This window comes from the organism of the source record quoted next, unplaced genomic scaffold (genome assembly GCF_019419815.1).
Source record: "Pyrus x bretschneideri cultivar Hongxiangsu unplaced genomic scaffold, Pyrus_bretschneideri_v1 Contig25, whole genome shotgun sequence".
Classification (NCBI taxonomy): Eukaryota; Viridiplantae; Streptophyta; class Magnoliopsida; order Rosales; family Rosaceae; genus Pyrus; species Pyrus x bretschneideri.
The window spans coordinates 384,582-454,498 of record NW_025999557.1 but is presented as its reverse complement, the minus strand read 5'-3'; the positions used below and the strand labels follow the sequence as shown (position 1 = coordinate 454,498).

The 69,917-nt window shown below is 36.2% G+C and overlaps 7 protein-coding genes and 1 long non-coding RNA gene across 20 annotated transcripts; 2 read left to right on the top strand and 6 right to left on the bottom strand.

Moving 5' to 3' along the window:
* Positions 1–13,326: 13,326 nt before the first annotated feature.
* LOC125478633 lies at positions 13,327–17,095 on the bottom strand. 3 transcript variants are annotated; one of them, XR_007259427.1, is made up of 6 exons: positions 16,680–17,095; positions 16,500–16,594; positions 16,310–16,380; positions 14,569–15,897; positions 14,005–14,442; positions 13,327–13,703 (listed from the first exon to the last, which is right to left on the bottom strand). It is a non-coding gene; the product is annotated as an uncharacterized LOC125478633 (long non-coding RNA). The 3 variants fall into 3 exon arrangements; XR_007259428.1 differs by lacking the exon at positions 13,327–13,703 and having other exon boundaries at positions 13,877–14,442; positions 14,569–14,710; positions 15,715–15,897; XR_007259426.1 differs by lacking the exon at positions 13,327–13,703 and having other exon boundaries at positions 13,877–14,442.
* A 3,007-nt stretch (positions 17,096–20,102) lies between these two features.
* Positions 20,103–23,959, bottom strand: LOC108866276 (cytochrome P450 CYP72A219-like). The gene is made up of 5 exons (XM_048586928.1): positions 23,581–23,959; positions 22,748–22,965; positions 21,800–22,044; positions 21,270–21,657; positions 20,103–20,833 (listed from the first exon to the last, which is right to left on the bottom strand). The coding sequence occupies exons 1-5, from the start codon at positions 23,861–23,863 to the stop codon at positions 20,408–20,410; spliced, it is 1,560 nt and encodes a 519-aa protein (XP_048442885.1). The 5' UTR covers positions 23,864–23,959; the 3' UTR covers positions 20,103–20,407.
* A 4,327-nt stretch (positions 23,960–28,286) lies between these two features.
* Positions 28,287–34,619, bottom strand: LOC125478504 (putative nuclear RNA export factor SDE5). Of its 2 annotated transcripts, none has more exons than XM_048586689.1 (12): positions 34,453–34,610; positions 32,891–33,520; positions 32,190–32,215; positions 31,639–31,716; positions 31,186–31,223; positions 30,797–31,035; positions 30,452–30,534; positions 30,148–30,204; positions 29,407–29,480; positions 29,227–29,321; positions 29,037–29,107; positions 28,287–28,623 (listed from the first exon to the last, which is right to left on the bottom strand). In XM_048586689.1, exons 2-12 carry the CDS (start codon positions 33,507–33,509, stop codon positions 28,507–28,509), a joined length of 1,497 nt encoding a protein of 498 aa, XP_048442646.1. In that variant the 5' UTR covers positions 33,510–33,520; positions 34,453–34,610; the 3' UTR covers positions 28,287–28,506. The 2 variants fall into 2 exon arrangements, 1 of the variants encoding a protein (XP_048442646.1); XR_007259346.1 differs by having other exon boundaries at positions 28,553–28,623; positions 29,411–29,480; positions 34,453–34,619.
* A 2,391-nt stretch (positions 34,620–37,010) lies between these two features.
* LOC125478563 lies at positions 37,011–38,675 on the top strand. 6 transcript variants are annotated; one of them, XM_048586836.1, is made up of 3 exons: positions 37,011–37,201; positions 37,731–37,867; positions 38,319–38,675. In XM_048586836.1, the coding sequence occupies exons 1-3, from the start codon at positions 37,044–37,046 to the stop codon at positions 38,423–38,425; spliced, it is 402 nt and encodes a 133-aa protein (XP_048442793.1). In that variant the 5' UTR covers positions 37,011–37,043; the 3' UTR covers positions 38,426–38,675. The 6 variants fall into 6 exon arrangements, 4 of the variants coding, with proteins under 4 accessions (XP_048442793.1, XP_048442794.1, XP_048442795.1 ...); XM_048586837.1 differs by having other exon boundaries at positions 37,012–37,201; positions 37,740–37,867; XM_048586838.1 differs by having other exon boundaries at positions 37,066–37,201; positions 37,790–37,867.
* Positions 38,676–39,430: 755 nt separating this feature from the next.
* Positions 39,431–40,813, top strand: LOC125478464 (fibroin heavy chain-like). The gene has a single exon (XM_048586641.1). The coding sequence runs from the start codon at positions 39,431–39,433 to the stop codon at positions 40,811–40,813; it is 1,383 nt and encodes a 460-aa protein (XP_048442598.1).
* Positions 40,814–40,943: 130 nt separating this feature from the next.
* LOC103935537 (MLO-like protein 11) lies at positions 40,944–48,157 on the bottom strand. Of its 5 annotated transcripts, none has more exons than XM_048586832.1 (16): positions 47,430–48,157; positions 46,896–47,325; positions 46,626–46,683; positions 46,306–46,481; positions 45,912–46,028; positions 45,164–45,224; positions 44,915–45,003; positions 44,576–44,650; positions 43,948–44,033; positions 42,939–42,988; positions 42,724–42,764; positions 42,306–42,476; positions 42,132–42,167; positions 41,955–42,022; positions 41,796–41,856; positions 40,944–41,711 (listed from the first exon to the last, which is right to left on the bottom strand). In XM_048586832.1, exons 2-16 carry the CDS (start codon positions 47,019–47,021, stop codon positions 41,319–41,321), a joined length of 1,608 nt encoding a protein of 535 aa, XP_048442789.1. In that variant the 5' UTR covers positions 47,022–47,325; positions 47,430–48,157; the 3' UTR covers positions 40,944–41,318. The 5 variants fall into 5 exon arrangements, with proteins under 5 accessions (XP_048442789.1, XP_048442790.1, XP_048442792.1 ...); XM_048586833.1 differs by having other exon boundaries at positions 46,896–47,055; XM_048586835.1 differs by having other exon boundaries at positions 47,450–48,157.
* Positions 48,158–53,794: 5,637 nt separating this feature from the next.
* Positions 53,795–59,995, bottom strand: LOC103935548 (nuclear/nucleolar GTPase 2). Its single transcript, XM_048586844.1, has 11 exons — positions 59,662–59,995; positions 59,339–59,472; positions 58,784–58,913; positions 58,367–58,527; positions 57,871–57,972; positions 57,683–57,787; positions 57,333–57,461; positions 56,585–56,725; positions 55,913–56,013; positions 55,626–55,683; positions 53,795–54,355 (listed from the first exon to the last, which is right to left on the bottom strand). Exons 1-11 carry the CDS (start codon positions 59,897–59,899, stop codon positions 53,966–53,968), a joined length of 1,689 nt encoding a protein of 562 aa, XP_048442801.1. The 5' UTR covers positions 59,900–59,995; the 3' UTR covers positions 53,795–53,965.
* Positions 59,996–65,434: 5,439 nt separating this feature from the next.
* On the bottom strand, positions 65,435–67,584 carry LOC125478463 (RNA exonuclease 4-like). The gene is made up of 7 exons (XM_048586640.1): positions 67,550–67,584; positions 67,234–67,385; positions 66,888–67,018; positions 66,578–66,792; positions 66,106–66,303; positions 65,775–65,864; positions 65,435–65,678 (listed from the first exon to the last, which is right to left on the bottom strand). Exons 1-7 carry the CDS (start codon positions 67,582–67,584, stop codon positions 65,435–65,437), a joined length of 1,065 nt encoding a protein of 354 aa, XP_048442597.1.
* Between the last annotated feature and the right edge of the window lie 2,333 nt (positions 67,585–69,917).

The window sequence follows — 69,917 nt, the reverse complement described above, 5'->3', positions numbered from 1 at the left end:
TCACCGACTTAGGTAGGGATGACAATTCTAACCGTTAAACTCGATAATCGTGGATAACCGTCCAAATAGATTGGATTTTGGTATGGAAATTCGGGTATATTTTGGGTATGGGGAAAAACCGTGAATGTTATTCGTTTATGGTTTTGGATATGGTTATAAGAGTCCCCAATGTTGGAGAACAATTTAGAAACAATAAAATAACATAAATACAGAACCGAAATACTTATACTTTATTGTTCAAAAATACTTGTTATACAGAATGCAATTATGTTATAGTAACAAAAAATTAAAATGATATTAACTTGAATGAATTGAAGGTAGAGGCTAGTGCAAACCCTATGTCCTTCGAACAGTATTTCCGTCACACTCGTGTGCTTGTGGTTCTACAACGTCTGCTCAACCAGGATACAACTACCTAATTCTACAACCCGCACTGGATTATAGAACTCTAGCAAATCGCTTTGTGTGTTTACTCTCTGGAAATTTTGTACAGAAGACAAAGGGGAAGAAAAAGATGATTTTTTATGGAACTGAGAACTCCAATTATATAGGCTCTTTCATACCTCTTCAAACACCTTTTGAATGCATCTGAAGCTATACAACTCTTTCTAAAGAGATACAACTCTTTCCAAAGAGTTGTGCCTATTAATCAAAACGTTTTTAATTAATTTAATTAACAACTTAATTCGAAATTAAAACTAATTGATCAGATTAATTTTAATTCCTTAGCCCCAAGTGCCCCAAGGCCCAAGGCCCTTGTTTTGATTAATTAATATTAATATTATAGTATAATCATCAAGCCTAATCCGCACAACCATAAGGCACAAGCCTTCAATCCATTTCTAAATAGTTCAAGTTCTAATTACTAAGAAAAATGAATAAGCCTATATAAAGGCTAGTGAAAAAATATTGTTGACCAATGTGGGACAAGAGGGTCTCAAACTCCTACAATACCCCACATTTGAGACGACTCTTTGGTCCTAGAAACACTAAGATATGAGAGTAAACAATAGATGTGACATACATCAGGAGAGGTGTCTTTTGGACTTGAACCTACCTTAGTATATACTTATTGGATTTACTAGATGGCGCAGTGAATATAAAATCTTGAATTGTTCATCTCCGCAGTAAACCAAGACAATAAGCAAAACATATGCCACATTTACACATCACAAATTCATACGTTTGTATTCTTTTTGGTCCTGAACAAATCCTAGATTCATGAGAGCTTTAGAGAATGTAGCCATGTAATTCTCATAAATGCGACCCCACATTTACTCTCATATAGGTGATATTAATTAAGAATAGGCTGCTACTATTCCAGTTGATTTACAAGTATCAATATCATTAAACTAATGTATCATACATCATCAGCAGTCAACACACTTCTTCCATCATAGGAATGGGTATGTAAGTGTGTTTCTTCTTAAATCTAGCCAAACCAGTTTGCTTATTGAACCTAGACCATAGAATCTCCAATCAACTAGGTTAGGTTTCCGTTTGGCAGTTTCATTTTACTCTATTGGCTTTAAACTCATTCCCTTCGATGTATGCTTAACTTGCTCTCTAGACAAACCTTTAGTAAGCTGATCCGCAATATTATCTTTTGACTTAACAGAGTCAATAGAAATTACACCACTAGAGAGCCATTGCTTTATTGTATTATGCCTTCGTCTAATTTGTCTAGACTTCCCATTGTATACATTATTTTTAGCTTGATATTGTGCAGCTAAACTATCACAATGTATACATATTGCTGTTACAGGTTTAAGCCATATGGGAACATCTTCCAAAAAATCTCTTAGCCACTCAGCTTCTCCTCCAGCCATATCGAGAGCTATAAATTCCGATTCCATAGTTGATCGGGCTATGCATGTTTGTTTAGAAGATTTCCAAGATATTGCTACTCCTCCCAAAGTAAATACATATCCACTTGTGGATTTTGTATCATTACTATCCGATATCCAATTCGCATCAGTAAATCCTTCAAGCACAGGAGGATACCTTGTATAATGCAATCCATAATTCATTGTATGCTTTAAGTATCTCAATACTCGAATTAAAGCTTCCCAATGATCATGCCCAGGATTGCATGTATATCTACTCAGTCTACTCATTGAGTATGCTATATCAGGCCTTATATAGTTCATAATGTACATAAGACTTCCAATAACTTGTGAGTATTCACGTTGAGATATAGCATCACCTCTATTTTTCTTAAGTTTGCTATTGGCATCAAAATGAGTAATTGCATCTTTACTTTCCAAATGACCGTATTTTCTAAGTGTAGCTTCTATATAATGGGACTGTGTAAGAATATATCTTTCTTGGTTTCTTTTTATTTTTACATCAAGAATCACATCAGCTAATCCAAGATCTTTCATATTGAAACTTGATTTCAATATCTTCTTCGTCCAATTTATTATCTCTTTGTTAGTTCCCATTATAAGCATATCAACTACATATAAACACAACATAACGCAAGCATTATTTTGAGTTTTTGTGTAGACACACTTATCACACTCATTTATCTTAAAATCGTGTGTTATCATAATATGGTCAAAATTTTCATGCCATTGCTTTGGAGCTTGTTTAAGCCCATATAGTGATTTCACAAGTTTACAAACTTTGTGTTCTTGACCTTTAACCAGGGGTTGTTCCATATATATTTCCTCATCTAAGTCTCCATTTAAGAATGCAGTCTTTACATCCATTTGATGTATTTCCATGTTATGGAGTGCAGCTATAGCAATCAACAGTCTTATTGACGTAATTCTCGTTACAGGCGAGTATGTATCAAAGAAATCTAAATCATGTTTTTGACAGTATCCTTTAGCTACCAAATGAGCCTTATATTTGTCAATCATACCATCAGGTTTTAATTTCTTCTTAAAGATCCATTTGTACCCAATTGGCTTATTGCCAGGGGACAAATCGACTAATTCCCATGTATGATTTTGCATAATGGAATCTATCTCACTGTTAACTGCATCCTTCCAAAATGGAGCTTCAGGAGTGGACATGACCTCCTTGAATGATTAAGGTTCTGTCTCGGTTAATAAGGTCACAAAATCAGGCCCAAAGTCCTTTTGAATTTTTGTCCTTTTACTCCTTCTAGGTTCAAGTTCTTCTTCTTGAACTCTAGACGAAGATGAACCATCATCATGTTCTCTAGGTTCGTCATTAACCTCAGATACATCATCATGTAATCTCTTTTTCAATAAATTAGACTTGCCTATATTGTATGGAAATATATCCTCAAAAAATATTGCATTTATAGATTCTATAATAGTATTGACATGTATATCACTGACTTTGGAATGGAAAACTAAGAATCTATAAGCTGAACTATTAGATGCAAAACCAATAAAAACACAATCTATAGTTTTAGGCCCTAATTTTGTTCTCTTTGGCAATAGGACTTGTACTTTTGCCAGGCAACCCCACACTTTAAGCAATTTAAACGTTGGGGTTCTTCTTTTCCATAATTCATATGGTGACTCCTTTCTCGTTTTAGGTGGAATTCGATTCAAAATTTTATTTGCAGTAAGTAAAGCTTCAACCCACAAATTGTGTGGAAGCCCAAAGCTATTCAACATAGAATCGATCATGTCTTTAAAAGTCCTATTTTTCCGTTCGGCAACACCGTTTTGTTGTGGTGTATAAGGGGTTGTTGTTTGATGAATTATGCCATGTGTGGCACAAAATTCAACAAAGGCATGAGACTCATATTCTCCTCCCCTATCGAACCTTAAGACTTTAATCTTCTTGTTAAGTTGATTCTCAACTTCTACCTTATATGTCTTAAACATATCCAAGGTCTCATCTTTACTATGAAGTAAATAAACATAACAATACTTACTGAAATCATCTATAAATGTTACATAATAGTTCTTTCCACCAAGAGTTGGATATGATCTAAAATCACACAAGTCACTATGAATTAAATCTAATAAACCATTGGACTTTTCATGCACTGATTTAAAGCTTTGACTCGCAAATTTTGATTCTGTACAAGTCTCACATTTAACATTATCTAGATAATCAATTTTGGGCACCAAACCTAAATGATGCATTCTAAAAAGTGAACGAAAATTTACATGTCCTAACCTAGAGTGCCATAAATTAGACGAATCAACAATATAAGCAGAAGCATTATTTATTTCATTCATAGCATTAGCAAGTACATTTAGTTTGAATAATCCATCAGCAAGGTAACCCTTCCCTACAAACATTCCCCCTTTAGTTAGTACAAACTTATTGGACTCAAAAACTAGTTTGAATCCTTTATTACTAAGAATAGGACCAGAAACAAGATTCTTCCTTATATCGGGGACATGTAGCACATCAAGGAGGCTTAATTCATTTCCAGAAGTGAATTTCAGAACACATTTCCTTATTCCAGCCACAACAGATGTAGATGCATTTCCCATAAACAGCTGCTAGTTTCCTTCGATTTTCTGGTACGAAGAGAACATATTTCTATCACTACACACATGGCGAGTTGCACCGGTATCTATCCACCAATCAGCATGATCAGATACAAGGTTTGTTTCAGAAATCATTGTAGCCAAGGCATCCACATTGTTTTCAATCAGGTTTGCGCGGTTGTTGTTGCCTTGATTTCCAGGACCTTGATCCCTTCGATGGCGACATTCTTGAGCCCTATAGCCTTACTTTCCACAAACCCAGCAACTTCCCTTGATTTTCTTGAAGTCTTTGCCTTTCGCATCAGGGACAAAGTGTTCTTCCTTCTTCTTAGTTTTCTGAAACTTCGGCCTTTGCTTTGATGAACTTCCTTCAACAACATTCGCCTTGGCTTCCATACTCGAAACCAGGCCCTTTTCATTCTTTCTGTTATCTTCCTCTATTCTCATCCTTACAATGAGATCCTTAAGGGTCATTTCTTTACATTTGTGTTTGAGATAATTCTTGAACTCTTTTCAAGAAGGTGATAGTTTTTCTATAAAGGACACCACTTGGAAAAACTCATTGATCACCATCCCTTCAACATGAATGTCATGAATGATTTTCTGGAGATCTTCAATTTGAGAGACAACGGACTTGGAATCCACCATTTTGTAGTCCAAAAATTTGCCCACGACAAATTTCTTCGAACCAGCATCCTCAGTTTTATATTTTTTCTCAAGTGATTCCCAAAGTTCATTGGCTATTTTGCATACTACATAGACATCATACAATGAATCATCTAATGCATTGAGAATATAGTTTCTGCAGAGGAAATCATTATGATTCCAGGCATCTATAGCCGTTAAAGTTTCTGCAGAAAAAATATTTTTTCTATCAGCAGTAGGTACAGTCTCGCGCAGAACATTAGCCAAATTCAAAGTTGTCAAATAAAACAGCATCTTCTGCTACCATCTTTTGAAGTCTCCGCCCTTAAATTTCTCAGGCTTCTCAGAATGAGGTTTAGTTCCCGATTGTTCCATACTGTTCGAAGGTTGTTGGAGAACAATTTAGAAACAATAAAATAACAAAAATACAGAACCGAAATACTTATACTTTATTATTCAAAAATATTTGTAATACAGAATGCAATTATGTTATAGTAACAAAAAATTAAAATAATACTAACTTGAACGAATTGAAGGTAGAGGCTAGCGCAAACGCTATGTCCTTCGAACAGTATTTCCGTCCCACTCGTGTGCTTGTGGTTCTACAACGTCTACTCGACCAGGATACAACTACCTAATTCTACAACCCACACTAAATTATAGAACTTTAGTGAATTGCTTTGTGTGTTTACTCTCTGGAAATTTTGTACGGAAGACAAAGGGGAAGAAAAAGATGATTTTTTATGGAACTGAGGACTCCAGCTATATAGGCTCTTTCATACCTCTTCAAACACCTTTTGGATTTATCTGAAGCTATACAACTCTTTCCAAAGAGTTGTGTCTATTAATCAAAACGTTTTTAATTAATTTAATTAAAAACTTAATTCGAAATTAAAACTAATTGATTAATTAATATTAATATTATAGTATACTCATCAAGCCTAATCCACACAACCATAAAGCCCAAGTCTTCAATCCATTTCCAAATAGTCCAAGTTTTAATTACTAAGAAAAAGGAATAAGCCTATATAAAGGCTAGTGAAAAAATACTGTTGACCAATATGGGACAAGAGGGTCTCAAACTCCTACACCCAATCCATATCCATACCCAAATTCGAACCGAATAATATATAATATTAAAGTATTATATAATGTGTGTGTGTGTGTATTCATTATTCACCGAATCCATTACCTTGATAATACAAAAATTGCATTGTGTGAGTTGCATTTTATGGCAAAGTTCAATAGTTTTGATATGAATCAAAATCTATGAAAATTTGATGGTATTTATGGGCGATATCAAAGATCAACCAACATTATCAATGTTTAGCTTTAATTTTCATGCTAAATATTTAATAACGAAAGTAATATTTACTAAATTATCATGCGTCAATTAGGTGAATATATTTTTTGTACTAACGAAGATAGTTATAACCGTTAACCGATGGGGAATCCGTTATCCGGTGGGTATGGTTATGGATAATACCCGATAGTTAATTTGTGGTTATAGATATGGTTAATTTTCGTGGTTATGGTGATGGATGTAGCATTTCCGTCCCCAAACCGATCCGTTGCCATCCCTAGACTTAGGCTAATAATTAATAATTCTAAAAGAAAAACGCGACATAAAAAGGTAATGTCTTTATTAAAGCACTAAGGGCAAAAGACTATTTCCTACCTCATGTTTCGTGGTTTTCAACATTTAGTACATCAAGTTTTTTTTGTCCCCAGAGTCATACCTAAAGTGTAAATTTTGGGACAGTCTCATACATTCGTTAGTCAAACTATTAAGTCTCCCATTAACTGTGACGTGGCGCCCATGTTGACAATGACTGGGTGCCATGTGTCATCCACGTGGAAATTAAAAATGAATTATTTTATAAAATAAAATAAAAAATTTATATAAAAAAATATATATACCTTCATCTTCTCCAAATCCCACCCTCCCATCACCCACCTCTTCGTCTTCCCCAAATCCCACCCTCATTCGCACTTAGCCAGCCTCAATCAAACCCCCCAAAATGTCCAATCTACAACTAAAGACTTCATGCACCCTCCCTGCCACCCTCCTTTCCCAACCCCCTCCCTCATTCTCCCTCCCTTATTCTCTTCCCTGCACCTACCTCCTCATCGAAGCCCTAACAGAGCAGCACATCCGGGTCCCACTTCGCTCACTACTCCTGCCAAAAACCGACCTCGACCTATGACACCGCCGCTTCTTCGCACTAGCTCCTTCACTGTGCTTTTGGAACTTCCACTGACCCATACTTCTCCACCTATCGCCAGAACCCAACCCCCCAACCCGTGGTCATTTTTGTCCTTCCCTATAGTGCTCTGCTTTGCTTTTTGGGTTTTGGATTTTCGAAACCATTAAACACTCAAAAAACGACCAAATTTTGAATCCAACACGCAGATTCAATCCCAGCTTATCCTCAAATCAAAACCCACAAAATTCTTCAAGTTTTCAACCAAACAGGTCGCACGCCCAACACAATGACGCAGCCACCTCTCCAAGTACCCCCACATCGTCGGAATCAGCCATAGCCATTTGGTTTAGGGTTCAGCCGCGTCAGTGAGAAATCGAAGTCGAAGCCAAATGGGTTGAAAATATTTTGGGGATTAGGGTTTTTCATGCTGGGTTTGCTCAATTTTTCTGAAAATTGAAATTTTTTGGGGATTAGGGTTTTTGCAAAGGTCGGAATAGTGGGTAGAGAGAAGGGAAGGGAGGTGAAGAAGGTGGAGATGGAGTAGGTTGGGTACAAAGGGATCAGGGGAGGGAGATGTGTCGAGAGAGTCGAAAATCAGTAGTGGAGAGGAGCATCGGACAAAACTTTTAGCCGTGGGTTGTCGTTTTGGCCGTGGGTTATCGTTTCAGGAGTGAGCTTGGATCTGAGGGAAGAAGGAATGAGGGTGCGGGTTAGGGGAGACTGGTTTTGGTGGTGAAGAAAGGTTGAAGGAGAAGGTGCGGGTTGCAGAGGGAAGAATGAAGGTTGGGGAAGACTGGTTTTGGTGGTTGGAGTGAGCTTGGGGGAGGTTTTGGGGAAGAAGGTGCGGGTTGCAGAGGGAAGAAGGAAGGGATGGGGTTGGGGGAGGTAGAAGACGGGTGGGTGATGAGAGGGTAGGCACGGGTGGGATTTGGGGAGGATGAAGGTTTTTTTTTTCTTTTTTTTGTAATTTTTTATTTTATTTTATAAAATAATTTATTTTTAATTTCCACATGGATGACACGCGGCGCCCAATCATTGTCCACATGGGCGCCACGTCACAGTTAACGGGAGACTTAACAGTTTAACTAACGTATGTATGAGATTGTCCCAAAATTTACACTTTAGGTATGACTCTGGAACGAAAAAAACTTGATGTACTAAATGTTAAAAACCACAAAACTTCAGGGTAGTAAACAGAGTTTAACTCAAGCATTAAATATTGGAGAAAATTAAGTTGATTTGAAGCAGTGCAGGTAGGCCTGGCAATTCTTGACACGACCCGATAACCCGACACGACACGACACGAAATTAATAGGTGTTCGGGTTGACACGATAACGAATCGGGTCGTTATCAAGTAACCCGATAAGAACCTATTAAGATAACGGGTTAGTTCGGGTATACACGTGGGTAACACAATACACGATAAGCAAAATATTACTTTTTATAATTTTATAACCCTAAAAAAATATTATAATAATTATATATTTTAATTTAACAATTTTATACCCCTAAAAACCACAATAACTATATATATATATATATATATATATATATATTAAATTAAATATTAAAAATTGGTGACCACTGGATCGGCTTAAATATACATACCATTCAATTTCTTAAGTGTTATACATACAAAATAAATAAATTTAAATCTACTTAATAAATATATATATATATATATATATATATATATATAGACACCATTGAACTTGATGGGATACAAATTCTACAAAACTAATTTAAACGATCCAACCGTCAAACTTGTTTGTATATGCATTGAGATCTCATCAGCAAAAAATCGCAAAAAACAAACATTCAGAGATCAAGTAACTGGACAAAACATTTCGACAGCTATCAACAAAAAATCACTATTTAACGGTTATTTTAACTCTGATCTTGATGATTTTTTACAGCTACACTCCTTGACCCTATATGAATATAATGAATGAACTCGATCTTTAATTTAAAATATTTACACTAGTGGATACCACAAAATCTTATGTTATACTTAATAAAAGTATGAATAAACTCTTAAGTGTTAGTGAATCTATTATTTTGATAGGATACGCATTTTACGAAACTAGTTTCAACGATCCAACTGTCAAACTTGTTTGAATATACTTCAAGATCGTATACACCAAAAATTACAAAAAATAAACATTTAGATATCAAGTAACGGGACAAAACTTTTCGATGGTTATCAACGAAAAATCACAATTTAACGGTTATTTTAACACCGATTTTGATGATTTTTTATAGATACACTCCTTGACCCTATATGAATACAATGAATGAACTTGATCTTCAATTTAAAATATTTACACTAGTAGATACCACAAAATTTTATACTATACTTAATGAAAGTATGAATAAACTCTTAAATATTAGTGAATCTATTGTTTTAATGGGATATGCATTCTACGAAACTAGTTTCAACGATCCAACCGTCAAACATGTTTGTATATGCTTCGAGATCACATATGCCAAAAATTGCAGAAAACAAACATTTAGAGACGAAGTAACGGGACAAAACTTTTCGACGGTTATCAACAAAAAATCACGATTTAACGGTTATTTTAACTTAGATTTTGATGATTTTTTATAGCTACACTCCTTGACCCTATATGAATACAATGAATGAACTCAATCTTCAATTAAAATATTTACACTAGTGGATACCATAAAATCTTATGTTATACTTAATGAAAGTGTGAATAAACTCTTAAGTGTTAGTGAATCTATTATTTTAATGGGATACGCATTCTACGAAACTAGTTTCAATGATCCAACTGTCAAACTTGTTTGAATATACTTCGAAATCGTATACGCCAAAAATTGCAAAAAATAAACATTCAGATATCAAGTAATAGGACAAAACTTTTCAACGGTTATCAACGAAAAATCACAATTTAACGGTTATTTTAACACCGATTTTGATGATTTTTTTATAGCTACACTCATTGACCCTATATGAATACAATGAATGAACTCGATCTTCAATTTAAAATATTTACACTAGTGGATACCACAAAATCTTATGTTATACTTATTGAAAGTATGAATAAACTCTTAAGGTTAGTGAATCTATTATTTTGATGGGATACGCATTCTACGACACTAGTTTCAACGATCCAACCGTCAAACTTGTTTGAATATACTTCAAGATCGTATACGCCAAAAATTGCAAAAAATAAACATTCAGATATCAAGTAACAGGACAAAACTTTTCAATGGTTATCAACGAAAAATCACGATTTAACGGTTATTTTAACTCCGATTTTGATGATTTTTCATAGCTACACTCCTTGACCCTATATGAATACAATGAATGAACTCGATCTTCAATTTAAAATATTTACTAGTGGATACCACAAAATCTTATGTTATACTTAAAGAAAGTATGAATAAACTCTTAAGTGCTAATGAATCTATCATTTTGATGGGATACGCATTCTACGAAACTAGTTTCAACGATCCAGCCGTCAAACTTGTTTAAATATACTTCGAGATCGTATACGCCAAAAATTGCAAAAGATAAACATTCAAATATCAAGTAACAGGACAAAACGTTTCGACGGTTATCAAAGAAAAATCACGATTTAACGGTTCTTTTGACTCCGATTTGGATGATTTTTTACAGCTACACTCCTTAATCTTATTTGAATACAATGAATGAATTCGATCTTCAATTTAAAATATTTACACTAGTGGATACCACAAAATCTTATGCTATACTTAATGAAAATATGAATAAACTCTTAAGTGTTAGTGAATCTATTGTTTTGATGGGATACACATTCTACGAAACTAGTTTCAACGATCCAACCGTCCAATATGTTTGTTTATAATTCGAGATCGCATACGCCAAAAATTGCTAAAAACAAACATTTAGAGATTAAGTAATGGGACAAAACGTTTCGACGGTTATCAACGAAAAATCACGATTTAACGGGTATTTTAACTCCGATTTGGATGATTTTTTTACAACTACACTCCTTAACCTTATTTGAATACAATGAATGAATTTGATCTTCAATTTAAAATATTTACCCTAGTGGATACCACAAAATCTTATGTTATACTTTATGAAAGTATAAATAAACTCTAGGTGTTAGTGAATTTATCGTTATGATGGGATACGCATTCTATGAAAATAATTTCAATGATCCAACCGTCAAACTTGTTTGTATATGCTTCAAGATCGCATACGCCAAAAATCGCAAAAAACAAACATTCAAAGATCAAGTAACGAGACAAAACTTTTCAACGGTTATCAACGAAAAATCACGATTTAACGGTTATTTTAACTCTGTTTTTGTTGATTTTTTATACACTCCTTGACCTCATATGAATACAATGAATAAATTCGATCTTCAATTTAAAATATTTACACAAGTGGATACCACAAAATCTTATGTCATGATGATTGATGAAAATTGAGGATTTTGTAAAAGGAATTACATTCAAGCTTTGAGTTCCATTGGTAAGGTTTAAACTATTGAGAAAAACTTCACAACCTTGAAAACAAAAACTCTTTCATTTTGCATATCCTTGAACATTTAATATTTTGTAATAGACTAGTAGTGTATGGATATTTGTTTATTAGACTCTTATTTTCAAGTGTAGATGTACTACTTAAACGACAAATGTGCTTTAATGTTTTGAAGTAATATTTATGTGGCAATGTGTGGTATGTGCAAGTTTAAGCAAAAAAATACATTTTTCTTAACAGGTCGGGTCGGGTAAAGTGACCCGACCTGTTAAGGACCCGTTAAGATACAGGTATGACACGACACAACCCGTTAAGATAACAGGTGTTACACGAAAACGACACGAACACGACAGACACGACCCGTTTGCCAAGCCTAAGTGCAGGTTAGTAGATGCATCAATCAAGGAGGACGGTATGCAACGCCTGAGCTAGCTGCTGGATGTATTTACATATAAAATATGAGTGAGGATTCTTTGGCATCATTGACAAAAATAAACACTTCTTTGGCATCGCACATCATATGATGTGTAATCAAATTACTTATGTTATAATACGCACCATAATTATTGCTGTATCATAAGCTTTATATGCATACTCAAGTTCTCATGTTATTATAAGAAAGACTTATTTACAAAATGCCCTCGAACACGTTTCTCAAGTTTAAGTATCGCTTTACCTCTATTTGTGTAACCGCATCACTTTTCTCCTTCAACTTATGTGTCTCACATTCGTCAAGTTCATCCATTGACTCGTAAACTTTCGATCATGCATGGGATACTCGATTAAGGGTTCTGCATCATTAGTTAGATAATTAGTTAAATGGTTGTACAAGTCGACAATGTAGTTAGCAAGTTTGTTAGTATTTGGTTAAAGTTGTTAGAATTTCTATTATAAAAACAAAGTATGTAATCATCATTCTTTTTAAGTTAATATACATATCTTATTTCTCATTGTAAATTCTCTCTCTCTAATTCTTCTCCCACATTTCTCTTTCTTTTTGTAAAACTTCATCTCCTGGTTTTGTCATTGTTCATCTCTGCTACTTCTTCAGTGTAGTTAACAATTTATATTATATCATGTCCTCTTCTCTAATTTAAGTTCATCCAGTCTTGTTTCTTTCAATCATTTTTTTTGGAGAAGCTCAAATTATTCGGGTCAATTCCATCCACTTGGATCAATATTGTCCGCCCATCCTCCTCCTCGGTCCATTTGATTGATTCCTTCTCCCAGTTGCTTCATAATCTGTGGAATTTTTTTTATAAAAACAGGTATAATTTAAGTTCTCGTAAAGCATATGGTGGAGTCATATATAATGCATGAAAAAAAGAAGCAAACATAAGTGTTAAGCAATCTGTTTTGTGGTGTGAACAGATATAAACTTAAATTGTGCTTAGATCTAACACATTTCGATTAGTTGTATATGTATGTAAACCTACTTCAAAAATACGATCATGGTTAGAAAATTGGCTTTTAATATCAATACTATGTATTTTTCTCTGAAAATAACTCTTTATTTGTGGCATGACCAGACTAATTGTCAATTTGTAATTCACAAGTTGAAGCTCAAAGGAAAATTTGAAGACATTAGATATAAATCAAAATGAAATGCTGAAGATTTTGTCGTCTCTGGGCTCCTCCTGTCGTATCTTCATCAATCGTTCCCACTATGATCCGAAGATACTAGAAAGATGAAAAGAAAAATGCAAATCGACGTCGTACGTCCCTGGTTCTTCTTATTAATAAATGGGAGATGATCCAAAGTAATGCCACCTTGTTTATTTCATACCATGAGAAGAATGATGGAGGGACGTCGGGGATGCCAAAGAGATTAGGTTAACTGAGATCGTAGAAGACGTATAGCTTGCTTGGGCTCGTGGTTATGCAAGTCAAGAGACACATCGTCTTCTCTGCACTCAAACCATCACCTGTGAAGCAATCTTATGAGGTGGGGCACCAAAATTTTAGATTGAAACCTTGTTAATTTGATACTTTGATTGAAGGACAAAATATTAATTTCAGTATTAAATTTAATGTTGAAATTTTATATATATATATATATATATATATTTATTTATTATTATTATTTTTTGTTTTTGAAGAGAAACGATAGCTTTTATTGAATCAAAGGAATTTAATCAACAACCATGAGGGCCTCCACAATTGGATCCGGAGGCTTCTCAAACCAACAAAACTCAATAAGTAAAGAATTAGCCAACTTGACCATACCATGTGCCGCAGCATTCGTAGAGCGGCGCACAAAGCAAACTTGTGAATCCACAAAGGCTCGCAAACTATTCTCCGCCAGAAGGTCCATAGGAGCAGACCCCTGGAAATTGTTACCAACAGCTTGAACCACCTGCAACGAGTCACATTCTACAATGATACGCTCCAGCTTCCTTTCCACAGCCCAGCGAATTCCCTCACGGACTGCCAGAAACTCAACCATGGTGGAGCACGATGCAGAGGGTATTTGGCGAACAAACCTCCAGCATAGCTACCAGCTTTGTCACGAAATACACCTCCAACACCGCCCACATTGACCCCAGAAAGGAAAGAACCATCAACATTTATTTTTATCCATCCAGCCGGAGGGGGACTCCAGCGTGACATTGCCTCCAGGGGACGGGAAACAGGACCAGGCCTAGCCTTAATAACCTCAGACATCTGCAAATTAGAAAGATGGGAGACTAAGGACGGGTTCATTACTTTATTCTTCCAAAGTAAGGCGTTTCTAGCACGCCAAATACCATGAATACACATAAGTAGCAAAGCAAACTGATTTGTAGAAACCTGATCCACACAAAGTGATAACCAGTCACAGAAAGAAGCAGACGGCGGAAGACTGAATCTGAAATTTAGATGAGAGGCATCATACACCGCACGAGCAAATGGACAAACAGTGAAAACATCTAGCGCCGACTCCAAAGAGGAACTACAAAATAAACATAGATTATCCACCATAACTAACACCCTTGGTTACCAAATTAGCACAAGTGGGCAAAATGTCTCTGCACGCCCTCCAAACGCACAAAAGAATTTTGCCTGGGATATTAGCCTTCCACAAAGCTTTCCAAACTGAAGCACCCCTCAAAGTTGAGTTTAAACAACATGTTTTATTTTTATTTTTAAATATGAGTACATTATAGATAAAGCAGGTGAATAAATTTTACTTTAAAAAAAGAAGAACATTTTACATAAAAAAAAATTGGGAACATTTTTACATTAAAAATTGGGAAAGATAATCGAACTAGGATATGACACTTTATGCTTGATATGCTAGTTCGATTGTTCTTTCCCTCCTTCCTGGGTTAAAAGAAACAAACGATTTATCATACTTGTTTAATTTGAAAATGTAATGTTGTTTACGAATCACATGATTCACATCTATAGTTCTGTATTTAGTACCATCCTTCATTCCATTAGTGTGGAACTAATTCTCAACACATCCTCTCACAAGTAAAGAATTTCAAGTCTACGCATAGGCAACCCAAATTGGGTGACATGGAGCATGTGTGACCATTAGACTTCACACATGAAATAACCTGCTTTGATACCATAAAAAAAGTTGGGGTTTCATCATAACCAATTGACAATACAAAGAGTAGCCTAACTTCTTGTAAGTCTATGTAAGATCCCTCCTCCCATAAATGTGAAATTTATTCTCAACATGAACGGTTTTGGATTTTTCTATTTTTTTTTTTTCGCAATGATAATCTATGAAAGATGTACTAAATTTTAGACAGTTTAGATTGTTGAAAAAAATTACTCAAGAATTTTTTAGGTTCAAATTAAAACACCCTTCTTTTTCTATACGTAAATAGCGGATGTGTTGCTTGAATTTCATCTCTCTAAAATCTTGTAACATAAATTTCCCACAAAAGAAAGGTTCATCTCAAACCCCAAATGGACAGCATCCCTAACAAAACCAGCATTTACCATGGCATGGCCTCTTCTTTAAGTTCCACTTCTGCTCTGCTCAAATTGGGCTCTTGTTTCTTTCACTCATTTTTTTGAGAAGCTCAAGCTTTTCGGGTCAATTTCATCCACTCGGATCGATATTGTCCTCCCGTTCTCCTCCTCGGTCCATTTGATCGATTCCTTCTCCAGTTGCTTCACAATCTGCAAAACAAAATTTACAAAAGATATGTGAAATTTAAGTTTTCATAAAGCATATGGAGTCATAGTGCATGAAGAAAAAAGAAGCACAACGTCTTAAGCGATCTGTTTTATGATATATGTGCTCTTTTCCATACCAACTAAAGAAAAAACAGTTATATTATTGTGACCAATTTCAATCAATTGTATTTGTGTATGTACAAGGATGAAATGGAAAACCTACTTGAAAATTACAACAGCGATTTCACCACGTGATAAGATTTTCTGATACTAACTTTCATTAACAGCAGAACCAGACTAAATTGTGCATTTGTAAGTTTGAAGTTGAAGCTCAAATGAAAATTTGAACACACTACGTATAAATCAAATGAAATGCTGAAAATTTTGCAACATGAGCTTGATGATAAAGTCATACCAGTCGTCTCCGGGCCCCTCCTGTTGTATCTTCATCATTCGATCCCACTATGACCCAGAGATACTTGAAAGCTGAAAAAAATGCAAACTCATGTTGTCCTTGATTCTTCTTAATAAATGGGAGATCCAAAGTCATTCCATACTGTTAATTTCATTTCAAGAAAAAATGATGGAGGGTCATGATGACCTACCTGGGATGCTAGAAAGATAGGTTAACTGAGATCTTAGAAGACGTATAGCTTCCTTGGGCTCGTGGTTCTGCAAGTCAAGAGACACATCACCCTCACTGCATTCAAATGATCACCTGTTAGGCCATCTTATGAGGCGGAACACACATAACTCGTGGATCAAGAGTAGTGTACATTTCACACCTGATCTGAGCTTGAATAGTATCAATACTATATATTTTTCTCTGAAAAAAGCTCTTTATTTGTAGCAGGACCAGACTAATTGTGAATTTGTAATTCACAAGTTGAAGCTCAAAGGAAAATTTGAAGACATTAGATATAAATCAAATGAAATGCTAAAGATTTTGTCATCTCTAGGCTCCTCCTGTCGTATCTTCATCAATCGTTCCCACTATGACCCGAAGATATTAGAAAGATGAAAAGAAAAATGCAAATCCACGTCGTACGTCCTTGGTTCTTCTTAATAAATGGGAGATGATCCAAACTCATTCCACCTTGTTTATTTCATATCAAGAGAAGAATGATGGAGGGACGTCGGGGATGCCAGAGAGATAGGTTAAAAGATCAGTCCGACGCCGTTCTGCTGGCAATTGACGAAACAAGGGGCAGTATTGAAAAGATAAGGAGTCCTCTTTGCAAATGTTTTTCACCCTGCGAAAATATGCGTAACTTTTAAATCCAAACCCTTCAAAATAATCTAAAGGTTCTGAATGTGCCACGTATTTAATGGTCCAGTTTTCTTGCTCCTTTTCCCCACTCCGTCTCCCTTCATTTTTCCTTTTGCAATCAACAAGTCATGTATTTCCTCGTTGGGCAATGCTAGGGAATATAAATTTATAGATAAAATTTGTATACTAAATTATGTGTTCACAATAGGAATGAACACATTTATCAATGCCTAAGTTATAATCTACTTATCAATTTCCATATTATTTAGTTTATAAAATTTTATCTACTAATTTAGCGTCTCTAGCATTACCCTTTCACACCACGCTATCTCTCTTTCTCTTACCTGCACACCAGAGTGTCAACATTGCTAGAAATGAAGAAATTAAGCTATGGAAATACATAGAGATGTATCGAAGAGGTTTAGAGAGAGAAAGAGAATATTGCAACTGAATCTTTCTATTTCTATTAAGTTAACTATTATAAGGTATTCTAATTATTTGTACTCATACAGCTCATAACAACCTTGAGACAAACCTCAGCAGCCACTAATAACAACACAAGTGGCATCCTCTACATAACTCAAACAACACAATACAAATATCCTTTATATTCTAACATTCCCCCTCAATCTTATGTTGGGAGCCCCATGCATCACATAAGATTGGAACAATGATGGCTGAAAAAAGGAGAACATAAACCTTTGGTAACGATATCTGCATACTGATCAGTAGAAGACACAAACTGAAGTGAAATAACACCTTGTTGGAAACGTTCTTTAACAAAGTGACAATCCACTTCAATATGCTTAGCTTTGGAGTGAAGAACTAGATTAGTTGTCAATGCCATAGCTGAGATATTGTCACAATGTAATATAGGAGGAACATAACTAGGAATATGCAAGTCTTTAAGCAACTGTTGTATCCAAATAATCTCAACAGTAGTACTGGCCATGGCTCTATATTCTACTTCAGTTGAAGAATGACTAAATGTATGTTGCTTCTTAGAACTTCAAGAGATGAGATTGGAACCAAGAAACACCACAAAACCAGTTGTAGACCTTCTATCATTGGGATCACCAGCCCAATCCACATATCTGTATGCCTTAAGATATAAACTTCCAGGCCTAAAACATTGTATACATGTAGATGTGAAACCCAGTGAAAACAAAAAAGAGGTAAACCTGTCATTCCAAGCTCATAGAGCTTGTTTAAGACCATAGAGAGATCTGTGTAATTTGCAAACGTACTAGGGTGATGAACATCAACAAATCCCTAAGGTTAAGACATGTATACTTCCTCCTTAAGAAATCCATGTAAAAAATGCATTTTTTACATCTAGTTGCTTCAATTTCCAACCTTTAGTAGCTGCCAAAGATAACATGAGTCTCACTGTAGTTGGTTTAACCATAGGGCTAAAGGTTTCATAATAGTCTAATCCTGCCTCCTAAGAAAATTCCTTGGCCACCAACCTCGCCTTGTGCTTAGCAATGGAACCATTTGGATGCTTCTTGATCTTATAGATCCACTTGCAACCCACTAAGTTCTTATCAGGAGGTAGAGGAACTAGAGACCAAGTTTGTTGTTGAAATAATGCATCTATTTCCTCTTGCATTGCTTGTTTGCACTCAACATATTTGGAAACTACAGTAAAGGTTTTTTATTCTGTGCTAGTGGTAGACTGAACTGCAACACTGAAAACTTGTTTCTTCTTAGAAATACCAGACTTGGACCTGGTCTGCATAGGGTGACAATTCTAAAAAGAAATGACCACAGGTTGTAAATCTTGAACCTAAGATGTTGTGATATCTGAATTCCAACTCTAATATATGAAAAGACTCAGAAGTTCCAATGGCTAATGCAGTAGCAGTAGAGGAGACAAAATCACCATGTGGGAGAGAACTAGACTGAGTAACTTGGGGTGAGGAAGCAGCTGATTGAAAAATATTTTGTAATGGTATACGGATACAATGGGGTACTGATGAAAAGAATTGGGATGAACAATGTATGGTGGTGAGATATAAGTTTGAGAGGAAGAAGACTGTTTGCTAGAAAGGTGAGACACTGTTGGATAGACATGTCTACAAACTATCAATTCGTGTTTTGAAACATCAAAGCAATGTATCCTTTGTACTGTGCAGCATAACCCAAGAAGATGCACTATGTTGTCTTAGGGTCAAACTCATTAGTCCTATAAGGTTTGAAAAAAGGATAACAAGCACAACCAAAGACCCTTAAATGATCTAATCTAGGTGGAGAGTGAAATAAAACTTCAAATGGTGATTTCATTCCAAGAATAGGTGTAGGCGTCCTATTGATTAGGTAAGTTGCAATAGCGCTAAGCACCCAAACACTCAAACACTCAAGAAGACTCGGAAAACCCTTTGTGTTTTTCGTCAAATCCCGTGAAGAACCACTAAGCACCCCTACATGTGCCGGTTCCTCCATTGCCAAGAGCCAAAACCTTGCAACATTTGTTCATCCAAGATCAAGTCATCGCGACCCTTGGATCAACAACACTACACATCTACACATTTTAGAGATCGAATCAGATGATCAAGTTGTAAAAAGATTGTAACCCTACAAATTCATTAATACAAACAATTTATTTTGTACACGTGTTCTTGTCTCATTTGTCGCAGGATTTTCATGTTTACAACTAGATCTGGCAAGAATTTAATGTTGGAATGTAAGAAGTTAACAAAATGAAAACATGGGTCTAAGATCACAGTACAGTTTGCATCTGCATTCGAAGAAGACAAGTTACCTGCATTTGAAGAAGACACGGATGCTAGGGTTTAAGAAGACAGTCTTCTACTCTGTCTAAGCTACGGACAGCTTTTTGCGTTGAATATAACGTACTTTGTGAGACCAGGGACAAACCTATATATGGTGAATAGGGTTTCTCTGAAACCACCTTTTGTAGTTAAAAGAGAGATACTTCATAACATTTTCTTCTTCCTCCATTTATTTTTAATAGCATTACAAATTAACTCTAGAAACTAATTTATGCAGTATACCTTGTAGAAAACCCTGAGGATCCTTGTCTACCTCTTTGAGTGCGGGCTTCATTATATCCACAAGACATATATGCGGTTCCCCTTTGCTTATTAGAAGTAGTTGGGGAAAATTTCATCTTAAAGATACATATCATACATACGTTGCACAAATTATATTTCATCCTTCTCCTAGCTACCACGCACTGTATGTTCAACAATACAGAGAGAACTGCTGACATATAAGTCATCAACATTTGTGTAAAATGATATGAGCACCAAACTGTGGCTGAAGGGTTAGATTTAAAGAAGGAGCATGAGCATAGGATGGAGAAAGCTCAAATGTGAAGTGTTGTAAAATCAGCGATAAGGCCAATTTTACTTCCACCATTGCAAAGTTTTGCGCGATACAATTCCGTGGACCGCCTCCAAAAGGGAAGTACATGAATTTGTTCTTTGTTGCCTTCGAAACGCCTTCTGAAAACCTCTCCGGCTTGAACTCATGTGCATCATCACCCCACAGTTGTTTGTCATGGTGAACTAGGAGGGTGGGTAAGGCAACTTCAACTCCAGCTGGTAAAGAATATTTTGAAAGTTGTGTTTCCTTGCTTGTGGTCCGAATCATTAGAGTAGCTGCTGGGTATAATCGAAGAACTTCATGCAAAATCATGGTCACCTGGGAAATCATGCATTAGACACACACACACACACACACACAACCAATTTTAAGATTTATATTAACAGCATAGGGGAAACAATAGAATGCACCAGTGCATGGGATGCTCAGTGCATTGGACGATTTAGTTGGATTTGCATAGCTGCATTTTCAATCCAATTTTTCTCATTTAACAGTGCATTCCAATTCCATACACGGCGTATGCTATAGAAAAACCCAAACATTATAGATTGATATATACAAACTTGAACTTGTGTGTGACTATTTCCTGTCATATAGCATTTTGAGTGGAAGACAATTTAGCTAAAAGTGGAGTGATCACCTATTCCAATTCTTTTAAAAGCATGTCATCTTTTAACTGAATTGTTCTTCACTCAAAACGAATCACGTAATAGAAGCAATCTCTCAAAAGTTTTTCTTGATGGAAAACACTTACAACTTTTAGACGAATTATCCCATCAAATTCTGGCTTGTTGCTTCCAAAGACCTGCAAAACCTCTTCTCTTGCACGATCTTGCCAGTTCTGATATTGACCTAGCAAAACCATTGTCCAAACTAGCAACACTGAGGTTGTCTCCTGCCCTGAAAAGTAAAACAGCTTGCACTCCTCGATCACATCATGCATACTCATTCCAAACTTTTTGTTGTTGCCATGTTCTTTGATTTCACTCAAGTTGGACTCCATAAGCACACCTAACAAGTCATCTTTTGTGGCTTCGCCAGCCCTAATCGCATCTTCTCTTTTGTTTATAATACCCATGAGTAACGCTCTTATCTCTCTGTCAATTTCTTTCATCTTCATGTTTATCTTGGTCGGTAGGAACCTGCAAAAAAGCATTATTAATTCCAATGCTGATATGAAGAAAAAACAAAGGGTTCGACTATAATACTACGTCTCATTTGTATTCATAAGTTTTGAGATTGGGTTGTGTTGGAGGTTGAAAGATGTGAAAACAGAAAATTTACCTCGCTCCTGGAATGTAGACACTTCGTATAACTTTTATTGTAAGTTGTACTTGCTCCTTGAAAAGTTGAAATATTTTTCTTCCTTCTTTGTAGCTACTTCCAAATGCTGTTCGAGAAATCACATCGGCTGTCATATTTTCAAAGTAGGGCCGGACATCCAACTCACATGAACCCTCTTTCAACATCAAGCTCTCCCATTCCACAATCATCTCGCTACAACTTTGGTAAAATTCAGGCAACATACGCTATAGAAAACAAGAGGAAAACATAAATTATCATCAATAATTATATATCAAACATAATTAATACACATCTAATTTGCTCAATCAATATATTTTCCATATGTACATACTTAAAACATACATGGATATGGTTATTAACCTACTAAAATTTGTTCCATTCGCATTCAAACATCCTAAAGACAACTTATTTTAAGGTAATAGAAGAATTTCATTCATAAAAAACCAAACAGGTTACACAAACTAGGCATGAAACAAAGGATACGTGGCTCGGAAAAAAACCTATCCCTGGGTAAACCAGATGGGAAAAACCCTGGAGGAGGAAAACGAATCACCCATGCCAACAAATTACTCACATAGAACATAATCATCGGAATTAGAAGACATAAGCCAAGAAGGACCAACATCATCCCAAAAAGAAAGACCATGGACTCTAAGGCTGAGTCCATGAACATCTTAAACAAACACAACTAGGTATATGAAGAGAAGAGTGATGCAATCTAAACACATTTACTCACGACAATGTTGACCACTTCTCTGATACAAAGACCATGGACTAGGTATATGAAGAGAAGAGTGATGCAATCTAAACAGAGTTGGGTTGATAAGAGATTTACGTTCGCCTATATATAAAAACTACTCTAATTAAATCAATGGTAAAATCTCCAGAAGATTTGAATGAATATTGGCAAGATTGTATGCATAATACCTTTAGCTTCTCTAAATGGAACACTGGGTTGATAATTCTTCGGTGTTTTGCCCATTTCTCACCTTCATATAGTAGAATACCTGTTGCTAGTAACTTGACAAGTGGGTTTTCTTTCGGCTTCGGAAAATCATCCATTTTTGTAAGGATGGTTTTCAGATCTTCTGGATCAGTGATATTCACCCTTGGTGTTGGGCCCATCCAAACAAAAGAATTCTTACCTGCAGTTTTGTTTTTAAAGAACATAAAAGTTCAATGTGTCATACTATAGCCAGAGTAGAGTTGACACATTTGTGCGAAATTTACAAAGATATTAAAGAAAAACAGAAGGAAAAGTCAAGAGCATGAATTGTGGAGATCTATCTAATGATATTTGAGTGCACAGCTAGTTTTAACACCTTAGACTCTTCCCATCAACTTCAATAAGTGAAGAGTTAAGTGCCACAAAATTTATCGGGTCATTGAAAATGTCTTATCACATTTAATTACGTTGTGCATGTGAATCTGAATTGCGAATCTAGATATATATCATTTATAATTTAGCACCATAGCTAATTATGTTATAGTTTGGTAAGAGAAATCTCTCATAGAAAGGTACAAATTACTGACATATTTACTTCAAATGAGAAAAAATCATAAATTTCAAGAAGAAAAAAAGAATAAAATTGAGATCAACTAGTATTGGAGTATAGATTTCAAAGTGATCACACTTTTTCTCGATTCTATATGTGTTTTAACAACGCACAAAAGTGAAAAGTCCGAACCTTTTCAATTCTTATTTCTTGTAAATAAACATTGTATACATGTAGATGTGAAAAGATATATGCTTAACATACCGCAAGTGTTTACTAATTGGCAGTCGAAAGGGATAACTCGTGGGGCTATATCATGGGAGAGGTTCACTGGTTTAGAATATGCTTGTTTTATCATCGTGGAGATTTCTTTCATGTCTCCTGTGTAAAACCTGTACGAGTTTCCGGTAAGGCCTTGCTGCCTCAGATATCTTTCCAGTTTCTTGGGCCTCAGCCACAACCAGTTCAGCAACCTCCAGGCCCCTGCAATTACTATTACTGTTATCCCCACCAAAACAGCACCAATAGTAGCCACTGATATCTCCATTAGTTTGTGTGTTTCAGAATTCAGACGGAGAAAGAGAAGAGAGGAGAGACAGAGAGAGAGAGAAGCTTCAACTGAAAGAAGGAAAATTAATGTATATATTTTTCACTTTGGCTCGTACATTTATGAGTAATTATGAGCCATGTGTAGACAACAATTGAAGACCATGTGAATGCGACAATGGCAGCAACCGTGACTTTGTTTTTGCTCGCATGCAATTGTGCATGCTTTGTCTTTTATGCATTAAATGGCAAATGGAGAAAAAGTTGTACTCTATAGGCTAGGTATAGACTTTGGTGCATGCTAGGTAGGCTAGGTGATGATTATGTCATGTGAACTTAAGATTTTTTGGTGTTGGTTGTTGGGATAGTTGCTACTGTATGCCTATAACTAGGTGCAGTATTTGCGCATTTAGTAAGCTTAGAAAGTGGGAAGATAAGCATCATAGAAGCATCCAAGCGGGAGCATCCGGCTCTCCCATGGGAAAGGTTGAACATGCGTTGAGAGAAAATCAAGAGAGTTAGAGTGAAAAGTAATCTAGTGAAAGAACACGAATTAGGTCGATTCTGTGAGTGGATGTACAAGGGATTTGAGATTGAATTATGTCGATTTAACTTATGTGTAATTTGTACTATTATACTCATAGTGAAGAGTAATATCTTTCTAGAGACGTAGGCAAGTTTTTGCCGAACCTCGTAAATTTCTCAATGTCTTTATTTCTTGTATTTTATTTTATTCAACTGTAGGTCTGTATCTTGATGAGATAATCTGAATCTTGTTTCCACACTAGCCGGGCCAAGGCACAACAGCACGTTATAAAATAGCGACATGAAATTATGATTCAGCGACTTAGGCTAATAATTAATAATTCTGAAAGAAGAACGTGATATAAAATGGTAATGTTTTTATTAAAGCATTAAATATTGGAGAAAATTAAGTTCCTGTCGTTGAAGCGGTGCAGGTTAGTAGATGCATCAGTCAAGGAGGACGGTAAACAACCCTTGAGCTAGTTGTTGGATGTATTTACATATAAAATATGAGTGATGAATCTTTGGCATCGTTGACAAAAATAAACACTTCTTTGGCATTGCACATCATATGATGTGTAATCAAATTATCTGTTATAATACGCACCATAATTATTGTTGTATCATAAGCTTTATATGCATACTCAAGTTCTCATGTTATTATAAGAAAGACTTATTTACAAAATGCCCTCAAACACGTTTCTCAAGTTTAAGTATCGCTTTACCTCAATTTGAGTAACCGCATCACTTTTCTGCTTCGACTTATGTGTCTCACATTCGTCAAGTCCATCCATTGACCCGTAAACTTTCGATCATGCATGGGATACTCAATCTATTTGTTGTCAATATGACATTTACATTAAGGGTTCCGCATTATTAGTTAGATAATTAGTTAAATGGTTGTACAAGTCAATAATACAGTTAGTAAGTTTGTTAGTATTTGGTTAGAGTTATTAGGTTTACGGGTCAACAATACTGAAAGAAGGAAAATTAATGTATATATTTTTCACTTTGGCTCGTACATTTATGAGTAATTATGAGCCATGTGTTGACAACAATTGAAGACCATTGACCACGTGAATGCGACAATGGCAGCAACCGTGACTTTGTTTTTGCTTGCATGCAATTGTGCATGTTTTCTCTTTTATGCATTAAATGGCAAATGGAGAAAAAGTTGTACTCTATAGGCTAGGTATAGACTTTGGTGCATGCTAGGTAGGCTAGGTGATGATTATGTCATGTGCACTTAAGACTTTTTGGTCTTGGTTGTTGGTATAGTTGCTACTGTATGCCTATAACTAGGTGCAGTATTTGCGCATTTAGTAAGCTTAGAAAGTGGGAAGATAAGCATCATAGAAGCATCCAAGCGGGAGCATCCGGCTCTCGTGGGAAAGGTTGAACATGGGTTGAGAGAAAATCAAGAGAGCTAGAGTGAAAAGTAATATAGTGAAAGAACTCTTGGGGGTAGAGTGAGGCTTTTGGAAAAATTCTGTGAATGGGTGTACAAGGGATTTGAGATTGAATTATGTTGATTTAACTCATGTGTAACTTGTACTGTTGTACTCGTAGTGAAGAGTAATATCTCTTCGGAGACGTAGGCAGGTTTTTGCCGAATCTCTTAAATTTCTCAATATTTTTATTTCTTGTATTTTATTCTATTCAATTGTGGGTCTGTATCTTGGTGAGGTAACCTGAATCTTGTTTCCACACTAGCCGGGCCAAGGCACAACAGCACGTTATAAAATAGCCACATGAAATTATGATTCAGCGACTTAGGCTAATAATTAATAATTATGAAAGAAGAACGTGATATAAAATGGTATTGTTTTTATTAAAGCATTAAATATTGGAGAAAATTAAGTTCACGTCGTTGAAGCAGTGCAGGTTAGTAGATGCATCAGTCAAGGAGGACGGTAAGCAACGCTTGAGCTAGCTGTTGGATGTATTTACATATAAAATATGAGTGATGAATCTTTGGCATCGTTGACAAAAATAAACACTTCTTTGGCATTGCACATCATATGATGTGTAATCAAATTATATGTATTTACATATAATACGCACCATAATTATTGCTGTATCATAAGCTTTATATGCATACTCAAGTTCTCATGTTATTATAAGAAAGACTTATTTACAAAATGCCCTCGAACACATTTCTCAAGTTTAAGTATTGATTTACCTCTATTTGAGTAGCCGCACATTTTTCTGCTTCGACTTATGTGTCTCACATTCGTCAAGTCCATCCACTGACTCGTAAACTTTCGATCATGCATGGGATACTCAATCTATTTGTTGTCAATATGACATTTACATTAAGGGTTCCGTATCATTAGTTAGATAATTAGTTAAATGGTTGTACGAGTCAACAATACAGTTAACAAGTTTGTTAGTATTTGGTTAGAGTTGTTAGGCTTTCTATTATAAAAACAGAATGTGTAATCATCATTCTTTTAAGTCAATATACAAATCTCATTTCTCTCTGTAAACTCTCTCTCTCTCTCTCTCTCTCTCTCTCTCTCTCTCTCTTTCTCTCTCTCTAATTCTTCCCCCACATTTATCTTTCTTTCTGTAAAACTTCATCTCCTGGTTTTGTGATTGTTCATCTTTGCTACTTCTTCAGTGTAGTTAACAATTTATATTACTGATATCATGTCATGATCAATATCAATGAGTAAAAGTTAACAGTCAATGAATGTAGTTGAGGGACTATCAAAATGTGAGATGCGAAATGGAAGTCAGATCTGATGCGAAATGAAAGTCTGATCAGATGTCAAATGAAAGTGCATTTCAATAATTACGCCTACAACAAGTTTCCTCTTGGCTCTTGGTAAACATATGTACAAATACAAAGCCCTGAAAACTTTACAACAATATAAGACGAAGAGCTATGAAATATATATATAAGAAAAGTTGATCTCAAACCCCAAATGGACAACATCCCTAACAAAACCAGCATTTACGACCATGTCCTCTGAGATCGTAGAAGATGTATAGCTTGCTTGGGCTCGTGGTTATGCAAGTCAAGGGACACATCATCTTCTCTGCACTCAAACCGTCACCTGTGAGGTAATCTTATGAGGTGGGGCACCAAAATTTTAGATTGAAACCTTGTTAATTTGATACTTTGATTGAAGGACAAAATATTAATTTCAGTATTAAATTTAATATTGAAATTTGATATATATATATATATATATATATTAAACAAAATGTTTTATTTTTATTTTTAAATATGAGTACATTATAGATAAAAACAGGTGAATAAATTTTACGTTAAAAAAAAAAAAAGAACATTTTACATAAAAAAAAAACTTGGGAACATTTTTACATTAAAATTTGGGAAAGACAATCGAATTAGGATAGGACACTTTATGCTTCATATACTAGTTCGATTGTCTTTCCCTCCTTCCTGGGTTAAAAGACAAAAACGATTTATTATACTTGTTTAATTTGAAAATGTAATGTTGTTGGTATCACATTTACGAAACGCATGATTCACATCTATAGTTCCGTATTTAGTACCATCCTTCATTCCATCAGTGTAGAATTAATTCTCAACAAATCCTCTCACAAGTGAAGAATTTCAAGTCTACGCATAGGCAACCCAAATGGGGTGACGTGGAGCACTTGTGGCCATTAGGCTTCACACGTGAGATAACCTGTTTTGATACCATAAAAAAAGTTGGGGTTTCACCACAACCAATTGGCAATACAAAGAGTAGCCTAACTTCCTTGTAAGTCCATGTAAGATCTCTTCTTCCATAAATGTGAAATTTATTCTCAACATGAACGGTTTTGGATTTGTCTTTTTTTTTTTTGCAATGATAATCTATGACAGATGTACTAAATTTTAGACAGTTTAGATCGTTGAAAAAATTACTCAAGAATTTTTTAGGTTCAAATTAAAACACCCTTCTTTTTCTATACGTAAATAGCGGATGTGTTGCTTGAATTTCATCTCTCTAAAATCTTGTAACATAAATTTCCCACAAAAGAAAAGTTCATCTCAAACCCCAAATGGACAGCATCCCTAACAAAACCAGCATTTACCATGGCATGGCCTCTTCTTTAAGTTCCATTTCTGCTCTGCTCAAATTGAGCTCTTGTTTCTTTCACTCATTTTTTTGAGAAGCTCAAGCTTTTCGGATCAATTTCATCCACTCGGATCGATATTGTCCTCCCGTTCTCCTCCTCGGTCCATTTGATCGATTCCTTCTCCAGTTGCTTCACAATCTGCAAAACAAAATTTACAAAAGATATGTGAAATTTAAGTTTTCATAAAGCATATGGAGTCATAGTGCATGAAGAAAAAAGAAGCACAACGTGTTAAGCGATCTGTTTTATGATATATGTGCTCTTTTCCATACCAACTAAAGAAAAAACAGTTATATTATTGTGACCAATTTCAATCAATTGTATTTGTGTATGTACAAGGATGAAATGGAAAACCTACTTGAAAATTACGATAGCGAATTCACCACATGATAAGATTTTCTGATACTAACTTTCATTAACAGCAGAACCAGACTAAATTGTGCATTTGTAAGTTTGAAGTTGAAGCCCAAATGAAAATTTGAACACACTTCGTATAAATCAAATGAAATGCTGAAAAATTTGCAACATGAGCTTGATGATAAAAGTCATACCAGTCGTCTCCGGGCCCCTCCTGTTGTATCTTCATCATTCGATCCCACTATGACCCGAAGATACTTGAAAGCTGAAAAACATGCAAATTCATGTTGTCCTTGATTCTTCTTAATAAATGGGAGATCCAAAGTCATTCCATACTGTTAATTTCATTTCAAGAAAAAATGATGGAGGGTCATGATGACCTACCTGGGATGCCAGAGAGATAGGTTAACTGAGATCTTAGAAGACGTATAGCTTCCTTGGGCTCGTGGTTATGCAAGTCAAGAGACACATCATCCTCACTGCATTCAAATGATCACCTGTTAGGCCATCTTATGAGGCAGAACACACATAACTCATGGATCAAGAGTAGTGTACATTTCACACCTACTCTGAGCTTGAATAAGCATTTGAGCAGATTTTTCATCTGCTTCCCGTGCCTTTTTGTTAAAATAATGTCCCTAGAAATTCCAAAGAGCATAAAATATATCATTATGGCCTCTAAAATTAAGGGGAGAAGGGAAAAGCAAGTTTAGAAGTAAGGCATTTAATGATAATGTCTATTAGAACGCAAACAAGGAAGTGCACAGCCTCCATCTACGAAACGCATGTGCATCTGAAGATACACAACTGTGCCTAGACTGCCTTGTATTACTGTTACTTGTATTATGCAAGAAGGGCCAAAAGAACAATTTTAAAATCAGATTTCGGTTCACAAATGCTCGACATAAAACTTTATGCGAAGCAAACATATGTATCACGTAAATATTTCCTTGCATTCCCATATTGGAGAGAAGCCTATAGGGCTTAACACTGCAACATCCACTACATTGTTGACCCACAAGTACAAGAATGCTACGCAAAGGATCAGACTCAAGTAAAGTCATATAACACAAAAAACTCAATATTTTGATCACTCTATTAAATAAACTGTTACAGTGCTTCTGAAGGAACAACGATCTGAAAACAGAGATTCTAACTCAAATCACTACAAGCTGGAACGTAGATTATAAGAACTTTGTTTATTTAAAGTTTGTGTATTTAAAATTAAAGCTTAATGAGAACAATTAGCATAGTTAATTCCATCTTTAAGTATTAAATCACCAAATTAAAACAAAAACTCTATACCTTCTCTAGCAGTTTGTCTGAATGTGCACGATCACCCTCACAAAATGCATTAAAAGCCTGCAGAGCAAGTGGGGGGATTAATATTCACCTATGCTAAACGATAATAACAATGATTAATGCATTAGGAGTGTAAACCAACAAAGTTGAAGATGAAAATAAAATGTAGACAAGAAAATGCTCCAACTGATTGGGCAATCATATCTCCCTTTTGTCAAGAGTAACAGACATTGTGGTCTCCTTGAACATACAATAAAATAACTTCTGTAAGTAAACTTCCAGAAAGTTAATAGAATAAGAATCTTACAGCTTTATAGTATTCCTTCATTGTGATCCAGTATTCTTTCACAGATTTACGTAGGACCTCATAGCTATTATCATCATCTCCATCTAGAGAAGGTAAATGCATTACAAAACTTTATACGGAAGAAACAGAAAGATAGATAAAATCCTTAGTCAACCACCATGGAAAACTGAAATGAAGCCACAAACAAATCAATGGTTCCCTAAGTACCCATGATTACTAATCAATAGCTAAAGGTACTCCATAGGAAAGAATCAGATACTGGATTAGAGAATTAAGAAAGAATTTAGAAGAAAGAAAATCTTGGATGAGAAATTATTAGAGTAATGAAAAGAGTAAAGTTTGTACCTGCCCCGGAAACTCCTTGTGGTGCTAGTGCTACAGTAGCTTTACATTCTACAACCGTGTCTATAAATGGTTTAACCACGTATCCCTTAAGTCCCTTATATTTATATCTTTTCACTTCCCTCGATGGGAGACTTCTTGTAGGTGCTTCGTCAGTTCTTTCAGGAACATGAAACAACGCTTGTAAAACCTGTTGGCAAAGAAGCCCATCTCCTTCTCCTAACGGTGATTCAGATAAATCACTGCAAGAGTGGAAACAAAAACAACTTCAAACTTCTAGCTTGTGCAAAGGGAGAGAGATGAAAGAAATAAGTAGTTCATTCTAAGTTAAAGCAAAATGAGGCTCCTCTAAAGTCTAAAGTGAACTAGCAAAACTACCAATAACAACATACCTATGGGCAGAATGTTGATCCGGACGCTTCTCTGCAGACTGTTACAGGAAAAACTTCAAATGAATAAAAAGAACAAGAAAATGAAAAACTATTGCTGGCTACTTCATGTGTAAATTTGAGCTCATAGTGAAGCGCAGCAGACTGATCAAAAGCTATCCCATTAAGAATGAATTCTTTTCAATCATGGGCCACAGAAGTTGTTCCTACATCTGACAGCCTCAGAGCCTACTTTAGTTTGCCCTACCTATCCTACATATCAAGCCTGATTAAAGTAAACATGATGCCACTAAACATGGTGAAACTGTCTCAATTGTATTTTCAACATGCCAAGGGATTTTACCTTCATTTGATCAATTTCTATTCCTTGCTCAATTAACAATTTCTCAACTGCCTGAACTTTTGGTAATCATACTTCCGTGATTGGTTGGAGAATGCAGTAAAACTAAAGCTTACCTTCAAACCTGCTAAGCCGACAACATCATCAGACTTCTCCAACGTTGATGCTGATATGAAAAGAAGATTCTCCACGCTCTGCAGAATCAAAATATGAATTCTTCAAAATTGATGACAAAGAGTAAAATTTTGGGTGGTAAAGAGAAGAAAACGATTCTTTCCAATCTTAATTTATACAGCAACAGAAAATATATGCAATTAGAATTGAAACATTCAGTTACAAAGAAAACCAAGTCATCAAGGAAATAATTAATATTTGGAATAATTGACAGAAAAACTGTGGTAGTCTCTGAGATTTCGAGGGCCCTGTGCGAAATTTATAAAATGGCCCTCCTTCGGATAGTATTAAAAAAAAATGGAAAAACAATGTATTGATGTTATAAAACAATCACTTAAATCAAAATAAACTTTAGCACTCACTGATTGCAAGTTTACAAATGTCATTAATTATAAGTAAAAAAGCTACAAACATAACCTTCACTAGATAATCAAAAGCAGTTCAATCTATAGAAGCTGTAATGTAAGAAGCAACATAAGAATGTACATTATACCTTCTGCACATCATATCCACAAAGGCCTGCATTCAATAAAATTCACAAGTAAACGTTTTGTCAACCTCAAGAACATCATCAGGAAAGTATTTTTACAATACAAAGGCACAATTGACCTACTGTTTGTATTTAAAATTTAACCCTAATGACATCAAAGAACTAATAACTAAAGAACCTGAAAATGCCATTTTACTCAATGGTAAAGATACATCAGAATACATTCATATTGTCCGATTAGGCAATCAATTTTTCAGTTTCCTATAACCTAGGCAGGTCTCCACAACTAGCTTGAGAGGTAATGGCTAACCAGAACAACCAATAAACCTAGAACTGGAAGAGTGAAGAATATCATGAAGATATTTGAATTTTCATCATCTAGAGCAATATTCGAAATTCAATGATATCATGACCATGTATTCATATTTTCAGACCATAGTGATCCAAATTGTATTTTTTTTGTTAGTGTTAAAGGCAATCAAGGGACTCAAGGAACTGTCAAGTTGTATTTCAATTTCAAGAGGTACATGCACTTGACATGTTATCCAAAATGAAAGATTCCAATGTGATATCGACAATTATATTTTTCATTGTCTCCTGTTTAAGTAATATGATGAAAAATAAAATGAAAAGTGTGCCATATTCTATAATAGTATTCCAGAAATACTAAAGAATTCAGATTTCTAAGGGATAAGAAGATTTACCAAGAACTTCTCGGATCACGTTCATATCAAGTTTAAAGCCCTCTCCAAGCATTTTACACAGAAATTCTTCAGCATCAGCATGCAGTTTGCTGTTTGTTGGTGGCGTGGTTGATTGGACTTCTTCACTCCATATCGCAGAGGCAGGCACTTCTTTCCAATCTAGTTTTAATGGTTTCTTCACCTCAGTATATTCAATTGTTGATGCTCTGGGCCTACTGTACTCCTTTCCAATCATCCCTGAAACAGTACCCGCTGAAGCAGAAAGTTTTTTTGACTTCAATGTTCTGGTGTTGTCCATTCCATTGAAGGGATTCTGAATACTTCTGACGGTTGGCACATCTGCATGAACTGCACTTGCAACGTCCCGTCCAGATTCCATGCCTTCCAAAGAAGTTGTGCTTGCACCCTCAAGCTTAACTTTTGAGGAACTAGCACCGTTTGAGGAAGTTAAATGCGATCTGCAAAGAATTTCACCGGCCATTTCTACATTGCACTTCGCCTGGCAGTATGCGGAGGCTATGTCCTTGAGAGAAACCATTGAGCTAAATGCTTCAAGCAAATACTCCAAGTCCCTTCTCTTGTCATCACAGCTTGCAGCAGGTGTGTTAAGTGCTTGCATTGTAACATATGCTTCACAAAGAAGAAGAACAACAGAATAGCAACGTTAATGCATAAACAGGAACTCCACCATGACACGAGATAAGATTTTCCAAAGCAAGGATTTGTAAATAGAAACCAAATGTGGACATAAAAATGGAAAGCAAGTTCTCAAGCTCTCAATTTTATATTATATACAAGCTTGTATGTTCAAGCAGCAACCCCAGTTTACATCCACAACTACTAAAAGGGCCAATAACCACAATCAGGGACACAACAAAGAAACTCGTAATTTTAAGCCCTCTCCTTCCCTTTTATACTACTCTTCAAACTAAAAAAAATCTTTACTTTCTACTTCCACCACAATTCCTTGACTGAGCTTTTACCAAACAAATGCATCATGTATGTCAGTATGTGCTATATCCCAAATTCCACACTCGTATCATAGGGGATTCGACGTGAAAGAACAGAGTGCTGGCTGTCGACTATCTAACGCATTCCCCTCCTTTATCCAGGTTTGGGGCCGGCAGCGTGCAATAAATTTACACAGGCAGAGTTTGTAAAAAAAAAGCCGCAAATTCGGAATAGCTCTCAAGGAAAGTAAAATATCAAAACTAGATGTACGTACGTACGTATGTATGTATGTACACGTATACACGCACACACACACACACATATATACACGCAAAAATTATGTCATTAGGTTCTTAAGTAAGAATTATGCTTCGTGATCTGTACGGACACACGCTCTCACATTATGTAGTCATGGAATCATCGGCAAGAAATACATATCATATTAAGAATCACAGAACATAAAAATGTGCATATTTCAAAGTATAATCCAACGCAACAGTAACCAGGGTTTTAGTGAACGATTTTGGAAAGAAAAAATTACAAAAAAAAAAGGAAAAATAATAATATTTTGATGAATGGCAGTGCGGAGGAAGAAACGAAAGGTCGGTTACCTGGAGAAGATGGAGCGACGAGAATATAGGATGAGAAAGAGTAGAGAGAGAGAGAGAGAAAGCCCTCTTTCTTTCTCTTTCAAAATTCAGGCTTTCTTTCTCTTTGTGGAAGGCGTTTAGCCTCTCTCATGGAAGAAAAATAGAAATAGCAGAGTGACTGTAGGAAGCATGACAGTACGAGAGTAACACGCGATTTCAAAATTCCGCGTCCTACGCGCTTCTTTCTTTGGACAAAACGGCATTCTCGTAACTTTCTTCACTTTGCAAATGGACTGAATTTCAAGCAGTTTTGCTTGTTGATTTGTAGGTTCTTTAACAGATGTCTTAAGTTTGGTTGATGCAGAACAAGCCAAGGGAGTTTCGGGAGATGGGGGATGATAATCTGGGATTCACTTAACCAAGGACAATGTAGCTCGTTCACGTCATTAATTATGGATTCGCTCACACAACCAGGCCAAATGTTTGATTTTAGAAGAAGAAATCACTCTCTTCAAATGCACAAGGCAAATACAATTTTAATTCATTCAAGTCTGTCCTTCAAGGCTTTCTAGTACAATATTTATAAGCGTTTACAAATTAATAGACCTCAAGTTTCCATGACACCCTTAGAGCATCCCCAGTAAAGTGCTCTATATGAGGCTGGAAAAGTGGTGGATATAGCCCATTTTAGAGTTCCGAAGAATCTTTGAGGCTTTATAAAAGAATCTTGTGTTAACTTTTCTTAAGTTAATTTTTGGACGTGCTATCTTAAATTTTTTTTTATAAACCCTTCAACCTAAAAAGTTCAAATTATAACAAAATTAGATTTCATCACTAATGAATCATTCGTTGGATTAGAGTCTCTTATCTCAAACTCATCCGTTGAAAGAAACAAACCCCCACTACCCTCTGAAATAATTTGATTTTCATGTATAACACAACAATTTACCTAGCACCAATTGGTAAATTAGGATCATACAATTTTGAAAAATAATTATTTGAAAATTTCATCCATCAATGCTCATAAACACTAAATCAATTTGAAATTTTAATCCTTATGGAATTTAAAACAGTCATTAATTGGCCAAATTGCAAGACAAATAAGTAAGAAAAAAGAATTAAAATATTTGAAATTTCTCTCTAAGGCTAGAAATGTAGTAGCCTTATGGATGATAAAGTCCCCAATAAATTCTTAAGTAATTAAAATACAAAACCTTTGTTATTCCAAAGCATGTTAATGGTTTCAAATTGTTTTCTCCAAGTCTTCCTCCCGCATCATTGATTATCGTCAAAGGCGAATTTGAACCATATTATTGATAGTCCATTATGAGACTTAATTCTACCTCATTTTCTTAGTGTAGATAATATCGTTTGTTCAAAAAAGTTTGCAATCCATTTTTATCAACAAAAAAAAAATTTAGGGGTTTACCGGGCCTTTATGTGGGCTATGATTGTAGGTGTGTCATGTTTATTGTCTTTGTGGTATATCTGTACCGGCATTTTTTGGTTGTGTTATTAGAGTGGTGGGCATATAGAATAATAGGAATTTATCTTTATTGTTATATGTGCATAGAGATGGCAAATTAATATATTGGATTGTTAATGAGTAATCATTAAGACCCCCTTCATATCAAACTGAAACGGATCTAATGGTTATCGATTAACAACTCAGTGCGTTGATTTGCCACTTCTAAATGCATGTAACAAAAAAGGTAAACCCTTACATGGATACTGCGCCAATAAAACAAGATATATCTTAAGAGTTACTTATTAACAATCCAATGTGTTGATTTGCTATCTCTACTATGTGTGCTTCACTCCAAGTAAAAAAATTATTCATTGAAAAAATGTAGCTATTTGACACCTTATATTCATCATGTTTCTATTAATATCTTGTTGAAAAAAACTCTTGCAATCCATTTTGATAAATGAGCGATGGAATGTTGTTGAAAATATTTAAGGTAAACACTTACATCTCTCATGATTTATTTCAAATAATGTATCTTCACCACGTAAATTTTATATTTGAAACCGTTCAATTTTTCACTTTTCATTTGAAGATATCTAAATAAATTTATTAAAAAAAAGACCCACACACACACTTAGGCTTGTTGTAGATTCTTTGTTTTTGGTCTACAAATTCAGATGGGCTTCACCCTTGGTTGATTGAAAGCGAAATGAAGGGGTGTATTCAATTGGAATTTTGGAAAATTTTAATTCTTTTAATAAATTTAGGGGTATTCGATTAGGATTTTAAGTGATTTTCTGGAATTCAATGTGTATTCAATCGTGATTTTAAGATAGTTTATCAAAATCCTTAAAAATCCGAATATATTAAATTAGAATTTTAAAAAATTTATAACATTTCAAGTGTATTCAATCATAATTTGAATTTAAAGAATTTGGAAAAGTTAAGGAATTAGAGAGAATTTGAGAGATTTTGAGCATCCACAAATCTTACATCTTCTCATGAGATTTCAAAAGAATTGAATCAAAATTTTACAAAAAAATATTTACAAATCAGTTTAACACCATAAAAATCCATTGATTTATAAATCCATTAAAAACTTTCACATTATCAATTGAATACACCTCTGAAAAAGTAGAAAATAATGAAAATTGGAGAAAGCAGAAGAGCATGTGGCATCGTTTCTGAAGAGCATGTGGCATTTGGCTCTTACCAGTTAAAATTCTCTCATTTCTCTCCTTCCCTCCGCCGCTCTCTCCTCCATCTCCGTCACCAAACGCTGGGTGTCTCTCCGCCAAACCAGTAAGCTTCCATTTTTATGCTGCATCTTTTTTTGTCTGCATTTCTATGCTTTAGTGTTTGAAATTTTGATGCCATTTTGGTAATTGTTTACTTGTTTCTGGCATGCTATGCCCAATGCCTTTTGGGTGTTTTTTTTTTCCAATTGCAAGTGATTGATATCTGCTATGTGTTTGGTGAATTAAACATCTCTGCTAGGCTTTTCAACAAACACATAGAGAGCAACATACTTCTGAGATAGATTACAGAAACTTTTGTTTTTGATCTAAAATTGAGCTAAATTATGTGTTTTTACTGATTGGGTTGGGATCAGCTGCTGTCTGGTCCGCCATATCGTCAGTAGTCTGTAGCGGTGAGCAAGCATTTGAAATTTTGTGAGGAATAGTTGCTAAGCTTGTGGCCTCTTTAGTTACCGAGCTTCAAATTGTATGATAATGTTGAAACTTTGCATTTCAAATTCTTGTACTGGATTATTCGATAAGCAATGAGGTTTCTCAGTATCCAGTATTTATTGATGCTAAACCGCAATGAGGTTTTTCAGTATCCAGTATTTGTTGATGCCAAAGCATTTTCATTGGGTTTGGCGGCTAGGTATGGGAGGCAGAGGAGTTATCGGGGATCGATGGTCCATGAGGATTCTCTGGGCGTGTGCAATTGGAAGTGCTGTCAGTATGAGCTCTTGACCCTTCCATGTTTTGATTCTTGATTCAAATAGCATACTGGATTTCCGACTCAAATTTTTGTAAGGAAAATGCTTTGTCTGCTTTTAGTTTTACAATACTTTTGTTTCACAAACTGTCACGCGAATAATATTCATGCCACGCATAACACTTCTTCTTTACGGTTGTGATTTTAGTGAGCATGGTGCGCTCCTGCGTTCATTTGTGAACTAAGATGATTCAAACCAAACTAACTGATTCAATTTAATTGTTTAAAACCCAATTATATCTACATTAGATGAATTATCCGCTAAACCGGTCAGGGTTTCAAACTGGTTAAACCCCAACTAGTACTATAGATAACACCACGTTTCGTGTAATTGTTTATTCTGTGAATTTCTTTGTTTCAATTTCTTGGCACGTCCTTATTTTTTCTGATGATGATTGTCACTTCTTTTTAGGCCTATATATGGTTGCTGTGGACAGACAACTAAAGAACAGGGAACGAGCGCTGGCCGAAGAGTTAAAAGCCATGGAGGCAGAGTCAGGCACCGGTGAGATTGTTTGACTGTTGATAAATTATAGGCAATAACTAGCTTAGAGCTTTCTAGATTTCCCAAGTTCGCATCTGTCATTTTGGCCACTGTGAGGATTATGTAAATTGTTGTCTGTTGTTCCCGTTCGGAATCAAGTTTTAGGGGTTTACCCCGTTGACAAGAGTATCACGATTCTGGTTTTTGGAGGATATTGATGTAGAAGTCGTTGCAGAGACTGTTCTCTGCACAGGAATATATATTCGAGAATGACATTTCTATTGCGATCCTGGCATTATATTCGAGTAGCCGTGGTCACTCGTATATGCGCAGCGCTGATCCTGGCACGCTGGCTCGAAATGCATCAACAATCAATATCAGCTAAGGCATGTGTGGGCAACTGACTTAGCATCCTTAAATGCTTATTTGGTAGTGTTCATTTGTAGAGACTATTTACGTTCTTGTAACGCAATATAGTAATCTAGTTGCGTAACTCGAATCTCTCAACTAATAAGTTACCATGGGCTGCAATTGCAAGAAATGTTCCTCCAATTTCTGCAAGAGCTAGAGTTATATAACAAAGTGTCAGTGGCTAGCGCTGAAACACAATTAGCAAGTTAATATGGAGTTATTAATTTGTTTTGGCCACTCCAAAACCCTTGATCTGAACCGTTCACTGTTTAAATCCTTGTTCAACCATCACTCGTACGAAAACTTCACCACTATCGACGCACACACGCCACGCGTGTTTGTCAATTCTAGTTGTATTGTGTGATGTGATCAATGAAATTGCCTACAAAAGAAGAGATTGTCCGGCGGGGCAGCTGAAAACAAGGTCCATTTGTTGTGGCAGTACTCTGTCTGCTCACAAAAGTTTCATGACTCCAGAGAGTTCTAAAACAACTAGCAAACCTCGGAGAAGCGCTTTTGGTGCTTTTCCAGTTTCCATGTTTCATAAGCACTTTTTCATGCGGAGCACAAGTTCGCTATATATAAATAGTCATATAACCATGCAAAGCAAAGCAAACATACAGAAAAAGATGGCTTCCTGCAGCATTGGGTTGTTGGCACTTGTCTGCTTGCTTAGCTTGAGCAATGCCCATAGGGTCCTCAAATTCGAGGACCCAAGTGGGCATGGAATGAAAATGAGAATGCAAAAACCCATGGGCCAAGGAGTTGGCATTGGCATTGGGACTGGAAGTGGAACTGGGGAAGGTGTAGGCATTGGGAGGGGTATTGGTGAAAGCGGTGATGGTGAAGGATTTGGAGAGGGCTATGGAAAAGGCATTGGAGAAGGTAGAGATGGGAAAGGATTTGGAGAGGGTTACGGAAAAGGCATTGGTGAAGGTGGTGATAGAGAAGGATTCGGAGAGGGCTATGGCAAAGGCATTGGAGAAAGCGGAGATGGGAAAGGATTTGGAGAGGGCTACGGAAAAGGCATTGGTGAAGGCGGTGATAGAGAAGGATTCGGAGAGGGCTATGGCAAAGGCATTGGTGAAGGTGGAGATGGGAAAGGATTCGGAGTGGGCTCTGGAAAAGGTATTGGTGAAGGAGAAGATGGGAAAGGATTTGGAGAGGGCTCCGGAAAAGGCATTGGTGAAGGTGGTGATAGAGAAGGATATGGCAAAGGCATCGGTGAAGGTGGAGATGAGAAAGGATTTGGAGAAGGCTACGGAAAAGGCATTGGTGAAGGCGGAAATGGGAAAGGATTTGGAGAAGGTTACGGAAAAGGCATTGGTGAAGGCGGAGATGGGAAAGGATTCCAAGAGGGCTATGGCAAAGGCATTGGTGAAGGTGGAGATGGGAAAGGATTTGGAGAGGGCTATGGAAAAGGTATTGGTGAAGGCAGTGATAGAGAAAGATTAAGAGAGGGCTATGGAAAAGGCATTGGTGAAGGCAGTGATGGTGAAGGGATTGGAATGGGCTATGGTGTTGGCAGAGGCTCTGGCAAAGGTGTTGGGCATGGAAAAGGCATTGGTGAAGGTAGTGGAAGAGGCGCTGGCAGTGGTATTTTTGGACGAGGTTCTGGAGATAGTGGATATGGGGAGGGTCGAGGAGTTGGTATTGGGACTGGGCATGGTGATAGCGGGTTTGAGGCCGGTTTTGGCGTCGGCATACGGTCTGGTTACGGAAGCAATTACGGTGGGGGCTTTTACGTTCCTCTCCCAGGTTACGGTTGTAGTTACCCAAGTAAGCCGGACCCCGATCACTCAATTGATTGGTACCAAGTTTGCAAAGCATGTAGTTACCCGGGTGCGCCGGGCTGTGGCTGCCCTGATAGCTCACTTTATTGGTACCATATCTGCAACATTTATGGTGTCCTCCACCGAGCAGGCCAGGGTGGACAAGGAGAACCCATGCAACCAGATTCATCAACCAACACACCAAATGCTGCAAAGCTACATAACTATAGAACCTTATGAAGTCTGTAGTAAAAGCTTAAGAAAATAAAATACTCGTGCAATTCTAATGAAGCCTCTACTCACTCTACCATGCTATGCTTGATTGAATTTCCAACTTATAATCACAGAAGACGTGTATAAGACGAGGATATTTGATCAAACCGGGCAAAAACTTGCCCCGGCGGTACATTCATCACCTTGATAAGTAACACCAGTAAGATGTCTCATTGTCAAGTTACATTCGAATATCACCCCAAGCTCGCATCATTGATCACTAGTCAGTGACACACTAAATTTCATATATATAGCTATTACATCAAATATTTACATTCTAACTGCAATATCGTGTCGCATTGTTACATCCCGCGAGTATTCTATTACCTCTACGCCCTTTTAAGTATTTTTCATAGTACATATGGAGGGAAGCAAAATATACACAATTCCCATTTCTAATACTTTCTCATTCAATTGGATCCCAAATTCTTAGTCATGCGATTTTTCGTTACCATCATTGCTGAGCAATGCTTCATTCCCTTCTAGCTGGCATTGATGCGGATCTTTGAAAACCTTCTGTTTGAATAGTCAATGAAACCGATGAAGAAGAAATAGAAGCCGATGCTTGAAGAAGGGGTGTAGCTGGCGTGCTTGAGGTTTCGTTATCAACTGGGCAAGGACTGGCCGGAGAACTAGAAACCGGTTGCATTTCAATTCCATTATGCGTATTAGCATCATCTGCAGGGCAATCAAGCGTTTGATCATCATCTTCCTCGAGCGATACTAATGTGCTTGTTTCTGTGCGTATGGTTGAACCATCGTTGGATATGCCTAGCCTTCTTCTTCTTCTAGCTGCCTCTCCCCATCCATGAATTGTTTCTCTTATCCTTTGTGGAATTATTGCCGCCTTATAATTTGTTCCCATCTGAAAATAAACGTGAAATACAAATACATGAGTTGGAGTTTCATCAATGACATGTATGTATAATATATGTATATCTGGCTGTACCTGAGTAACCAAGGCATACAGTGGCAAGGTGATGTAGCTGCACAAGAACTGCCCGGCGAACCTATAAAATGATTACAGTAATATAAAACCCGTGATTGACAACATACTCGATATGGTAGGTTAACGTAAGTCACGTAACTAGTCAAATTGTTTGCATACCCTAAAATCAGCCTCATATACACGAGCCAATGCTTTCGGATAAAGCAAGAATTATACCCAAACTGCCACTGTAACCAAATAAACATGAAATTTAGTGGCCTTAAATGACTGAACAAGTTGTTTTCAACTTCCAACACTCTCCAGTGAGTACAAATTTAATCATGGAAAAGGAATTACCCAAAACCAAAAGAATGTAGCCAATTCAAATGCATTCTGCAAAATCAAAAGAGATAGAACGAAAAACCACATGTACATTAGTTCTATAATTCGGATTTGTGAGTGCAGGTTGTTAAAGAACATTATGATACAATAAAAAAAGAAACGACTGGCATTACGATCACCATTGCAAACCTGGAATAAACAAAAATGGATCAAGGACAACAAAAGTTCGGGCTTCTTGAACCAGAAAAGATCATCCCGAGGCCTCAGCTTTGCTTCTCGACGAGATCCAGTTATACCAGCATTCTCCAATGCTAGGGTTGCAATAATATGCTGCAGCTTCATTCCCACAAGCAGAACTAGCTGCATAGGAACATACAATTTAAATTACATAAGACGAGAAGCACAGGACTAACAGATTGAGAGAGAAGTTCAAAGTCAGAAAATTCACTACTATAGTAGCTCCACCCTGTGGATATTACATCTCAAATGCAAACTTCAAAAGTGTCTGTCTGTCAATGCAAATTTTTGCTAGCATCTTAGACATCATTTTTTGAGTGAATATGTGACAAACCAAAACTGAAAAGGATATGAGTAAATCTGTACTTACCGCAATTGGAATGATTGCAATCCAGAAATAAAGATTAGAGCCTGCCATAGGTCACAGAAAACAGTCACATTTTAGAGTTTTCAAGACCGATAATAATATTACGAATTTATGATCCTCCAACTGGCAGTTAGAAGAGTATCACCGTAAAGAAGCACGCAAGCTACAATTACTACTGAAGGTGACTACAGGTAAATCCTTTCGAGTTCTATGCATACCTTTTACATTAAGCAGCATGAAAGCAACAACAAATCCCCAGAGTGTGGCACTGCAAGAGATTTAAGAAAATTCAGTTAGCTATTCGTTCTCTGTGGAATTCAACTATCCAAACCTGTAAGTAGTAACAAAATTCAATAACAGAAGTTTGTGATCAGCAGAATTTGAATTAGGTAAAAATTTACTTGAATGCTTCTTGTTATTATTGTTGTTATTGCTCTAAATTTCTCTTCTTGTTCCACCTCACCAGATACACAGTTGTCCAACTCCAAACCCAATACAATTCCTAACACATTGCAACTGTACTACGAGAGCTGACGGATAGTTTGGAAGTATCAAATACCTTACATGGACTTTGAAGATTCTTTTCTATTAGTATCGGATCTCCACTATTTCCACGGTTAAATGGTAGTTCTTTCCTGACAATATTTATCTTTCTTCACGTTGAGTTCATACACAAGGACAGTAGTTGCCACAAAGAAGTAGCAATCACAACAAAAAACACTTGTGCAATTAAGCTGTTAACCAACATTAATTCGCACAACCTAAGGTGTCAAAGGTTGTTCTAACTGATTTATTCAGCAATCTGCAACAAACCTGAAGGCAAGAAGCGCCTTGAACTATATTGTTACAACCTTATGTAGGACTTTTGGCTTCTAGAAGAAGCAGTCGGTATAATAAAGCTACAACCACCATTTGAATTATCACTTCCATCACTATTGTCCCTTTTTCTTTCCATTCAAAAATTAAGCGATGTGGTCTGGTTCAACCACTAGACCAGCCCTTGGAGCATGCGTGGATTCACTATTAAGTTATCCCTTCCATAAGGACTTCCAGCAACTATCTAAACTAACAAAATTGTTATTCCATTGAAAAAAATATAACTTCACAATTTGCATAATATTAAATGCCAACTAACAAGACAGCACCACCGCGTATAAACAAATATTAAAATTAAATATTTGCAGTCATGATAACATTCATTCATAACAGAAGAAACTTATAACTTACCTTACACCAACAATCCTTTGGAATTCCTCTTCCATAGACCGAATCATATAGCTGTGAAAATCATACTTTGGCGAAAGGTTGTGATTCTGGCATGAGTAAGAGAAGAAAAGAGCAAACATTTACTAAACGGTGGTTAAAAATTGGCATTCCTAGCATATTCGTATGTACCAGCAAAATACTTACAGTGTTAGATTACCTAAACATACATATAATATGAAAGAACAATAGCAAACGAAACCAGTTTTACGGTATTCTACATACAACATACAAACAAATTCTGCCGAAAAATGAAAAATTACCAACATAAAATTCTTTTGGACACCATGGCTCCTGGCACATGCCATGAATTGATACAAAAATAAACATAAAATCATATTCGCTTATATATTATCGTAAGAACACTCTTAGTTGTTTATTCATTTAACATTATGTGTTTGTCTTATGATTATTGTTAACTGTTATAAAACATGCAATGCAAGTTTTTATCACAGTAGGTTTGAAGGTGTACGGTGAAAACCATATCACTAAGGGCCAACAGTGAACATTAAACTGGGAAATTTACAAACAAAAGAAAAACAAAATGAGGAAGACTCGTTCTACTCTTCGGATGAATGAAAATACTAGATACCATGATGAAACCCTTGCGGAGTGTTAAATAGTCAGCACAAACCACTGAACGCCCGAATTGCCGGAAGAAACATATCTGTACAACAAAACATATCAACTATAAAAAGACCTTGAATTGAAGCAGCTGCTTCCGGATGCCAAGAAACACAAAGAAACCTAAATTATAATCATATAAAAGGAAGAAAAGCAGCCATCGGTTTTCATTTTTCTTTTCTTGGAAACTCAACGTAGGCATGTTATGCTTATCGAACATAAAAGGCTTCGTCTGTAAGAAATTAAGAATGTAAAACAACAAAGAATGGAGTTACCAATGTATTTAAGAAAAGAGAGATGCACCTACCGCCCAGATAAAAATGTCATTCCTGACAACAGGAGTTGACGGATTTACAAAGCTAGACTGCCTTCGCATTGTCAACTGCCGTGTGATCTCTGTTACAGAGTATATCTACAATCATCTCATAGGTAATTTGAAAATCCACGCCACATGGATCATAAAAGTTCAAGCACTCAAATATTCTGTCTCTTTCTTAACAAGGGGACCAATAAGCTGATCTATAAATAATTCTATCAATGCGAAGTCAGAGCTTACCAGTCAATGAATCATGTCGGTCCTTTCGAGCGTCATCCTCCCACACTCTCCAGCTGTGAATCTGATCACATTATTACAATGTCAAACAGTAATCGTAACAAAAATAGTATTTCAACGTTCTATTCTCATCTTGTGTTTCAATAAATACCCAATCATCAATTCAACACGTATATAGCATATTATGCACTAGAGAGAAGTAATATTAAAGACCAATGAAATTCCCTTCAACCAGATAGAAGTTTAAGAGAAGTGCAAGTGTGTGCATACTGTAGATAAACACAATGCCTGACATACGACACTCTAGATCCACAAGCTTGCGGCGAATGCAAGCCTGAACGAATAGTAGTTATAATACAAGTTCCTGAACAACTAGGTTGACCGTTGATGGCAGTTAAGAGAATATAGACCTTGTTTCACTGAACTTCTTGCAAAACTAATAGTTGGCAATTCTTTCTCTACCTTTAACGTAAAAAAGAAAAGTTTACCCTTTTGTTTTGAGTTCTTTCAATAGAAATCAGTAGACAAGTTCTTACTCAGGGAAAATGGACACTTTCACCTTCTATGTTTACTTAATTTCACAAATTGGCCACCAAAACATTAGACAGCTTATCAGTATTCACTAGTAACTACACTATCCACTATCCAGAAGAAAAGCAGTTTACCGATACTGGCAGGTTTCACCACTGTACCTAATACGGTCTGGATGGAAAAGATGGAGAATAAGTAGAAAAATGAAAAAAATTCTAACCTTCACTATTGCCAGCAACATCGTTAAGCAGCTGTAGGATATATGTGTTATTGCCATGATAAAGATGAAGCGATGCAACTGCTCAAGGCCTTCATAAGAAACAATTGGTTCATAACCCTGTTCAAACAAATAGTTTTACATTTAACCAAGATTGTCCGTTAAGACATAACTTATAGTTCGTGGTAAATAGGAGAGAAAAGACAGGAAGAAGTCCAAAATAATTTCCTTCAGCATTTAACTCATATTCAACAATTTCCAAGAACCAAGTAAATATAGTGCGCCAGAAAAAAGGAAAAAAAAAAAAAACTCATCATAGACTGATAGAAGTGAAAATGGTCTCAGAAATTTAGAACAGAACTTTAGTTTGATTGCTATACATGGATAAGTTAGGCACCTCTTTGCAGGGAATACGGTTTTCTTGGGACGAATTATTTTCAATTTCTTCATTAATCTCATACCGAGAGCATGGTGTTAAACTGCTATCGTAGAACTTTGATGGAATGCAAATATTGGATATCATGCTTGAGGTAGCCGTCAAAAGGAGAGAGATAAACCCAAGTAACATCAACTCTGGAGGCAGCAGGACAAAATGTGAAACTTTACAAGTGAGAAGTATAATATGAAATTATTTTGTTAAATGCCTTTGCCAGAAACACATCAATAAGAATTTCTCAGATCGTTCAGGAGGTTAAAACTGCACTTTAGGTCATATACCTTCCTTCATTTTCTCCACAGCTTCAACCAAGGGCTTACGATCAGTTTTCCGCAGCCACTGAAACCAATAGAACATACACACACGAAACAATTATATGTATAATCAAAATCTGAATTAACGTTGCATGCATTTCTAAGTTTGATTCATGAATTAAGCCACAATAGAAAATTTTATGTCAACTAATCTTCTTAATTCCACTTAAGTATCCAATAGCTTAAAAAACAAGGAAGAAAAACAAAGTTCATGAAAACTGCTAGAGTATCACTTACAGAGCTTAGCCTATGGATTCCGCGCTCAACAAGCAGAGAAGCAGCCAACAAAATTGTCAACACAGTAGCAACAGACCATGTTGGAATCAAGGCCAACGATCGCATTTCTTGTTCATTTTTCGCCATTCTGAATTACTCCCCTACTCAAACACTATGTAATCTATTCCAAATGAAATATAACTTTAAAAAAGGGTAGGATCATAAAAAATGCACCTTAATTGTTCAACAGAACCAAGATTACAACAATAGCATACCAAAAGCTACTCCAACCACATCATCCTACAGACTATGAACAGAAATTCCACATGCTCTCTGATCTCAAACCACACCAACGACATTCACAAGGAAAATACAAAATATGGGTTCTCTGCATTTCTAACATTTAAACTAAAAAAATTCACTGCCAACTAATCATAAATGTGAACGCAAACTGTAAGAACTACAAAAAGGTCAGTAAAAAACCCTTCCAAATTTCCAAAAATTGAGAAAAAATCAACTTCAACAAGCAATATAAGATGGACTAATTAAGTAAACCTGAGAATAATTCCAAGTACCTCTGTTGCTATTTTTACGCTTCAACTTGCAATCTCATTTTCCACCCACCAAAAAGAGAGAAAGCCAGAAAAAGTTCCAAAAAAGGAGCAATTTTTCCTCCTTTTTATGCAAATTACTCACTCTCTGCAGACTCTTGTGACCAAAAACGCACTTTCCTCCAACCCTTTTGGCCTTTATCCTTCCTGGTAAATATTCAGGAATACAAGGCCCAAAAGAACACAACTTTCTTCTTACCACATTCAGCCTGGATCTCATTCAACACGCAAAACAGGGCAGATTCAAGGGATCATACAAAACCCAAAACTCAGTGCTGACTGAAAGTTGCAAAACCCAGAAACTCTAATCCTTTTTTTCTCAGTGGTTTCCTTGTAAAAATATGATTTTTCTTGGGTCTAAAAAGATACAAAAATATGGGACCAAAAATGGCGAAAAGAAAGAAACCTTCTGCTTTTTCTTCTTTGTGGTTTTATACTTTTGTGGCCAACACCACCTTGTTTGAATCATAAAACACCTGGGACCTTCACCAGAAGAGATCTTACTCTCCCTCCCTCTTTATTTTTCTTCTTTTGTCCTTTGATGGAGTATAAACATTTAAAGTTAGGAATGGTAATTCTCAATGTGGACTACTTTTGCCACAAGCCCGAAATGATCTGCATTAAGAAGGACTGAAACGGCTAATTTTGCTTTTGTTCAAAGCACTACTAAAAGCTCTTTTGCCGTCATTTCATTTCTTATTTTTGTAAAATACGTCATTTCACTTTACAATGTTACATTATTTTAGCCGTAACATCAGACTTTCACAATTTTTAATTTCTTAACATTAGCTATTCAAATATGTATAAAAAATTTGATTCCGATTCATTCTTGTCCAATCCGACATCTTGTTTCTCAAAAAATAGATTAACTCGTTATCAAAAATTGAATCTTTAATTTTTTGTGAGGCCCACATTAGTGTTCGTCTCGCTCTCGTCTGTTCGTTTCGGGAAGTGACTTGCATTCCACTCCGCATATGTAAAGAAGCGCTAAATTACATTTCACCATGTCCTCCCTGCATCTTGTAATAACTCAAAATTCAGAAGAAAATAAATTAAATGTTTCCTCTCCTACACTTTAACAGTCTACCATATATTTATATTATAATTATATATATATATATATCTATATATATGTGTGTGTGTGTGTGTGTGTGTGTGTGTGTGTGAAATCCTTGCACATCTGTCATGATTCATGACTCCTTTTGCTAAACTATTTTATTTTAGCTAATCTGTACTATTTAATCTTTTAATTTTCATTTGAAATCAACCCTACAAAAAAAATTTAAATCAAATATCGTTTGATCATTTAAATGTATTAAGTAAATCAATGATGTAGGTATCAAGTAGCATATTTATAATGAACCATTGATACATTTCATACATTTAGATGACTAAACGATATTTGATATAAATGACTTTTAGTAAGAATGATCTTCAAATGAAGATTATAAGATTGAACTGTCACGATTGTGAAAGTTTTATGGTGAGGATACGTTGCAAGTAAGTGGGGGATGACCTCATCCCTTAAGGGAGGAATGCAAGCATTATTCCTCTTTTTTATTCTCCTACACTCTCTTGTTTATTTACATTCGTTGATTCACCATTGATTTATTCAATCTTGTGGCTATAAATAAGAGATAAAGTGCAAGAAGATAAATATAGCGCATGAAAATCAATAATTGTCTTAGAAAAAAAAAAAAAAGGGTTAAGTCCAGATAACTATCCAACCTTTAGAGATGATTCTAAATTTGGTCCTAACATTTTAAAACATTTCAAATAACAATATGAAGTTTTGAAAAATGAACATCTATTAGGTTCACTAGCATTCAATGATGATATGGACAAATATTAAGTGTGTTTTAACTCTTATGTCATTTGGGGGATTAGAACTCCAAAGACGTCAATTAGTGAAAACTAACTTTAGTATTTATGCACTTTGTCATTTAATGTTAGTAATGTCATAACTTAATATTGGTAAAGTCTCGAAGGACCGACCAAATGTTTAATTTTCAAACATTAAGTAGAAAAGTTGAAATTAATTTGGAATCACAAAAGAAAAACCACTAATCATACATTTTGAACTATGAAATAGACACTTGAACCATTGATCGAACTAAGCTCATTATGAAATTTGGGGGCGGGCCCGATTCATGGAAAACAATCTATTTTCTCGCTAAAAATTTTAATCTCAATCAATCAATGATTTAAAGTGATTGGTAATACATAACAAAGTTGATGCTGATATTGAGCCACCTGGTGTATTATTGGACGGAGGAAGATTCTCTACCCTCCTAATTTCTCTACCTTTCTATGCCCTCCTATTTGAACATTTATGGTTAAACCATGTCAACATCTTATATTAATTTTTTATAGAGATAATAAGACAAAAAATAATGTGTAAGAGAATGGGATGGAAGGGGATGAGGATAAGAGAGTAGAGAATCCTCCTCTTTATTGGACTGCCCCTTATTGACAAAATCAAGTGAAAAGGAGATGGCGGCAGCCAATTGTCGTATGTATTTGTAATTTTACCCTTTTGTACATATGCGAGAGAAGATCCTCGTCGGATCCTCTTTAAGAGGATCACAAAGATCCTCCAATTATATTCGTTCATCGTACATCGTGTGGTCAATTTTCGTCAAGTACTATTTATGTTCAATTTTAAATAAAAAAAATTTAGTGATTTCTGATCGTACGATGTACGATAAACAGATGTAATTTAAGGATATCTAGTGCTCACAAAGAGGATGAGGATGCTCACTCTACTCATTAACTTTCCCGACCCAAAGAGGATGAGGATGCTCAGTCTACGCATTAACTTTCCCGACCCCTCCATCAAGGAGTGATTGGCGCCAAAAGTCAAACAATCGATCGACGATAGGCATGCATGCATGAATCATGATATCACGACACACTTTTTCTTTTGACAGAGAATATGCGTGACACTTTTTAAAGGAGCCTACCAGTCTACGCCCGCCATGCAGTTGTAGTTCACATATTCTACGGTATAACTAGTATGCATATTGCTTTTCTACGAGAAAGGAACTTGGTTGTTGAAAAAATCAACAACAGTTTTTGTTGGTTAACAAATCACAGATAAATACGTGTATAATTTGTAATTTAAAAATTAATTAATTGGATACGTGTTCATATATGATTGGTCAGCAGTCAAATTCTATTCTTTCTTTGAGCCCTATTTTCTGAAATCCGCTGAACTTGTAACCTCTTGTCAATTTACTCCTATAAACTTTAATTTGAGCTAATTACTTTCCTAAATTTTTATCTATGATCAAATTCTCATTTTCCATTAAATCTCACACATTTCATTCATGATTCCGTTATTTTGGAGGGCAAAATTGTCATTTCGATCCAAACATTTCTTTCCCCTTTTGAATTAGCATCTAATGGTAAAACAGAGAAGAGAACGATACGAAAACAGTCAAATGTGGGGGGAAAGAGAGAGAGAGAGAGAGCAATGAGGAAGTTGTTAGTGTGGCGGAAGGTGGGCTGCGAGAAGGTGGGTTTCGGCAGATACCTCTTTCTTTGACAAAAAAACTCTAGATATTGTTGAGTGTATGGGATAGTACAGTTGTTTTAATCATTAAATCTTAATTTTTATAATTTTAAACAAATATTTAAAAGTTAAATACTCGAAGTACCCTATCCTCCGAGGCATCCTAGATGCTCCCTTCTTTGACATGTGGAAAGTTCTGGTATGTATATTATAATGTTAACAAATGAAAAGAGGTGAAGAAAAAGGTTAAGTACAAATTCTATATTCTGATTTTATTGACAAAAATTAATGAAGAAGATGGCAAACTGCCAAGACGACCAACACGAAAAGGCCGCATCTTGCAAAACCTATATTTACTAATTAAGTTACAATGTATATTTATAAGGTCCTAATTCAGGATGGGGTTCTACTTTGTTAGCATCTCAACTTATTTTGCTGGTAGGCACGCAAGATCTCGTGCTAAAGAGCATGAAGGTTCGACTTCTCTTTTAAGGCATAATATTAAATATTGAGAATGCTTATTTATTTGGAATAAGTTTGGCAGCGGATCACGAAATCTTGGTTCAAACCTTTCGCTATGGAGGCAGTCAATCAATATAGATTGACCCGAAATCTGATTCAAATCCAATATAGCACCTATGGGCACATAAGAAATGTATTGAATTGATTCTTTTTAATGGATAGATCCGATCGCAACTTCGAATTTGGAATTCAAAGGAATCAAATAGGAAATGATACTCTGAATCATTAAACTATGATGGAATAAACGATCAATCAATATTTATCAAATTTGAAAACGAGTCAGAAGAAATGGTTCGATCCTCTAATTTTTATTTCTCGAACCGAGAGATTCATGAATCAGGATCCTAATGCATATGCAATTGCTTTAAGGTATTGTCACATCAGCATTTTTGGGTCATGTTATATTGATATTTTTTTTATGAACTTGATTTTTTCACAGTTCGAAGTTTCAACTGAAGTGATTATGAATTTCAAATTGTCTGTGCTAAAGACGTGTTTGTCTGTTAGGGTTGAGTGGAAACACTAACAAACATGAAGGTGTTGTAGTGATGTGAATCTTGAGGTGGCTGGCTATGCAACTATAGGTGGCTTTTCTCCAGGCTTAGGTCCAAACTCAAGGTCAAGAGTGGGTGACTAGAATTGATAAAGGGCTGGCTCTAGCCAAGGATATTCTGTTGGGCTGTCTCATTAAGGAAACTCTCCCACTTCATGCGATCAGATGGAATAGAAGAGTCTTGTGCTTGTGTGAGTAGTACCTGACGAATGACGTAATCAGGTATCCCTTTTCAAGTGTAATACGTAACCAAGACATTGTATATGTATTATCCTTTCTTTTAAAAGGTTAAAAGCTTAGAAGTCTAAACAACATTAGTCAGACACTATTAATCATGTTCGACTCGCAATTTCGTGGGTTCCATGAAGTTTGTTCCCATCAGCTTGCACATTGGCAGGGATCTTCATGCTTTGCATGATAGCTTTGGGAAGAGGTTTATCTAGTCCTTAAGATGATCCCCGCCGCCAATGGCCGGCATCCTCAATACCCACCGATTAGTCGAGTCGTACTTCTCGTCCTGAAGTTTTAGAATATGTCCTAAAATATAAAAAATAAAAATAAAATTGTCCTAATTGCAACCCTAAAGGGAGCCTACCATTACAAGGACAAGTAACTTCTATGGCGGATTTGGTCGCAACACACCATGCGTTTCAGCACCAGGCCTACGTGAAGTTTGAAACTCGTTTCACTTCGCCGGGTTTGAAACCTACTTTATGGTTTTCAATTGGGAAATTTAATGGTTGTCAAATGAAATGATGTGTTATGAATAAAAAATAAGTACATTAATCAACACTTAAGTAATAATTCAATCGTCAACATCTACATCATTTGAGTTACAAAATTTGGTTTATAAATTTGATCTCTCTAACATTATCCTAACTAAATTACTTAATACACGTGGATTTTAGAAACAAAAAATTGGATTCAATAATGATACCAAACAGGCTCAAGGTTCCAAGGAACATTGTGCCATTCTTTTAAATTGACATGCCAACAAATGCATAATGGCTATCATGCTGAAAATTGTAACAAACTTTCTAGGATAATGCTAGGGAGGCTAAAGTTTTAAACTAAATTGCAAATCAAATTATGTGTAACATGTTAATTAGGAAAATGTTAGGGAGATCAAATTATTTAAACTGAATTTGCAAATCAAATTATATGTTTGTAGATGATTGGATTATTAACTAAATGTTGACTAACGTGCTTTTTTCTTATTGGTCAAACATCATTTGGTTTAAAAAATTTGATCTCCCTAACATTACCCCATTAATCAACACTAATAATTCAATCATCAACATTCACATCATTCGGTTTACAAACTTTAGTCTAGAGATTTGCTCTTTCTAGCACTAATCTTTCTATGGTTTATTGTTTAGGGTGGTGTTATCTTTTTAGCACTAAACTTTGGTCTAGAGATTTACTTTTCACACAAATCTCTTAATTTCCAGCCGCCGTATCAAATGAATTGAAAATAATCAAATGACAGAAATTAACATTAGTATGTAGAAGGTAAAAACAAGCATGTGGCACCACCCTATTGTTTGTATGACTCTTAAACTAGCCGCTTACCAAAGAAAAATTACCACAACGAAACACTAACAAGCTTGAAAGTGGTTACAACTAACGAGCATAGGTGCTTTCTGGAGAAGCAATCCCATTCAAGCACTAATCTTAACGTGATTGAGAAACAGAATGGTTCATAGGTGAGCAAAACACAAAACAAACATCAAGTTTAATACCACTTCATAAAAGATTTCACAGTTGAAAAAAACCCAAACAAAATAAATTACTCGTACTTGTTTTCGAGATGAGGTTCGTCTGAAAAGAAAACGCTAACATAACATTTATGGACTACAAAAACACCTTCCGTGACACACGTGTTGGAGGCTTAGTTGTCTTCAGAATCCTCAGACTGTTCAGCCGCGTCATCCTCGGAGTCACTGTGCTCAGATACTTCATCGTCCGACTCTGGAGACTTCTCGGATATTTCAGTGGCTGGGACCTGTTCGGGTCCTTCATCGCCCTTTAACTCTTCTTCACTGAAAAGATCCCTTTGCACAGGGATAGTGCTCACCTTCTGAGATGCAATAATATCTCCAATGGCTCGATAAGCTGCAGCCTGATTGTTATCTTCCACAGTGTCTTCTTTATTGTGATTTATATCAGGCTCCCCCATTGGCGATTCTCTTTTTGGTGGTGGCACAAAAAATGGTATCTTACCCCTCTGCCAGTCGTGGAGGACCATCTTTGCTGCAGTCATCAAGTCGGGTTCACCACCCTGGAAGCACACCAGCCAAAAATTTAGTAGACGCATAAACATTGAAAAAGCAAAGAAACGAAAGAACAAGATATAGTTAACATTTGTTGAAGTTGCCGACTATCAGATTGTGGACGAGCATAATTAGTTTTCTAATGATGGTCAACCATCATAAGGTGTAAATGATGTTCAACTAGCATAAGGGAGGAAAGAAAAGATGCATGACAAAACACCAATTATGTCGAAGCAATGCAACTCTTCTGCTCAACTTGTCAAAGACCGCAATTTCCCTGCAGGGTTCGACTTATCTATCACAAACTCACAGTTACACAAAATCCAAGCGACTAACATTGACAGGAAAAATACATCTTCCTAAAGAAAGAGCCACACACTAGGAGCTTTCAATATTCATCTATATAGTGCTTTCTTTCCAGATTTGTATTGCAGACTGAATTTGAGCCGCCCATTCAGGCAAAGTTAAGTAGGACAAGCCTGATCAATGTTCCAGTCATTAGCAAACGACATCTTCCTATCAATGTTTTAAAAGACGCGCCCCGTGGCGTGCCTAGACGGCTTTGGAGGCGGGGATGGAGTGATAACGCCTCTGCCCAGTGGGAGTGGGCGAAAACTCACCGAGGCATGGTTGAGGCGAGACTAGGCGGCTAAGGCGCGCCTAAAGGCAGTTGGCGGGCGTTCCCAGATCCATCCGCGACCCAAAATCGAAGTCAACTGCTCTGTTTTCAAGCTCTGCCCTCTGGGTTTAGGGTTGCAGGCTGTGCGGCGTCTTCACGAGGAAGACGACCGCGAAGAAGAAGAGGGATTTTTTGTTTTTTTTCCCGAAGACTTGGCCCAAAACAACGTCGTTTTGGCCAAGTATTTAATTTTTTTTTAAATGACTTGGCCCAAAACGACGTCGTTTTGGCCAAGTTTGTTTTTCTTTTATTTTTAAAACCCCAAGAGTCTCTGTTTCCTCTGTTTTTCTCACATGTTTCCTCTGTTTTTTTCAGCAATCCTCTATTATTTAAGGTCCCGTAAGGCTTCACCTCACGCCTAGGTTGGGCTATCCCTCGGACGCCTCGCCCACGCCTCACGCTTTTAATACATTGCTTCCTATACGTTAAAAGTAACACGCATGTTTGTGTCTGCGTGTACATATATGTATGTAGATAATTTGAGAAACACCAATTGACCAGATCTGAGCAAGGAAATTTCCCAAAGCATTGCAGGAACTAAGGGTAGAAATGTTATGACTAGTGGGATAATTAGAAAGCATTATTAAGTAGCGAGTTACCTTCAAAAGTTTGCCTGACAATTTGCATAGCTGACACAGGAAGTCATTATCATCCTCCCTGAGAACATAGGACCATTAAAATACAGTTACGTGTCACTCTCTGAGAATATATGTTCAATTTGCAGAATTTGTGTAAAAAAGAAAATTACAAAGTACATAGATCATGTGAAAAATTATTGCAATCTGAATGAGGTGAGAACGAAAATAACAGAATAAAAGGCCACATAATACACCCTTAGTAACAGGACACAAACATCAAAATCCAACACAAAGACAAAGAAGCATACCAGTTGTCTATCTTATATGCTCTTTTCAGGTGGATCTTCTTAACTCGTTTTAGAACTTCTCCTATGTGTTCTGTAGCATCCTGCAAATTTGTAACACGTACCTAGCAAAATAGACCCAAATTATTTACCATCTGATGAGCATAATATTACATTTTTAGGCAAACATTAAGCGCAGGCTCCAAGTCCGTAGAGAACAAGGAAACGGAAATGTTAAAGGGGTTAAACTAGTACAGCAGGAAGATTGTACTTTCGAACCAATCTAAAATATAACTTGGACAAAGATAAAGAAAGTACAGCAGGGAGATACACAATACGACATTGCATGCAACAAGTGACATTCTATGTATATGCATACGTGCATGTATAGAGAGGAATTCACTTATGTGGCTGCACAATTACTGCACAAGCATCAGAGACAAATGCTCTATGTAGAGAGGGATATGTTACTGACACTCCAAAAAAAGTCACTCTGCACACTCTAGTGACTTGTCTATAAACCAGAAGCAAAGTTCACAAACGAGCAATTTAAAGACAATATTGGTAGTAAATCAATATTTCCAAAACGATAACCCAAAATATTGTTTACAGTCAATACTTAAAAGATCGATGAGAAAAACAAAAAAGTAAAATTCACTATTAGGAGCTACACAAGGAAAAACAGAAGAAGCATACCACGCCCTTCAGTACAATATCTGTTTCAGAATCACCACTTTGATAGACAACTCCAGGGCAATCAATCAAGAAAATCCTCTTTGTGAGTGTTATATACTGCCACACTTTAGTCTCCCCTGGGATAGGAGCAACTTTGCAAACCTGTTGAGCAATGAACAAAAAATTATTTCAGCCACCCAGTAATAGAATAGCTAGAAAGACAAACCACAACTAAGAAGCTTGTTATATGATTTACAGCTTTCAGTATCTTCTAAAAGTACATCCTATGGATCGTGCGTGCACAAGTATATGAATGTGCTGATGCTAGACAGGCATGCAGAGGAATTGGAATCGGTATGTGGCATATCGTACCCCACAAGTAAAAAAAAAAATAAAAAAATAAAAACCAACAATTATCCGATGGAAACTTGCCTCCAACTACAGTGGATGGCAACCTAAGAATTCGAACTAAAACCAGATGGCATCAAACTACAATTATTTTTATCTATTGAGAAACATGCATCAGGCTACAATGTACACAATCTACAAACCCCCAGAATAAAAAATGAAATCCTCTAGATCATGGTTGAGGAATATAATGCTATTTGATTTTATGAAACATAGCAGGATTCAATTAAATCCATTGACATTGCAAAATAGTGGTGAGTCCAAATTTTGTGCCTTAGCAAATGAACACACATGTACAAAATCTTTACAAATGGAAATGCAAGCAGAAAACCAGAATCAGCAATGGTGTTGAAGATATTACATTTTTAGTTCGCAATGTGTTGATAACAGATGACTTTCCAACATTGGGATACCCAACAAATCCCACAGAAATGGCCTGCTTGTCACTTTTCAAACGGGCGAATTGTCTCAAAACTGATAGAAGAGTTCCCTAAGTGCAAATAAATTAAACAAAATCAGCAGATTCCACAGAAAGCAAGAAAAATTAGGAATACACAGTTACACACACACACACACACATAGCGAGAGAGAGTTCATAAAACTTGACTTATGGAAGTCCAAAAGGGATCATAAATTCTTAACAAATTCTTATTCCACCATATACTTTCATAAAACTCAATATATAAAGGCATAAAGGTTAACAGAAGGTACCTTGCCAAATGATTTATTGACGCTAGCATGAAATGCAATAGTTGGAAATTCAGTCTTTAATACGTTCAACCAACGGCTAAGCACCCATGAAGGAACCAAATCACACTGTAGAATCAAAGTAAAAATATTGTTAAACAAAATTAAAAGTAAGCACCTTCAATTCAAGAGGACCCCAAAACACAACCAACCTTGTTTAACAAAAGAATTAAGTGTTTATGCGTGCAATGCTCTTTCAAATGCTTCTCTAAGTGGTGGCATCTTGTACCTTGTGGGTCCCTTGCATCCAAAACCTGAAATGAGGGGAAAAAAAAGGCAAGGCTGTGGTGGTCACATTCATATTGGCTGACTGTACCATGTTGACGTGGACAAACATAAGATAATACTAGCAAAAGACTAAAAATAACCTGGTTTTGATGATTAATAATTATCAACTCTTAAAGAAACACACGGAAAAACAATAGATTTCAAGCCACGTGACACATTTAATGCAGAATTTGCCTTCATGTAAACATTTTCCTAACCTAACAAAAAAAAGCATAGCACAAAGTAATCCATGTTTACAATGCTACACTGTTCACCATACATGTAATGAATAATATCCAAGAACTGAAATTAACTTTGTCAGCAAAAGTACATGTATGGAATTAGTTTCTCTCCAAATCAATGAAAAAGAGAAATACCAACCTGGACAACCACATCAGAAGAGTCTATCACTTTGTAGAGCTCACCCCAAATACGTTTACTTTGGCCCTTCTCAAACATTGTATGCCGAACTAGGTCCCTAAATCCATCTGCTTCATTACCTTCTACAACACTGTCATCAGCATGCTTCTCCTGAAACACATCTACAGAGTTACAAACAAGATTTAGATGCAGACCATTTAAAAGTGGCAATACGAAAATGACAAATTTTTTTATTCTAACACATACCATACCAGACTAAAAGAAAATGCATAACATTAACTTGCACTTTTTACTTGCAAATGCTCCAGACTAAAGCATAAACATAAATACTAACCAAATAATCAAGCAATAGAACGAAATGGTTATTACAACTGGGAAGATCAAGAGCATATAAAATTTAAAGAAAGAAAAAATTACCCTGAGAACCATCAGCCTTCTTAGCTAAGGACTCATAATCTGCCGCAAGGAGCTTTGGACGTTTCCTCTTTGTCTTAGGTCCAAATACATCAGAAAATGTCTCTCTCTCTAGAAGATGAACTCTGGTTTGCTTCACAGAGGTTAAATCATGAACATAGCAAGTTAGAATACAACAACTAACTATGCCATCGGCCAAAAAAAACATATGCTATCTTCTTCTTCACATTCTAATGGAGTAAGGCATGCCAATTTAGGAAAACTGCAACCGGAATCCTTCATTGATTGAATCAAAATCATGAACACTTGGGCACCATTGCACCTATACAAAGAAACATCTCCAAACTCTATCTTTCTGAACTTTCTTTTCCATTTTTATGTGAAAATGAAGTCAACAATGCACAAGCCAATTGGTATTGCTGCACCTCACAGCAATATGCACATCGAAGCTTGATATTTTTATATCGCTCCAATATGAATGTAGCCAAAGGAAATGAAACAGAAATAGTATTTAACAACTGTGTTTCTTACAAAAATAGCATTCCAAAAGCAGCATACCTTCTGATGGTCATTCAAGAGAGACAACGGCAATTGCTTCCCCTTCAAAATAACATTGTAATTACTCGAAACCGTCCTACTGTGCTCCTCGCGGAAGATGTCAAGCTGCTGCTGAGACGCAACCCGAGTATTCCCTAAAAATTCAATAAACAATCACAGCTGTTCATAGACAAATCAAATTTACCAGCTTTTTCGATAATCAATTACAAAGCGAAAAGGCCAAAATTCAATGATTTGCAGCAAAATTCTAATCTCTCACACTACGTCCTTATCATATACGGTGCAATTATACATATACAGTGTATTCAGACGTATCTACGTACCAAACCAGCGGCGATCAGGCTGGATACGAGTGTTAGGCAGCTCCTTGGACTGGAACTCGTTCCTCAGGACCTTTCCCTTGCTGTTACGCTTGGGCCTGGTGTTGTACATCTTGAGGCGGCGGACAGTGGCGCCGGTACGCGCGTCCTTGTTCTTGGCCTTGGCATCGGAACGGTTTGCATCCAGAGAGTGCTTCGGCTTGCCGGAGATGTTGACCTTCCTCTCCGTCTTCTTCACCATCTTTGCGGTGGTGCCGAGAAAATGAGGGAAAATGGCTGAGATTTTGTATTGCGCAAAACCCTGCGACTAGGGTTTCGGAAAGGACGAGTTGAGGTGGAAGACGAGAAATTATAAAGTGACGGTGTGACGGAGATTGATGGACTGGACCAACAAAGTGAAATTAGCCCAAATGTCGGTGGGGCGGTCCAATAAAGTTGGGCTCACATCATACGCAATATTTAAAATATCAATATCGGTTAAGATATCGATTTAAAAATTTGTGAAAATATTGACGGAATGAATATCTTACTGATATCGGTTCTTTTAAATGAAAATAATAAAATTTTAAAATAAAGCTTTATAGAATGTTAATTATTGGTTGGGACGAAATATAAAAGTTTTTTCAATATTTAAACCGATATGTCAGAAATCGATAAAATATGTTGATTTTAGCCCAAATTTAGTTTCTCCGATATGAGATGAAGCTTGCTTCACCCTCCTTTCCTTGTCTTTTTCTAGTTTTTGGGATATTTTCATGGTAATATCGACAGTATTGAAGAAGTTTCAACCATTAATCATATGACAAGAAAATGAGAACACATTGTCATTCTCGCTTCCAAATGTGTTTGCTTTCCACAAAAGTAGTGGATTGTAACAGTAGTTATAAAGGAACACGTTCCTTTTCAATTTGGCTACGCCGTCCGTCACAACAAATTGTTTGTTTGAACTTTTCTTCATTGGTCAGTTCCAGGATACGAGTTGCTGGTGTGGTGGTGAAAGTAGGAAGCCAAGTGTCCAAGTTTAAGGTGAGGGATGAAGCATATTAGCTCACAAGCCCCAAATCTGAGTTTTGCTGAAGCTGCTAGCCTACCCCCGGCTATCGAGACAGTACGAAGGTCTCGAAAGAATTGAGTTTTTTGCTGGTAACTCCATCCTTGTTTTGGGAGGCGTTGGAGGAGTCGGAACACATGTTATTCAGGTAGAATGTTGATCTTATTTCTCAATCCAATGTCCTCATACTATATAGCCCAAATTCTATATGGAAATTTCTTTTTATTCAGGTGGTATTATAATCTAATAACTATGGATAGAAAATTCTAAGTTGAGTGTAGAATGGAAGGCACGTTGCTCTAATCAACTTGAGTAAGCGTAGTTTTGAGCTTCAACTGGGACAATCTTGGAGAAATTGAAGCCTTACTTTGGAGAGTGGGAAGATTAAGCACCATTTTCGAAGATGGTTGAAGCATTTGCCTACCTTGAAACCTCTAAAGCCACCGCAAAGGTGGTTGTGTCTCCCATCCCATGAGAGGGAGTGTACAAGCTCATGCAGGCAATCAGTTTGTGTTTGATGCATATTTGTTAATCTGCTAGTTGTTTTAACTAAAATGACTTGTAATAAAGCGGATATGCTCACTTATGCACTCGAGTTTGAATTTTTTCTTCATGCAATTTAGATTAGTTGTCAGTAGAAGCTTAAAGCTCGATCAAAATTCTGAAAATCATGAGTTGTAAAAGTATCTCCAACGTGTGATGTTGCAAGGTGGAACATGGAGATTACAATGTTCATCTTTAGAGCAATTCCACCTTTAACACAAATGCGCCAGCACCCAACGTATTTATCCACTCAGTAAACAGTGATAAACCTCAATGACCAGTAATAGGCCAAATGCATCTCCACCCCTAAAACTAAGGCCATCTTCAACCGAAAGGGTCCAGAGGGCCAGAGGGCCGAAAATAGCCCGAAAATCGTCTCTAACCGAGGGCTAGGCCAGAAGGCTCGTGGGCCCCACGGAATCTAAAAGGGCCAAAGGGTTAGAGGGCTGGCCCCTTCCAGCTAGCTAGCTAGCCTCGGGCTGGCTAGAATTTTTTTAAATGTGTCGGATTTCCTATCGATTACAACTGACAGGAATAATTTAGATTATTTCAATAGTGTCGGTTATAACCGACACGCATAGTGATTTAAATATTACGGCTAGACATGAATATTTTTGATCAATTACTATTCCTGTCGGTTATAACCGACACAAATAGTATGAAATTTTTTTAATACAACGGTTAGCTGATTGCTTTATTTATTTATTTATTTATTTTGAATTTAAACCTTTTTTTTTCTTCTATAAATATGGTGAAGCTCTTTCAATTCTTCACTTCATCTGCAATATTTCTTTCAATTTTTCAATAATTTCCTTCAATATTTTTTCAATTATTTCCTTCAATATTTCCTTTAATTTTTTCAATAAAAATGGCCTCATATGCAATGAAAGGTAGGGCTTGGACCCGAAAAGAAGATGAAGCTTTTTGCAGGGCTTACAGATGGGTCTCGAAAGATAGTGTGAGGGGGATTTCTCAAACAAGTAAAGGTGTTTGGAGTCGTGTGTCCAAAAAATACTTAGAGTTCTACGAAGGCACCATTCCACTGAATACCCGAAACCATTAGAGTTGTTCTTCAAGATGGAAGAAACATCTTCATCCAAGTTTGAAGACATGGCATCAAGCACCATTAGCAGCCGCAAGTAGACATAAAAGCGGCGCCAATTACTACAACGAAGTTAGTGTTTTCACAATTTATTTTAAATGTTTAATTATATTACATTTAATTTCATAAATTAATTTCCTTTAATTTTTGTAATATTTAATTATATTACATTTAAGTTCATGAATTAATTTCCTTTAATTTTTGTAATTATATTTTCTAGGTACGCCAAGCGGAGGAATTGTATATGGAGGGCAGCTCAAAACCCTTTCAGTTTCGTGGTTGTTGGGAAATTTGTAAAGGGTGGGTGTTATTTGAAGATCCACCTCAACGTAGAGCTCATACGTCGGTGTTTGAAACTGCATCCTCAGTTGCAGATATGGATGAAGATGGATCTCCTACCATTCAACAAACAAGGGTAAAAAATCTGTTTTCAAGTGAAGGTTCCATACCTAGGGCTATGGGATGAAACAAGGCGCGAAGGTTGAAAGAAAATGGCGAGGCAAATGATGATTACGCCGCTCAACATGAAGTGGCGGCCTCATTGCGATTAAGGGTGGAGCAAAATGCCCTTGAGGCGGAAGAAAGAAAGTGCAAGCATGAAGAACAGCCCAAACAAATACAAGAAGAGATGGATGATAAGAATATGGAAAGGAACACTTCGAATTACACTATAATGAGTAAGGCCTATTTTGATAGGAAAAAAAAGGAAATTATGTCTCGGCGACAGTTGTTTACCTTCGACTATTCTCCTACAATGGCGGATGATGAAAATGATGTTGATTATGGATATTAAGTTTAAGTTGTTGTAGTTTTTAAATTTAAGTTAATGTTGTTTTTAAATTTAATTTGTAGTTTAAATTTGAGTTGTAGTTTTTAAATTTAAGTTGTTGTAGTTTTAAATTTAAATAATAAATTATGTTTGGCCCTCGGTTGGAGATGGAGGCAAATACGGCCCTGTACTGTTCATTAAAATATTAATATCTTGGAAACGAGCCCTCTGGCCAGCCCTCAGTTGGAGATGGCCTAAATAGCCTAGTCAATTTTATTAAAATATTATTAATTTTTATTATAAAATTAATAATTTGACTTCTATTTTTTAACTCGATTTCTCTCTCTCTCAGTTTCTTTCTCTCTCTCACTTGGCTCAGTCTCTCGGTCTCTTTCTCCTTTATCCGACTGCTGCATCTACTTTGCACATGCCTCTACCTCAAGGTCAAGGTAAGAAACCCTCACCGACAAAAACTCCGGCACCAATATATTGACAGAAATCAACTGCAGGTACCCGAAAACCTTTTATATCACAGCTATCCTTGGCCGAACCGGGTCGTACTCCTCCGAAAAATACGGCGTTGAAAACCCCTCAAGGCTCAGATCAGTCGAGCACTCGACGCCGGTGAAGTTGTAGTAAATGTGCGGATTGCTTCTGCTGACCAAAATCCGGCTGTCAGGTACCAGGACCTCTGCGGAATGGTACAGTCTCGCTTTCGGCGAACTGGTCATGACTGAAAACTTGCGGTTCAGAACCTCTGATGGCCGGTAAATGATGGGTGTGGTAACCGAATCGCGCCTCAACCAGCTCGACCAGCTCCGCTCCTCAACCTCCACAACAACTCCCTCTCTGGCGCAAAAAAAAAGAAAAAAAAAAAAAGGTGGATGACGTCATATAGGCCAGGCCATGGCTCTATCAATTCTGGGTTGGCCTGGAGACCAGCTTGGGTTAGGTGCCAGGTAATCTGCTGGGAGAGACTTCCCTAAGTGCCGGGCCATTTTTTTGGATGTGTGCCGGCCTATCCCACCCTCGGTAGAAGTGCTCTTAATCTGTGTGCTACTAAGAACCAAATAGAAGTTTTGAGTATAAAACCCGGAAGGGCTGCTCTAACAAACTAAGCTATTGGTCCCGAATTCAAATTCTCTATTTTTTTTTCTTTATTATAGAATATCCCTTGTTTTAAAAAATAAGAAAATCAATCATGTGATAATATTTGTGCATCTTATATATAAACATGGTATCACGCTAGTACAACAATTTGGTTTACATATATTCTTCGATAAAAATTTATCATTATTCATAAATGCATGCATACACGATCATGTATTTATTTCCAAATATTACTCTCAAAGTTATGATTAATTATTAAATATAACTAGATAGTATTACTATTGCTCATCTAGTACTAATCTCCTTAATTGTTCTATAGAGGTGCCTCTAGGGATGGGCAAAATACCTGTCTATTTAAACTTCACGGTTATGGTTTTATGGGTAACCATTTAGACAAATAAATGGTTATGGATATAACCGTTTACCCGTGAAATTTAAATGGATGGTTATGAGTATTAACCGTGGTTATAAACGGGTAACCGTTTACCCATTTATTTTATATATGTAAAATTAACACAAACCATGTTCTCAGTCCAATAATACTTAGCACCCAACAAATTAGTAAGGAATTCATCGGTCCTTGTCTCAATAACACTGCTACAGGAATGATGATTCTCATCCGCAATGAATTCGCCAAATTAATTTAAATTTCTTGTGGGTAACCGTGAAATTAACTGAAATGTCTTTAAAACAATTTTCATAACCCAATAATACTTAGCAAATATTATATTACCTTCATTGGTAACAGTTAACAATATCGTCTGTAAACTATTATTTCAATTATTGGAATGGTATAAGGACTTGAAAAATTAAAATACGAAAATGTATGATAAATGTACTTATAATGGTGTTTAATTGTCAAAAAAAAATATTATGATAATTTTTTTTTTAATTTTCAAGTTGTTAAAAAACATGACGGGTGAAAAATGAGTAATGGTAAAAAAAAAAAAAAAAAAAAAAAGATAAACGGGTTAAAAAGGGTAAATGGGCAAACGAGTATTAAACGGTTACGGTAAAATGAGTATACGGTTATGGGTATGGTTAACCGTTTATAAACGGTTATGAGTATGGGTATAATTGTTTAGGCAATTACACAACGGGTAAACAGTTATGCTGGTATGAATATAAACGGTTATAGGTAAATAACTGCGGTTATCCATCCACCATAACCATTGTCCATCCTAGGTGCCTCCTTTCACTTTCAGCCACTATAAGAGTCCAGGCACCAGCAGTAGTAATCAGACCTTGAGATTTCCATCATTTGATCTGGGCTTATCTTCTCAAGCTCATTTTGGCGCCACGCCGTGAAGTTATTCCTGTTTTGAGTGTCAGAAGCGAGCGGGTATGCCTCTACTTTGTGAACTTGGGATCTCATTCTCTTGTAGATCTTCATTGTTGCAACACAATCCTCAGAAGGATCTTGAATGCCTGTTTGAATGTCATACCTATATAGATTATATGTAAAATTGCATTAGTACTAATATGTAGCTAGAATTTATATTTATATATATAGGGAACTAATAGTAGGGTTGGGTACTTGCCCAAGACATGCTTGTGTGAGATACTTGAGGGAGTTGCTGAGCCTGCTTGATTTCATCAATGGAGGATATTTTGCAGTATCCCTATACACAGTCAGTCACGTTTAGAACTAGAATTACAATTGAAATTCGCAATGGAAAGTTGTAGTGTATATATGTGATCCCATATTTTTATAAATATATATAAATAATTGTTAATTAGTACTTTAAAATAGTCATTGTGCACTTCGTTGTCTTTTATTTTCTATTTATTGATCGAAGAGAGTCTGATGACTTTATAAAATGGATTTTTTTTGTTTGGATGAAAGAAAAATAAGTTGAACTACCTAATCATTACTTTGGATATTCAACCTGCAGAGAGTCAAGGTCATGATACAAACCGTGGCCCACAAGAATCCTAGCTCTTCCACTTCGGAGTCGAATCTTCCACATTGGTTCCCCATTGCAGAGGAAGTCTTGGATCTTCTTTTGCACTTGCCTCAAAGGGATTGCATCCCTCAAGTATTCAGGGCGAATACCAGTTGTTTCATACCTGTATATATACAAGTATAAAGCAAAATGATCGGTCATGTATATAAAAATGAACCTTTAATCGCTAAATCACACTTCGAAATTATGACCATATTTTCTTAAAGCAACGACATCTTTATTTTAGGAAGTACAATTTTCACAATATCTTCGTCTTTTGTTTTGTTTCATCCCACAGTCAGAAATAAAGAATAGCCCCTGAAAGCACTCCCCTACATATATACGCTACATACCTTACATATTAGTTAGTACAATTCTTCATATAAATGCATATATACGTATAGTTTGTGACAGGAATCAGTGGCTTAACATAAGACTGAAAGATGATGTTGTCATATTCATCAGTGAGGCAGACATTTGCGCAGAGATCCAGGGAGCCATCGCTGCCTCCACCAACCATTTTGCAAGCAAGTGCAACAACTTGAGTGCCTCTTGTGCTACCACTTTCAGTATTGTCACGAATGCCCAGATTAGCAAAGCGACCAAGTAATCCCTGAAATGTATTATACGGAATGAATTTAAATTTATAGCAAATAGGGTTTGGGCAAAAAGTTCATGATTAATAAGGTAGTATGTGCGGATTAATACAGCATTGCCACCAGAGAGTTGGCATCTGTCCTGGCGAACCCTAAGAGCATACGGGCTTTCGAGGATGGCTAAGCAAATTTTGCATCCTCTGGTGCTGAATATATTTCTGCATTCTTGTTTTGGCAATGGCCCTGAAAATAGAAATAATAGAATTAATATTTGCAAAAGATATTTGGGATATTAATTTATGTAATTAATAACTGTTTTCTGTACAAGAGATGTACTTTACGCTAAATTAATTTAAGCTACGAAGAGAAGGATTTGAACTTGGATGCAGAAAGAGGAAAACATAGTTTATAGTCAACTTGGCTAAGCTCAGTTGATCTGCATAATTTGCTTTAGTTACCTATAAGATGTTCCCTGAGAGATTCAAAATATCTGCAATGCTTCTTACAAATTCCACACATGGGTTCATGAGCTGAGTGGTATGAGGTTCTCATGTGCTCCACTAAGTGCTCGATTCTATTGAATTGTTGATAGCATGCTGCACACTTGTTCCTGATTAATCATCGCATATATATCATTCTCATTAGTTTATATACTAATCATCCATGATTAATCGAAAAATTACTTACAAGTTACAACTTAATTAAGCTGAAAGAAATGTGAATGCAGTGATATTTCTGTATGTGTTGAGAGAGAGAGAGAGAGAGAAAGATAACCTCAGAGTTTCTGTTGATTCGACTTTATACTCCATGGTGGTTGCTGACGTTGTAATGCTACTTCCAAAAATGAAGGAACTAAAGAAGAAGCTAGACTTGAAGAGAAAGATGGAGGGTGTGGAAGGTATTTATAGCAGTACTGGCATGTGGTAGTATAGGAGGAAGATATGAGTGGAGTAATAATATCATGTGATTGTGTTCTAAGCAAATGAAAAAGTTGTTCAAAATTGAGAACATTTGTAGTGACGCAAAAGCTTGATCAGGGGCCCACCATTCAACTCGAATGGTTGAACTATATTTTAGAATTTCGTGTCAAGATTTACAAAGACGGGCTAGATGCCCACTAGATTGGCACACAATCTCGACTCTCATGATCCACCTGAACAGTCTCAGTATCATGATCCACCCGAACAGTCTCAATAAGTAAAGTCTACTAATGTTTTGTTACAAAACTGCGGAATTACGTATCTGATTTCTGAATTCCTTAGTCAAAACAAGCTTATTCCCTGGTTTTGAAAATGCCAGGGATCCGGTGCTACATACAGTGCAATCAGTGGCCGAATGACCAATATTGGAATCCTTAGTCGACACTAGCTTGCTTCCCCGTTAAAGAAGGATTACTTGCATGCTAAGCTAAAAGCTGAATGCTGTTGTCCCTTACCCCTTTGACCTTATGCACTTCATTTAATTCCATTATTCTCTTTTGATAATCCGATGAAATGAATCATTGAATTTGTTAGGAGACTGTGTTTTCAGATCAATGTGTATATTTTGAATGATTGGATGCTGCAGCCTAGGCTTGTTATTTTAATCAATAAAATTATTAGTAAATTAATGACTAATGAGTAATGAGTATTACAAACTTAAGGCTGGTTCTATTTCGTTGATTTTACCCTTAAAGCCTAAGTAATTCCTTGAACTTTCATAAATAGTCAATTCATGGGCAGTTAGATCAATGCAAGATGAAATACGCGAGTTGACCAATGGAAAAATTGAAGGAGGTGACGAAGGACTAAAGTGCAGCACATGACAAAATATAGTAACAACATTTAATAGTTGAATGGAGGAATCGTTGTGAAACTCTGGTATTGGTTTAGGGATCATGACTATAATTAACTCATATTACTCGGCTCTTTTAAAAACAAATAAAACAAGGTAGCGACATGCCAATTACATTATAAACCTAAGTTAATCACGTTGCATGACAATGTGACGATATTGATCCATGCATTATTTCATAGAGGTAAGGTTAGAGCAACTCCACCATATTCAATAGCCCGGTGGACGGGCTAAATTTCCTACCCAATAGCCCTAGCTCCTTGCTCCAGCCTATGCGGGCGATTGGGCCGAGGGGACCTGAGTGAGAGGGCATGCTCGAATTGCAGGCTCGAGCGCTTGAGGTCGGGTGATGCCAAGCTAAAGTTAGGATGATGTCAGCCACATTATAAAAAAATTTGCGTTAGGCACGTGTCGCACACGTGGACATGGGGGTGCGTCACCGACAACTGTTCAGTCGGTGGGGCCTGCGATCCAGAGGTCTGAAATGTTACTGTTTCCTGGGCCACGTGGCACATTCTCGTCCATTGGATTTTAACGGATACTTTTTCTGGATCATTGGATTTCCAACAGTAAAAAAAAAAAAAAAAAAAAAATCAAACCTCCCACAAACAGCTAGATGACGTGGCACAATATCAACCGTTGGATTTCAGATCAACGGTCCACGTTATTCGCCTTTAAAAATTAAAAAAAAAAAGAAAAAAGAAAAAAAAAAGATATGTTACCGTTGTGCCATGTGACATAATCTGAAGGGTTGGATTTCAAAATTTTTAAATCCAACGGCAGAGATTAATTAAGTTAATAAAAATTTAATTAAAAAAATGTTAAAAATTAATAAAAAAATCTGAAAAAAAAATTTAATTTTAAAAAAATATATTTTACTTTTCTATAAATACCTTCACATTATCTTCTACCTTACACCACAATTTCATATTTTCTCAAATACTTTCAACCACATTCCAATCTTTTCTCAAAGTTTCAATCCAATTGGTTTCCAAAAAATGACCAATGATGCAGGTACGAATAGGACGCTTATTGAAGATGTTATGTTGTGTTCTATCTGGGTTGAAGTTAATCATGATCTGATTACAGGTAATGAGATGCAGTTGTGAGAAATGTGGAGTCTTATTCATACCCTTTTTCTTGAGAAAATTGGTTGGAAAAGAACGAAAGAATCGATGTCCAATAGTTGGAGAATACTCAGCCAATCGTTTAATTATTGGAGAGATGCCTTGGCACAAACTAGTAGTAATATTTGAAATGGGAAAAATTTCGCGGATTAGGTAACAATATATTATTTATTTGTTTGTAC

Bases quoted from the DNA above. Each gene is read 5' to 3' on its own strand.
- LOC125478563 (XM_048586836.1), top strand. From the start codon at position 37,044: ATGAAAATTGGAGAAAGCAGAAGAGCATGTGGCATCGTTTCTGAAGAG. The intron at 37,202-37,730 runs GTAAGCTTCCAT...AACCGCAATGAG, and splicing joins GGTGTCTCTCCGCCAAACCA to GTTTTTCAGTATCCAGTATT. The intron at 37,868-38,318 runs GTATGAGCTCTT...ACTTCTTTTTAG, and splicing joins TGCAATTGGAAGTGCTGTCA to GCCTATATATGGTTGCTGTG.
- LOC125478463 (XM_048586640.1), bottom strand. From the start codon at position 67,584: ATGGAGTATAAAGTCGAATCAACAGAAACTCTGAG. The intron at 67,386-67,549 runs GTTATCTTTCTC...ATGATTAATCAG, and splicing joins GAATCAACAGAAACTCTGAG to GAACAAGTGTGCAGCATGCT. The intron at 66,793-66,887 runs GTATTAATCCGC...AATACATTTCAG, and splicing joins AACTCTCTGGTGGCAATGCT to GGATTACTTGGTCGCTTTGC.
- LOC103935548 (XM_048586844.1), bottom strand. From the start codon at position 59,899: ATGGTGAAGAAGACGGAGAGGAAGGTCAACATCTCCGGCAAGCCGAAG. The intron at 55,684-55,912 runs GTATGCTTCTTT...CTATGTTCTCAG, and splicing joins GCATATAAGATAGACAACTG to GGAGGATGATAATGACTTCC. The intron at 54,356-55,625 runs GTAACTCGCTAC...GTGTGCTTCCAG, and splicing joins TGTCAGGCAAACTTTTGAAG to GGTGGTGAACCCGACTTGAT.
- LOC108866276 (XM_048586928.1), bottom strand. From the start codon at position 23,863: ATGGAGATATCAGTGGCTACTATTGGTGCTGTTTTGGTGGGGATAACA. The intron at 22,045-22,747 runs GTATTATGCATA...TGTTTTCTATAG, and splicing joins TCCATTTAGAGAAGCTAAAG to CGTATGTTGCCTGAATTTTA. The intron at 21,658-21,799 runs GTAAATTTTCTG...GCTTTTTTGCAG, and splicing joins GTCTACATTCCAGGAGCGAG to GTTCCTACCGACCAAGATAA.
- LOC103935537 (XM_048586830.1), bottom strand. From the start codon at position 47,021: ATGGCGAAAAATGAACAAGAAATGCGATCGTTGGCCTTGATTCCAACA. The intron at 46,029-46,305 runs GTGCCTAACTTA...TTGTTTGAACAG, and splicing joins ACCGTATTCCCTGCAAAGAG to GGTTATGAACCAATTGTTTC. The intron at 42,168-42,305 runs GTTTGCAATGGT...TTGATTTTGCAG, and splicing joins TCCATTTTTGTTTATTCCAG to AATGCATTTGAATTGGCTAC.
- LOC125478504 (XM_048586689.1), bottom strand. From the start codon at position 33,509: ATGCAAGCACTTAACACACCTGCTGCAAGCTGTGATGACAAGAGAAGG. The intron at 32,216-32,890 runs GTAAATCTTCTT...TATTGAATGCAG, and splicing joins CGTGATCCGAGAAGTTCTTG to GCCTTTGTGGATATGATGTG. The intron at 31,224-31,638 runs GTAAGCTTTAGT...TTCCTGTAACAG, and splicing joins TCGGCTTAGCAGGTTTGAAG to TCTGCAGAGAAGCGTCCGGA.
- LOC125478464 (XM_048586641.1), top strand. From the start codon at position 39,431: ATGGCTTCCTGCAGCATTGGGTTGTTGGCACTTGTCTGCTTGCTTAGC.